The following is a 72089-nucleotide window of genomic DNA, read 5'->3' on the forward strand; positions in this document are numbered from 1 at the left end:
GGATTCTTGAGTCAGTGCATGGAGAGGAGCTACTCAGGAGTAATCCCTGGCAGCAACAGTCTCAGAAATATGAGCAAGAAATGAAGTTAGTATATTAAGCCATTGAGATTCTGTGATCATTTCTATAGTAACTAATATTTATTACCCTATTCAACATAGCATGTTGTTTTTTATGTATATTTAACCTTTTATTGAAGTATAACATACTTCAATATACTTCATATGTTTTAATATGATGTATAACCTACGCATTTTTGTATATATATAAAAAAATGATGAAATCAGTGCACCCTTTGATGGATTTTCACAAATGAACATATCCAGCCAGAACCAATATCAAGAAAGAAAAAACATTACCCTCTCCCCAGAAAAGACCCTCGTGCCCTCCCCAAGTGATAGCCTGGAAGAGTTATGAGCACCATAGCTGCCAACAGCATAGATGAGTTATGTTACTTTACAGAAATGAAGTCATGAGATTAGCGTTCAATGGGTTCCCTCTAGAGACTGCTCCTGAGGCAGGAACACAGCTCTCCTCACAGTGGCCTTGGCCTCCCAAACTGTGACCCCCTGAGCACCCTCTGTAATAAAGCCGGTGGTTCCCCATGTCACAGAAGGCAAGGAGAGAGGGAGAGATGGCCGAGCAACAGAAGTTCAAAGTGGCTGGGTCCACATCAGAAGGTACCCAGGGAGATAAGGGGAACAAAGATGGGCACAGAAGCGCCACCTGGGGTTTGTTCCCAAATCTCACTTCAATGCCAGTGAGCTAGGGTTGCCCAAATGGGCAATGAGAACTGCTTCTTCCCAGAAAAAGTCCCAGCCATCTCAACAGCCTTTTATTCTGGTCCAAACCCTAACCTCAGCTCCTTAGTGCTTACCACCCTTAAAGAGATAAGGTGAAGGTCAGGAAGAACATATCATGAAAAAAAGTAAATTAAAAACAAAGTAGCAGAGATTAAATATAGAGACAGTGGAGTCAGGTACAGCTATGTTTGAAACACTAGTCCATCATTTATTAGATTTGTAAACTAATACTCAAATTCATTATTTTTTAGTATCTGCATAATATTTCAAAGAGCAGCTGTTCTGTAATTAATAAGCCATTGTGCCACTGGGACAAGTAGGTGACTATAAAGATATAGCACAAGGGAGTGTTTTTGGAGTGTTCCATTCATAGATACTCACTTTGTGTTCAGTTGCTTGCCACTAAGTACAATGCTGTAATAAACATCCTTGTACATACACCTTTAAAAACCTAGAGCTCTTATTTTTATGGGAAATATTCAAATAGTGGGCCTTCTGGGACAAAAGGTTTATGTAGTTTCAAGTTTTAACAGCTGTTACAAGATGGCTTTCAAGAAAATCCTGTGGCAATTTACATGTTTATCAGTAATGTATGAGGATCCTTTTATTCAAATTCCTGCCTGCAAAAGGTGTTAGCCTTCTCGATTTTTGTTTGCTTTTTACATTTCAAACACATGCCAGATAAAATAGTATAAGAAATGCCCATTGCCCAGCTTCATCAATATACCGCCTCTGCAGCTTTATATTTTAACTCAGTTTTTGAGGTATCATTTATATCTAGAAAAATGTATCCTATTTAATGTACAGTTGTATAAACCCTAATGCATGCACACCACTGTATAACTATCAGTACAGTCATGATACAAAGCTTTCTATCACATTGGTCTCTTGTTTCCCTTTATAATCAAACATTCTTCCATAGTCCCTGGCAAGCACTGCTCTGTTTCCCTATATTTCTGCTTTTTTCAGAATGTCACATAAATGTAATCATAACAGAATATAGCCCTTTGAATCTGGCTTCTATAATTTAGCATAATGCATGTGAGATTCACCTGTATTATTAGTTGTATGAGTAGCATGTTCCTTTTTATTGCTGAAGAGTATTAACTGTAACAGTGTGCCACAGTTCATTTATCCATTCACCAGTTGAAATTTGGAATGATTAGGAACATAACTGCAATAAACATTGATGCCCAAGTGTTTGTATGAACATAAGTTTTTAAAAATTTTTTCTAATAAAAACCTAGGCATAGAATTACTGGGTCTTCTACTGGTTAGTATATACTTATTAAACACTGCAAACCTGTTTCCAGAGTGGCTACAATATTTTACATTCCCACCAGCAATGTATGAGAGGCTTGGATTCTCCCAACACTCACAAGTACATGGTACAGTCAGCACTTTTTATTTGTATGTATGTTTTTTGTTTGTTTGTTTGTTTGTTAAAGTTACTCAAATAGGTGAATAGTGGTTTCTTATTGTGGCTAAATTTGCATTTTGCTAATGATGAATGATGTTGAGTACCTTTTCATGTGCATATTTATATTCTTTGCTGAAACATCTGATTTTTAAAATTGGGTTGATTGTTTTCATGTTACAGAATTTTGAGAGGTCTTTATATAGTCTAGACATGTCCTTTAGTAGACGTGTTTTGCAAACGTTTTCTCTGTTTTGTCTTGTCTTTTCAGTGACTTAATGTTATTTGTAAAATTTACACAAGAAAATTGACTTTTTTGTGGTGCACAGTTCTCTGAATTTAAACACATAAATTCCATATAAAGTCTATGTAAATGCCACAATAATCTGTGCACAGAAAGTGCAATTAAACACACAAAAAAGCCCCTCATGCCATCTTTTTATATTCACCTTGTCTTCCCAATCATTATGCCTAAGAACACTGACATTATTCTCCATACCTACAGTTTTTCCCTTTTGAGAATATTATGTAAGTGTAACCTTTGCAGAACCAGGTTCTTCCTCTCACGACAAAGCCTTTGAGACTCATGCAAAATGTGTACAATAATTCTGTCCCATTCTTTTGCTGAGGCTGAGTTATATTCCTTTGTGCACATGTATCTCACTTTGCTAATTCATTTACCTATTAAAAGACATTTGTCTTGTTTCTAAATTGGGCCAACTATTCATAGAGCTGCTATAAATATCCATGTAGAGATTTTCATGTGAACATGTATTTTCATTTTTCTAAGATATATTCCCAAGAGTGGTATTGCTGGGTCCAACAGTAGAGTATAGTTAACTTTATAAGAAAATGCCAAGCCATTTTCCAGACTGGCTGTATCAGTTTTCATTCCCACCAGCAATCTGTGAAGAGTTTCAGTTGTTATGCAACTTGTCAGCTCTTGGTATTAAATGGTTTGTTCTAGACTTTCTATCAGATATGCAGTAGCAACTTGTCATGATTTTAATTTGCAATCTTTAATTTGCTAATGACTTTAACTTCTTATGCTTATTTGTCACCTTTATATGTTCTTTGGGGAAGTGTATGTTTATATCATTAGCCCCTTTTTAAATAGACATTTTTTTCCTTATTTTTGAGTTTTGAAAGTTATTTATATATTCTGGTTAAAACCTCTTGTAACATATATGGTCTGCAAATTTTTCTCCTAATCTACAGTTTATCTTCTCATTCTCTTAATTGTATCTGTTGCATAGTTAACATTTTTTAATTTAGATGGAATACAATTTATCAAATTTCTTTTATGAGACATGATTTATATTTTATGACTATAAATTTGTCACCAAAGTCCATTGGTTTTTCTCCTATGTTTTCTTCTAGAATTTTTATAGTTTTATATTTAAACCAATAATCCATTTTCAGTTCATTTTTGTGTAAGATATGATTTAGATTGAGGTGGGTTTTCTCCCCTTGATTTTGCTTATTGCATATTGGTATCTAATTGTTTCAGCACCAGTTGTTGAAAAGGCTCTTTATTGGATTGCTCTTGTAGCTTAATCAAAAATAAATTATCTGTATTTATGTGGGTCTATTTTTGGGCTCTTCCTTGTTTTATTGAGCTGTATGTTTATCCCTTAGTCAGCACTACAGTTTTGATTGCCATAGCTTAACTGTAAATCTTAAGATTGGATAAACACTCTTTTTCAAAATTGTTTTAGTGGTTCTAGTTCTTTTGTCTTTAAAATTTTAAATCAGCTTATCTATTTCTACCAAAATAAAATCCTGCTGGAATTTTATTGGTAATAAATTAAATCTATAAAATAATTTTGGGAAAAACTGACATCTTTCCTATAATGGTTCTCCAATCCATGAATATGGTTATCTCTCCATTTATTTAGCTCTCTTGAATACTTTCATCAGTGCTTTAGTTTTCAATATACAGAACCAATATATTTTTAGTTAGTTTTATGTCTAAATATTTCATTATTTTTAGTTGTAAATGATGTAACTTTAATTTTGGTTTCCAAATGTACATTGCTGTGTATAATTATCCAATTGACTTTTATACTTTGACTTCATCTCATGACTTTACTAAAATCACTTATTATTTCTAGGTTTTAAAAAAATAGGTTCCTTATAGATTTGCTTAGGGGTTATAAGGACTGTTTTATTTCTTCCTTTCCAACTTGTGGGACTTTTATTTCCCTTTCTTGCCTTATTACACAGGCTGAGACTCCCAACTCAATTTTGAGTGCAATTGGAGTAGGTTTCTATCTGTCACTACATTTGACAGATTAGAGGTAAGAAAGGACTTCAATTGGACTGACTTTTGGCCATGAAAAGCAATAGCCTTAAAACACTCAGACCACATAGTTGTGGCTACCCTCAAAGGACTGTATGATTTATGCCCTAGAACCTGAAGGGAGTTTGTAGAACTTCTTGGGTAGCAATGATAGAGGGCACACAGGGTAAAGGACTCCTGCATCCACTACCAACACCACCCCCATTCTATTAACCAGAGGTACATCATATTCAGATGCACTAGTGGCTCCTGCCCAAAGACTCATTGAAGGCTATCTGTAGACCAGAGCCCTGAATTCATCTCATGTTCAATATAGATAAGCATCATTGAGAATCAGGGTGTTAGCAATACTCTGGAAGTAAATTTTATGTAGCAATGTTAAAGAAATATTGTGATGGTCATCAGGAGTGTTCCACTTTCCAAATAGCTTTCTTGAAATCAGACCAAATATGAAACACTGGGACAATATAGTTACAGTCCCAGAACTCCTTGGAGCATACAGTCAACCCCCTATATGAGGAAGATGGTGGAAAGTGCCCCCAGAGAGGAAGGACTAGCAACTATGTAGACCTTGGTCAAGACTGGGGCACCCTGCTTGAATGGCACTGCCATGTTAACACCACAGAAGATTCTGAATTTAGGGCTTCCTGGAGTATTGATCTGAAGTGTTGGGATCCCTCTTGCCTCATCCTACAGGTAGTACTGACAGCAAGACCATTCATAATGGAAGGCATGGTTCCCAAAGAAAATATTAAGAAATAATTCCCAAGCAGAAGGAAAGGAGGCTTGGCTATAATAAACAATAGACACTGACTGCAGGTGGAGATGGCATAATATTAACAGCTCACATTCTTATAATGAGAGCTAAAACTTACAGAGGACTCACTGTCTGCCAGGAAGTGCTCTGGACACTTTTCATATTCTATCTCATTTTGCCTCTAAAACAACTTTATGAGGGAAATATATTATTATCAACTTTTTACAGCTAAATAAACAAAAGAACAGAGAAGTATTCAAGATTATAGTACAACGAAGGGATGGAGCTGAGATTTGGACCCAGGTCACTTAGCACCAGGGTCTGCACCCCTAAAATCTACTTTATACTGCTTTTCAAATATGCAATCCATGCTCATTGGAGAAGTAGATCAGATAGTTTAAAGCAAAAAGAAGAAAAGACCCTCAAGGCTTTAAGTTCATCCATTGTACTGTTTTTTTTCATTTACTGAAAGGGTTTTCAAATCATCATTTGATAGATAAGAAGCAAATTTATGGCCTCACTTTCACTGAAGACTAGAAGATTAACCCACTATATACACACACAGAAACACAATAATTTTTAATGATTCACCATATGAAATTATATTTATCTTCTCCAAAATTCTGAGGCTCTAGTGTTACTAAAAGATTTCTTCTTTTTTTATTAAAAAATTAGAGTCTTTTCTTGAAAGCAGGTAAAATCACTAACAAGTCAGTTCAAGTCCCTCATGAAAATATTAAGAGTCACATAATTGGAGACTTAGCAAAGTAGAGTGTTAGATAGTGACAGTAAAATCAGATACTACCATTATCTCAGTGCCTGCAAACCTCAGCATTTCAGACTAGAAATGATTTATCAGTCACAGGAAGGGCAAAGAAAAAGAAGCCTAAGATGGCATGCTTATAATAGTGAGGATAACAGTGCTCATGAGACATTGCTGCAAAAATCAGGGTTCAGCAAAAAACAAATAACCCAATGAAAAATGGGCAAAGGAACTGAACAGACGGTTCTCCAAAAAAGAAATACAGATGGCCAACAGACACATGAAAAGATGCTCCACATCGCTAATTATCAGAGAAATGCAAATTAAAACTACAATGAGGTATCACCTCACACCAGTAAGGATGGCTGCCATCCAAAAGACAAACAACAACAAATGTTGGCGAGGCTGTGGAGAAAGGGGAACCCTCCTACACTGCTGGTGGGAATGTAAACTTGTTCAACCATTGTGGAAAGCAGTATGGAGGTACATCAAAATGCTCAAAACAGACTTACCATTTGACCCAGGAATTGCACTCCTAGGAATTTACCCTAAGAATGCAGCAATCAAGTATGAGAAAGATCAGTGCACCCCTATGTTTATCGCAGCACTATTTACAATAGCCAAGAATTGGAAGCAACCTAAATGTCCATCGATAGATGAATGGATAAAGAAGATGTGGTACATATACACAATGGAATACTACTCAGCCATAAGAAAAGGGCAAATCCAACCATTTGCAGCAACATGGATGGAGCTGGAGGGTATTTTGCTCAGTGAAACAAGCCAAGCAGAGAAAGAGAAATACCAAATGATTTCACTCATCTGTGGAATATAAGAACAAAGGAAAAACTGAAGGAACAAAACAGCAGCAGAATCACAGAACTCAAGAATGGACTAACAGGTACCAAAGGGAAAGGGACTGGGGAGGATGGGTGGGTAGGGAGGGATAAGGGGGGGAGAAGTAGGGGGGTATTAAGATTAGCATCCATAGCGGGGTGGGAGAAAGGGGAGGGCTGTACAACACAGAGAAGACAAGTAGTGATTCTACAACAGGTTGCTACGCTGATGGACAGTGACTGTAAAGGAGTATATAGGGGGGACCTGGTATAGGGGAGAGCCTAGTAAACAAAGTATTTGTCATGTAAGTGTAGATTAATGATTAAAAAAAAAAAATGCAGTTCCTATGTGGTGACCTCTAATGAGTTCTACACAATGATATAAAGGACATATAAAAGTGTAGGCAAAGGGTTTGTTTGTGTTTATACAGAGGATCAAAGCCTAATTTGGCTACCCCGAAAATGAACTAAGAAACGATATGAAAGAGAACTTCCAACATCAGCACTCTCGGGAAGACTCATGCCAGAAGATGATCATCAAAAAACCCCAACAAAGATCCACGCACTGCTACAGCTGTAGATGCACTCATCCCACCAGCTCCTGGACTTGCCATGGGAATGAAGGAGATATCTAAGCTGGCCTGTGCATACAGTAAAACAACAAATTTGACTGGATCTATACTGTTGGAACTCAACCAAGAATTAGGAGAAGTGCAAATTGTAGCGCTCCAAAATCTTACAACTACAGACTATTTACTGTTAAAAGAACATATGGGATGTGAACAGTGCCCAGGAATGGGTTGTTTTAATTTGTCTGATTTTTCTCAAACTATTCAAATTCAGTTAGATAATAACCATCATATCATTGATAAGTTTTCACAAATGCCTAGGGTGCCTAACTGGTTTTCTTGGTTTCACTGGAGATGGCTGGTAATTACAGGTATGCTTTGGTTATGTAACTATACTCCTATTATGTTAATGTGTGTGCGCAATTTAAGTAGTAGCTTAAAATCTATACATGCTGAAGTTACTCTACAAGAAGATATGTCAAAGAAATAATCAATCTTCCCATGTTTTCTCCCGCCTGCTACTTCTATAGCTTTTCTTCTTCCTTCCTAATTACAACGAATTCTTAAATAGAATTCGTGCCTCATATCAAATTTACCGAGTATCATAACTCCTCCAAGTGGTAAAGATACCTCAAGACAAATGCTGGGCATAGAAGCCACAGGGCATAAATATGCAAAGAAATAAAAAGCTAACCATTTCAAACAATAAGGCTTCTCTCTCACTTACCAACTTAACATTTCCCTGTATGGCCCCGGAAGATGACTGGTTAGCCAGAGACGGGTAAGATTCCTCAAGGGAGGAACAACCTAAGACAGGCACAGTCGCAGGGGGGTCATCAGGTGAGAAATTGAGGATCAACAGAGGTGAGGCTTAGAACCTCACCCTCCCTGTTCTGAGAGAAATCTTCTGCATATGTGGATGTTTTATTGCCCTTGTCTAGTGTGGATTAACACATAGTCTACAGGCACACACCTGATCATCTACATTTGCTCTCTTACAACACTAAACTATGTTTTCTACCTTTATGTTGTATCTACCTACCACTTCAGCATCTTATTAAAAATAATAAAGAGAGAAATGTGGTATCCACATATAAATCAAGTATAAAAATCAAAAGTGTATTCATATTTGAACTGACTGTTTATAGTTCATAATGCATGAGCAAAACCAAAAGTTTCTGTGATGACTGCCCTTGTACTGTTCACCATGTAACTTATTCACTAAGTAAGAATTTGTTCTCCATGTAAGAACTTGTTCGTTATGCTTCAGAAGATTGGAGACTGACGAAAATTAGTCTTGGGGTGGATTAATGATTGTGCATTGAGCATTGACTCCCCTATACAGAATTTTATTGTTGTTAACAACCATTTGATCAATAAATATGAGAGATGCCCTAACAACAACAACCAAGAAAAAGTACACACTTCCAATTGTAAAATAAATAAGCAACCGGGATGTAATGTATAGCATAAGGAATATAGTCAAAATATTGTAACAACTTGGTATGGTGATAGCTGGTACTTAGAATTATCATGTATATAAATGTTGAATCACTGTGTTGTACACCTGAAACTAATGTAATGTAATACTGTGTGTCAACTACCCTTCAATAAAAAATAATTATCTTAAAAAAAAAAAAATCAGGGTTCAGTCCACCTAAGTGTACAGCTAAGGACACATAAAGATTAATGTCAAATAAGAATCTTTTGTTAGATTGGTTTCTAAAACAGATGTATTTCCAATAGCAGAGCAATTTAAGAACATAACCTGTTATCTCTAATCTTCCTAGCATAGCAATGAATATTCATTATAATTGTGACCTTAAATTGCACATTACTCCAAATGAAAATTACATTTACATGTGGACAGTATTGATACTTGTACCCCAATCCCAATGCTTAATAATAATTTTAAACAACTTTATTCTTTTCTTTAAAAGCTGTTCTTCTACATGGCCTTTTAAGTCATAATGTAGTGTATCATTTTATTCAATAATCATAATAGAAACCAAGGCAAAACGTCCAAAACTTTTATCAAATCTGCTTACTTGAGATGAAATCATTAAAAAAAAACTTCAGTGACAAAATATCGCATCCAAGTCATTTCCATATCCATGTAAATCTTCTCACTCATACCCACCCATATGTGTCTTGGAGGGAAGTCAGCAAATGTTTAGAAAATAAATGGGGATAGGAAGATGGAAGGAGGAGATACTAGGCTGAAATCTGCATTTTAATGTAAGATTATATATCTGCTTTTATCTGGCACAAAAAAAGGGAAGAATATTTGCAAAGTAAACTTGACTTTTCGTGTGTTTCTCTAATATTGTTTCATACATAGGAAAGACCTCCCTAGGATGGGGAGCAAGAGGACCCCTTCTTGAAGGAGAGAGCAGGTAGCTGGTATGGGAAATACACTCCACTGATCTGATAGAATCCAAGGAAACAATGCACTCAGGTTGTATTTTCGTAGTTTGGAGTTTCTCATCCTGTCCAGGTAATTCCAACAGCTTCAGGTATGTTCTCCAGAGGGGAGGGAGGGAGGGAAAAGACTCAGCGAGTCTCCAGTCTTAAATCAGCAAAAGGGAAGAACTGAAGTTTTTCAATAAATGACATTTATATAAAATGTACATTAATTAAAAGAAAGTGTGCTAGAATAAAAGCAAGAGAGAAGCCAGGAAGAGAGGTTTGCTAAGCAAGGGGTAAGAAAGTTCCATGGTAAAAGGAGTGAATAAATATTGGAAATGTCAGGCTGGAGATGTTTAATGAATTCTTTGCATTCATCAGCAAACATTGGAGAAAAGAGAGCGGGAAAGCTTTAACATCACCCAGTGTTTGAGAGGCATCTTAAAAATTATGGAGAAAAACAAGAATAAGCCATGTTCTTGAGCATCAAGACTCCTGAAAGAGCATTCATTGAGCTCACACTAATAGTATCTCCCATAAAACAAACACTGTGCTAGATTCTGAAAATTAAAGACTACAAAGGAAAATCCAAGCTCTGAAGCGCCTCCAGTCCAGACTTTGAAGCCTTGTAGGGTTCAGAGAACTGCTTGATTCCAGATAATTCAGCCAAATAGGAAAAAGATGTGGTGACAGCAATGAGATGAGAACAAGCTGCAAAACAAGAGTCCATGCTGAGCACAGTTGCCCAGCAGAGCCTATGAAGGGTAAGTCAAATCAGTCCCTTCTCTGCTCCAAATGCAACAATGGGCTCCACATTTCTTTTCAAGTAAAATGTCCTTCAAGTCCTCGCAGTGGGCAGCAGTACCCTACCCGACCCAATCCTCTGTTTTCTCTCCATCTACAGCTCTTTCTAATCTCCCCTTCACTCATTCAGTTCCAATCATGCTGGAAGGAACACACCCAGCTTTCACTCTTCCCTTTATCTAGAATGTTCCTCCCACAGACATTCCCATGGCTCACTGGTTCACCTTCCTACAGTTTTGGTTTAAATGCCACACCTCAACATGGCATTTCTGGAACAATCCATTATAAATGCGACACCCCCACAGACCGGCATTTTTTATCCCTCTTCTTTATTTTCCCCATTTCAGGTATCTTCTAAAATTATAGAATGCATGTATTTATTGTGTTTGTGCCACTCAAAACCTGTCTCCTGTCAATGGAATGTAAGCTTCAGGGAGAGATTTTTGTGTTTTTACTTTTCTTTTTTTTTTTTATTCACTGTTCTATCTGTAACACTTTAGCAGAGTTACTGAAACAGATTATGTACTTAATAAATATTTGTTGAAACAATGAAGGAATGTTAAAAGAACAGATATGCATGAAAATTCCTTTTGGGGCATTTCACGTTGAGAAACCAATTATAGATTTGTACACTAAGTAAATACCATTTATAAGAATTAAGTGAAACTTCATCCTTAGAGACCCACAAAGATAAGAAAACTGGCTGTTCTGAGACGTGTAGATCAGCATCTGTCTGTAAGGACACATGAACACCCAGAGGATTTTCAGAATCCTTTCATCACTCTGTCTTAAGAGGAAGGACAACTGGCAAAGAAGTGGATACCTGATACTTCATTGATCACACCTTTTGATGAGTGTGTCTTTGTGCATCAGTATGATTACATGAAAAAAGATGTGCAGCCCTTACAATGATGTTGTTTTCTTGAATTACTTAAATTCATCCTCTATATGGATGACATTCTATTTAGAAAATAGGCATAATTGGAGTTATCATCAGAATAATACAAACTTAATTATCTTGTACTGAGTACAGTGTGACATGATGAAAAAAAATAAAACAGGATTTGGGGACATGCAGACTAGAGATGCAATTTCCCAGGTACATCCTCTTAAACAAATCAGTAAACTGCAAGCCTTCCCTATTCCTTTCTTTAAAACAGAATAGGTTGATAATAACACATACCTCATGTTATGGGAACTAAATAAACTCATGTATGTAAAGCCTGGTCACAGTATCTGGGACAGTCATTAAAATGTTAATGATAATAGCTACAATTAATTAACGCATCTCTATAAGGCAGTACCAAGTGCCTTCCATGCATTATTTCTTTCCATCATAATCCTGTGAGATGGAAACTATTATAATCTGCATTTCACAGAAGAGAAAACCAAGGCTCACTAGGATTAACTTGCCCACAGATTACATGCACAGAAAGCAGCAGAGCTGGGATGTCAACACTAACCTTTCTGAGTCCAGAAATAGACTATGGAAACAGAAATCTATAAAAATCCTCAAGAAAAATTTATGCTGCTTTGAATTTTACTCCAAAGCAGATTGTGTTATAGCAAGACTCCAATAGATCAACAGTCTCCTAATCTGTTACATTTTCAACTTTCTCCTGATTAGTCTCACTAAGCAATTCCTCTCTGCCCTTTAGCACCTTTTTCTGGGTCAGGTGCGGAGGGATATTCAGAGAGCTCTTTCTCATCTCAATTTTCCTTTATCATCCTTTTCCCCAAGCCATCAATATTTAACACTTTTACCCAAAGGGTTCACTCCTTTGGTGTGGTTCACCATTTTGCTACATCCTTTTCTTTCCTCAGACACTTCACACTCCATGTCTTAACAATTTCCAGGTCCAGGGATGCTCTGAGCTACAGCCGTGTTCCAAAGAGAGGCTCATAGGACCTCCATTTCTACCCAAGGAGAGTCACTTTTGATTTCTAAATTCAGCCTCCTGGTGCTTCCCAAAACAGGAACAAAATATCCTAAAACTCAGTGTGGTAGTTACAGTGATGATCATGGGTGAAAGCTTGCTGGAAGCCCAAGGAGGAGCACGGAGAGAGCCAGAGGCATTTTTCAGATGTGAAGCAAAGAACACACAAACCAAAGAGCTGCAGATTTCTACTACCATTCTGCATATCTGCATGAGACAAATATTTGGATAATGACTGCTACATGGAAAGTACACACACACACACACACACACACCCTATATAAATCAAGAAAGTTGAAAACACACAGTAAATTCTGCTGAGCGGTTAAAAGGAGACACTAGATGAAAAAGTAGGCAGAGAGGCCGCCCTAGTACACAGTATAAGCATGAGCTTTTTCTTTTACAGCCCAATTCTCTACTCCTTTTTACTTATTAATTTTTTAAATTTTTTATTAAGGTATTATTGATAAACACTCTTATGAAGGTTTCACATAAAAAAAACCATGTAGTTACTACATTTACCCCTATTATCAAGTCCCCACCCATACCCCAATGCAGTCACTGTCCATCAGTGTAGTAAGATGCTACAGATTCACTGTTTGCCTTCCTGAAACATGAGTTTTTTTAAAAAGCTCCATATTGTCTTTAAAGCTACACACAGAAAAGAAATTCTAGGCACAGCCCAGACATTGCTAAAACCAAAAGGAAAACGGAAAAGAAAAGAGGAAGGACTGCATGATAGAGGGCTGCAGTCCCAAACTGAAGAATGTTCCTAAACACACAGCTCCTTACATTCCTATTAGATGTCAGGTATGTTTAACACTCTACGTTCATTATTCCAAAACAATCCTATAAGAGAGAACTATTTAGCCAGTTCATAGAGGTTAGGAAACTAACGTGCAAACTATTACCTAGAAATTATTTCTAATCAAAGGAATCAAACTCAGATCTACATAATTTCAAACCCCTGTCTCTTTAAGAACTCTGCTGTCCTCTGAAGAAACAACCTTCGCAGACTCTGTTTCTTTGTTGGAATTACCGCCCAAGTCCTCCCAGCTCTTACGCGGAGAAACGAGGGCTTCCAGTCTGGAAAGAGATGGCCACACTTAGCAACAGGGAAAGAACAAAGGGTCCGGTGTGCTATCTTCAGCCACTTTGCTCTTCAGAGCCATGTTATCTCTAGCTACCATGATCTGTTAAAGACTTTCTGTGCCAGAAGTAGGAGCACATTCAAATATATAACTGAGCTTCATTTTCTTTTTTTTTCTGCCTGTCCCATCAACACCCCCTGTACTGTAAAGCAATAAGGCAAATGTCATTTGTAGTCAGCTTCTGAGAGTATGAAATGTCTGTATTGGCAGGAGAATCTAATTACAACAAACAGGAAATGAGACACTCTCAGTTATGGCTCAGATCTCTTCCTAGAATGTGCTGGAGAACCATGATTGTTTGGGGGACTCTTAGGAATTGTTTGGGAATGTGGAAAAAAAGATCTGCTGATTCACGCAAACTGAAACCCCTCTGATAAAGAAAGGGAGGGTAATTGGACAGGATGCCGAGTCAAATAGGCATAAACTGGGAATTTCCTGGATAGCCTGGGAATTTGGGTCATGCTGATTATTTGTAATTGTGCCTTCAAGGAAAGAATTCAGCCAAATGAAAAAGTTTCAATTTCACCTGACAAGATTATTTGCAACCCAGGGAGATACTTGGTTTGCTCAGAAGGAAACAATAGTTTGCTCAATTTTGGAGCAAAGGTGACTCTAGGCACCTGTGCAGTATTTGAATGAAAAAATAAATATCCACTGAAGTTGACTCAAATTCTTTCAACCCTGCATAGGTGACAAAATATGTAAAATTCTTTTCTCTACTCGTTATCTATTCTGAAATGTCAAGATATAACAAAGATTTCTAAAATTAACATAGTATCATACTCTTTCTCCATCACCATCCCACCTGTTGTATGGTAGTCTTGAGGTTATCTCCTCCAAGCCAGTCACTGTAATATGATTCAATTTTTATCTGTCTACAAATATACATAATGCATTCCTTACTTGCATTTTTTTGCCTGCATGTGCATTTCTGGAAATACTATATTCCTTAATATGAAGAATGATACCAAAAATTATCAAAATAGTTAACAGCACTCAAGTTCTATAATCCTGTATGCCTAATATGGTGTGAGCTCCTTAAGGCCAAGGGGACTTGTCTTAATTATATTATTTATATTCTCAGCAGTTAGCATGGTAATTGACACATGATAAGCAATTCACATACATAATTATATGAAATAACCAATTAATGATTGCAAATGGCATTGGCAAACTGAGAGGGACTTGAACTGACTTTCTGCAAAAATATTACAAAGCAGAAGTTTGCAGACAAATAAATGCCTATCATCGCATTTTAGCCAGACCCACATTCTTTTTAAGCAGTTAGAAAACTAGGTATAAAATGCCTAAATGAGAGCACATTGTTTAAAGATTAAATAGAACCCCAAAGTCTTGTAAGCTAGGTAGCTAGGTAGACTAATTTATTTGATGGCAATAATTGCAATAATTTCCGGTGACCACATTTATTTTTCATATATGATTTTCCTAGTACAGCTGAATAGGCCCATCAGAGACAAGGGCAGGGGAGCCCACAAGCAAGATGGCAGGATGGCAGTAGTGTGGCATAGGCAGGAAGAGAAGGAAGAGGTGAGCCAAGCTGGCAATTCGACTACTTCAGGCTGCCAAGCAAAGCCAGGTCATTCCACATCAGCAGCCTGAGCCCTCTCCTTGCTTCCATCCATGGCCATTAACACTCAGGGACTAATAAAAACTGGCAATGGGAAATCAACCAAAGCTGGGAAATAAGGGTAAATAAGGAAAGTTGTAGAGCTGTTCAACTGGGAAAAGAAACTGAGAAAAGACATAAGACATGTGGGATTTTACTGGGTACAGAATGTCAGAACTGGAAGGTAAAGGTGCAAGTCCTCGTTTTATAGTTGAGGAAACTGAGGTCCAGCTAGGGACAAAGATTTGTCCATTTCTTATAGAAAACTGCTCTGTGCTGGCACCCTCATGACTTTGCATGTTTTCACACAGACCATAAAGACAAAGCACAACCATAGGCTGTCCCAAGACTTGGTGGAACATCCAGTGGCCCTCCCAGTCCAGAGGAAGACAGACAGCATTGTGAGGAGCTGCTACAAGGCCATTTCTCACTTGCCTCTTATCTTGCAGGAGGCTGTCATGAGGCAGTTTCTCACCTGCTTCCCTCATTCCGGCAAGGGAAGGGGCTTCCCACTTTGCCCCACGTCAGTGTGAGCTAACTGCTTAACTGCAGCACAGGAGCTTGGTCCTCAGCAGCAGGGCAACCCCCCATGAGTGCAGCTCACCACTTGGCCCTTCTGTTTCCAAGTCATTCTGTGGAACAAGGGACATGAGGAGCCAACATCACTACTGATCTCACTTTTGCTGTCTTGGAAATAATAAACTCTTAGCCTCTATCTGGTCTCACTGTTTTCTTCCCAGATGAATCTGTCAGCTGGTTTGATAGTTCTGACTTTGGACTATACCCTTGAGAGATTAGGCACCCTCCCTCCCCAAATTCACAAGCACCCTCCCCCGGCCCAAATTCATCCACATTTTTTCTTTATCTTCTCTGGAGGGCCATGAAAGCAGAGTGAACTCTCTCTTGGAACACCTGGCAGATAGAAGGCACTCAACAAGCACCCTGCTGTTGGAAGTTCAGAGCTCTGAGACAGACAGCCACAGAGCTAATAGAGCTACCATCTATTAGATGTGCTGCCTGAGGTGACTTATTGAACTTACATAAGCCTTACATGAAATACCAAGTGAAATAATGTAGGTAAAGCACCTCACACCACTGGCACATAATAGGCATTCATAATTGTTAAATATAAATACTTATCCTCACCTTCATAAACTGCCTGCAACAGAGGTTGCAGATCATGTTACAGTCTCTGTTTTAGATTGTCACCTGTTAAAACAGGCCTTATTAGCCTGTTGCATGATTGGAAGTTTTCAACCAGTTTCTCACCTGGCCCTGATAGTGACATGCATATAAGGGTCTGTTTGCATATCAGTAGGATGTTTACCATAGCAGAGTTGCTGGTCCAATCTGGGGTAAGTGGTGGAGACTAACAGCCATTTTCTCCTCCCCTCCATTCCTGGTACATAATTGCTCAGGCACCCATGATTTACCAGGGACCTGCCTATGAAGTTCTTCCAGGAAGGGGTTATGGTAAGTGGAGCAGACAGCGCAGCCATGAGCGGTAAAAACCCCTACCCCAGCCTACCCTTTCCCTTGTCTTCCTTTGGTCTCATTGAATTCATAGAGAACTTGCCCCTGGTGGGGAACCTCCCTTCCTTCCAGAGCCACATAGCTGCATTGCACGACTGGCAGAACCAAAGTTCAGGAAGGGTAAGTTATCTGTCCATCACTCAAAAACTTAGGGAGGGGAAGTTCATCAAGTTAGTCAAGAAACAAATAGAAACTTTTCAGATATCTTTTCTAAGATTACTTAGGTGATAGAAAATTTTATAGGCAAAATAAGTGGCTTCATGTTATAACTGGGAATTTTAAATAAATGAGAGAGAACAAATGAGAATATGAGAGTTAAAGAGCACTTCTGCATTGATTCTGGATTTGTCTAGGAGCACACTTGGGCCAAGAAAGTTAAAAATTTCCAAATGTCCATCTATAGGATGGTGGCTATCTTTAGGCCTTGAAGGAAGAAAAACATCCACCAGAGGAGCAAAATGGTTAAAACTAGGAGCCTTGTTTAAGAAGAGGTAAAGATTCAAACTATTCCTAGACTATAACCCACCACAATGGTGACTCAGATGTTTTATGCACTATTCAAAACATGAAAGACAAAGAAAGCACAATGACTGTATGAGGAGGCAAACTAAAAAGGCAAGGAAGTCAGGAGAGAGCCTCCAGATAACACCTTCAGAGGTGGCTCAATTTGGTGACAACTGATAACCAGCAATTCCCTGATCATGTGCTTTATATCACCACCGTTTAAATTAACTGTCTCCCTTTCAGACTAAACTGTTTTCTGTTTATTTAATTTTAAGATCCTAAGAAGCTCTCCTGTGTTTAAAAATGGAAAAGAAAAGAAAAATTCCAATTTTAATCTATGGTCCTGACTTTTCCCAAAACACCAGTAAAGATGGTAGACTGTCGATCTTTTAAAAGTGCCACATTATTAAACAGATCTGCCTTGTTTCCTGAATTCCAATGAGATAGATAGGAAAAGCAGAGCAGACACAGATTCCTAATTTATAAGCTCCTTTGCACACCTTCCACCTAACGCACCTTAGGCTCCAGACTACCTGTGGGGTTTCAACCTGTGAGGTCCCAACTGACCAGTAAGCTAATGACCAGAAAACTAAACAGCCTTTTCCCATTCATGTGCTCTGAGGAATACTTTGTTCTGCAGGAGAATCCAGATGCTCAAGAAAAGACTTTCTTAGTTGAGGGGATCTTGGAAAATACCGATTCATTCCTTTTTAAGTATGGCAGACTCTTCTTCATGGAAAAAGATAACCTCATGCCAGCCTCCCTGTCTCTTTGATGTTAGAACAACTAAGCCTAATAAAGCTATATTTATATAAAATGAAAGGAGTTACTTATGGTAAGACACTTCAGATACCTAGAAAAACCTACTGAGCAAAAGCCCCACCCTCATCCTTCTCTGAGGTTTGAAATATCTAAACCAAGGATACAAACTTTTATTCAAATATAAGGTAGAAGGCTTAAAATTGATCCCCCTAAGAAAAGGAAAACATGATTAGGAATAAACATTTGAGACAATGTTTTCTCATGAAAACAGATTTTAATCGTGGGGATGTCATGAAAAAGAAAACAGAATACCTTGTGGACAAGACAGAAACTTTATAGTGAGGCAGATAATAACAGAGATTTAGGGTTGGCCCCTCATTAGCTGTATAATCTAAGGAAGTTCCTTAAACCTCTCCGAGCTGGGAAGAGTGTTGGCAAGCCCTGCAGAGAAGGATCACAGTGCACCCAGCAGCACCCACGGCACGCAGTGGTGCCAACTGCTGGCAGAAGGCAGCAGGATCCTGCGGGTTGAGAGAAGGAGGGACACACAACCAGGGGGAAGGAGGCTCAGTGGAGAGGAGGGCCTTGGACTGCTACATGACGAGTCCTTTATTCCCATTTTGGCCGAGACCAGCCTTGGAGAGGGGACTAGAGCCCTCAAGAAGGAATGATTTTTCCTTGCTTATAAAGGGGAAGGAGTGACAAGGTATATTGATAAAATAGTTCCTTGATATGATATAATGAGAATGGCACTTTACCTCCGTGGCTACCTCCCCAAATCCATATCCATAAATTAACTGTAAGCAAAACATCAGACAAACCTCAACAGAAGGACAATCTACAAAATACCTGACCAGTACTCCTCAAAAGCTTTCAAATTCATAAAAAAATGGAAAGTCTGAATGACTGGCAAAGCCAAAGAGCCTCAGGACACATGATGACTAAATGTAAGGTGGTGTCCTAGATGGGATCCTAGATGGGATGGATCTTGGCACAAAAAAAGAACACTACTTAAAAACTAAGGAATTCTGAATAAAGCATGGAGTTTGCTAGTAATAATGTAGAAATACTGGAGCATTAATTCTGGTAAATTCACCAGACAAGTATAAGAAGTGGGTAATAGGGGAAACCAGGTACAGAGCAAAGGAGAAGTCTGTACTATGTTTTGCAAATTTTCTGTGAATCTAAATCTATCCCAAAATAGAAAGTTTTAAAAATATACAGTGGTTCCTTCCTAATGCTGACATTTTATTCCTAAACATACACCACAATGGAAATGTGTGGAAAATTAACAGTCACGTTAAGACCTCATTTCCCTTGCTGAGTCAACCGATTGTCATTGTTTCTTCAGAAGCATGATTACTCCCCAGTCACTCGTACATTTAAACAGGCAATAGTGCCATTAAATCAGACAGCAGCTGAGTTAAGAATATAAAATTTAAACTTATCTGGAGGAAGAGGAAACTGCCAAATTTCATTCCCTGTTGTACAACTGGTGTGCTAGGAATTTAAGACAATGTCCTCTAACATTATGTTCATTATCTGCAATAAAAGATAAGAAAACTCTAGGGTTCCACTTACCTAGAAACCAAGATAAGATGCAGTACTAACAAATGAGGGCAAAGAATCCCAGGCCAGGACTGCCAGACACTACATACGGAGGGAGACAGAAAAAGGCCAGATGGAGTATTCTACAAAAACAGTTTACACAGCCAAAAAAGACACATAGAATCAGAATTTTTATCTTTTAAAGCACATTGCTTTGTGTTTTTTAACAATGATATTTACTCATTTTAATGAATTCAAGTCATCGCCCTGCCCAGAATTCAAAGAAAAATATAAAACATCATACTTAGTCCTATTCAGTAATAATTATTCTTAACCCTTTGAATATCCTTAGACATTTCTCTGTACTTAGAAGTACATATGGTATATTACATACATGCTATTTTTTTCTCTCTGCTTTTGTCAAGCAATAGGGATATATGAGCATCTTTCCAGATCAATAAAAAAAATCTGCATTATTATTTTTATTGGATTAATGTTTTATTACTTTATATATGCTAATGTATGTATGAAATCTTACACTGAGAAATTTAGTTTGTTTTGACATTAAAATCTACACTAAGCACATATTTTGTCCTTTTATAATCTCCTTGGCATAAACAAATAGGCTTTGTCACAAATAGTAAAATGATATAGTAGAAAAGCACTAGATTAAGAGTCAAGAGACCCAAATTCTAATGTTCTATAGATATAGATGTGGAAAAATTTTAACAGTCTTCTAATGCATGAAAATGAGATGTCTCTCCTTATGTTCTTTCATTTATGCAAAATTTTCTAGTATTCAGTCTACAAGTCTTAACATTTCTTTTGATAAGTTTATTCGTACAAGTTTTATTCTTTCTGAAAGGAATTCTCTTAATTTCATTGTTTATATGTTCATTGTTAGTGTATAGAAAAATGATTAATATTGTATGTTAATCTCATATTCTGCAAGCTTTTGAACTCCTTTATTATTATAGTGGAGTTTTGGGGGTTTAATTTGATATATTATGCAGGATTTTCTACATAAAGGATCATGTCATCTGAAAATAAAGACAGTTTTGCTTCTTGCTTTGCTAACAGGACACCCTTATCTATCTATCTATGTTTCTCTATCTACCTATCTAATTTTCATTTGTTAGTCTATTGTGCTGACTAGCTGTTCCAGTAAAATGTGGCAAAAATGGGTATTCTTGATTTACTCTCAATTTTAACTGGGAAGAATTCAGTCTAATATTATTAAGTATGTTATTAGATGTAAATTTTTAATATATCCCCTTTATCAGGTTGAGGAACTCACGTATATACCCGGTTTGTTGAGATTTTTTTATCATAAATTTTTTTTTATTTAATCATACACTTACTCTACATCTATTGAGCTAATCATGAGATTTTTGTCTTTTGCTCTATTAATATGGCTTATTACATTAATTGATATTCAAATGTTAGGACAACCTTGCATTCTTCGTATAAGTTCCACTTGATCAAGGTATAGTCTTTTTGTGTTTTGCTTGGCTTGATTTCCTAACACTTGGCTTAGGATTTTTATATCTACGTTCAAGAGGGATTATTATTCTGTAATTTTTGATTCCTGAAATGTCTTTATTTGGCTTTAGTATCAGGGTAATACCATCTACATAGAATGAATTTAAACATGTCCTCTCAATCTCTTTTTTCAAGGTAAAGAAAAAAATAATACAAATGCTTTACAAGCTTTAAGTATTTGATAGAAGTAAGTGAAATCCTTTAGCCCTGGGCTTTGTTTTATAGGAATATTTTAATTCTTAATTCATTTTTCTTACTTGTCATAGGTCAACTCAGACCTTTTTTCTTGTTTTCATAATTTGTGTTTGCTTAGAAATTTGTCTATTTCAATTTAAGTTGTCTAATTTTTGGTATAAGATTGTTAACAAAGTTTCCTTACACTCCTTCTGACTTCTATAGGATTGCTCAAGACATCTCTTCTTTCATTACTAATTTTGGTAATTACTCTTTGTCTAGGAAAAGGTTTGCTAATTTTGTGAGTTCTTTTCAAAGAACCAACTCTTGTACATTTCTTTCCAGACCTCCTCCCAATGTGGAATTAACTAGACTAAGAGTTGTACTAGTCCAGGTAACGTTTCTGATGTTTGCACACAGCTTTGCATATTTGCATGTAAGGTATCACTGAGAGTAACAGTGGGACATACACAGTTTACCATGAATCATGTCCTCACATTACTTGTGTGGATCCTGAACTCTTTTTTGTTTCACTCTTATGGTACCAAGAACAGTTAATAATGAAGTCTTCTTATTTTGTCAATTTCTTATATGATCATTATAGAGTTTATACATTTTTTCTCCTAATTTACCAATACAATTTATTTCTAGTTGCAGCCTTTCCCTCAATCAGTACAATGCATTTCAGTTTTTATCAATATGACCCATAAAATATTTTTGTTTGGAGACAGAACACAATTACTAATCGTTCTCTTTACATGTTTTCCATTTTCAGTTTCTACTTTTATCACATAAATGACCTATCAACTAAGCCTTCAAAGCATGAAGCCCTCCATAACCGTTTCTCAAGTGGCCATCCATACATGTTTCCATATTCTCTCCATAACATTCAAGCATTTCTCTGCTAATAGCAGATATGTTGAGCAGATGTGCCGACTGCACATTTTGAAAAATATTAAGCGTACTGATAAACACACTGGCCAACATGAGAGTATATATCATATGAAGATACGCTAGAGGTCCAAGATGTAATAAGTAAAAATAATTATAAACAAGATATCAATTTCTAATATAAGAAGTGCTTGTATTTAGAAATTCCAGAATGAATGAGCTAGAGTGAACTGCAAATCACCTAATCCAAAAATGTCTTGACACCCACAAGCATACCTCATCCATGGAAATGCAGACAGCTATCCTAAGAACAGTTTGAAGTAGCACACCCATTTTAATTCATTCTAATAATTATCCCCAAATGAAAAAATAATAATTTATCACTAGAAACATTCCATCAGAGACTAGATGGCATCAGTCAGGGATACTACAGAAGATTCCAACACTGGATGGGCAGCTGGGTTTAATGACATGTAAGGTCATCCCATATCAAAGAATGGAGAAAATTTCAGTGATAAGTTAAGTCATCCCCTGCTTCCTTCCCTGAACCATAGAAGTGGGGCAACTATTGGAGGTAGAATATCTTTCCTATGATACTCAGTTAGGATTCCTGATTATAATGATATATGTCTAATGTATAATGAAAAAAATGATATAGTAATAGTGAGAAGCAAAGAGGACTAGCCCAAGACACAGAAGACCTGAATTATTCCAACCCTGGAAAACTATATGAACTTTAGTAGTCATATCACATCTCTGGACCTCAGCTTTCTCTCAGAAATAATGGAATAATAACAATAGTTATAATTAAACCTGCCTAATTTTCTTTTCAAGATTATTGCTGAAAAACTCTTAAAACTGTAAAATGGAATTTAAAAATATAAGAGATTATAATTATACAACTACTCCAGACATTAGTTCAATGGAAAAATTGGTTCCTACTAAATTCATTTGCAGGTACCCAGTCTTCCAAGAAACAATAAGACCACCCTCCCATACCAAATGATAAATGAACAATTCCCAAAACCTCATAAATACTGAATTTATGGAACACAATGCCTCAGCTGATACACAGATTTTACTTGTTTCCAAACAGAATAATCAACAGGAAAAGGCCACTTTCACTAGCTGCTGCAATCCATTGTTGGCTTATTTTCTAAATTTCTCTATAACATCTGCAAAAGTAATAAGCCAATTACGGAAGCCATCTGGAACAGAACAGAGAGGAAAATTTATTTTAAAAAGATTCTACTCTGAATAACTGGCACTGTAATCGATAGCATGTGAGAAGAACAAAGATATTAAGAAACCTATTATCATTCAGGGAAGGAGGGAAGAGATTTGCATAAAGAAAATCATGATTGTTCATTACCAAATTTGATGGAGTCACATGACAACCCACTGCTAAAACAGGCTGAGCATCCATCTCCATTGCATCCTGAGACACAAACCAGGGCTCTCAGTTCATTCACCATGGGAAACGGGTCACCCTAATAGTAAAGCCAGATTACTGGAGACTCATACAGACAGATATCTTGGGCAAATTAGTCATGCCCTTGAGACACTGGAATCATTAATAAAATAGGGATTTTTTTTTAACTGTCAACTCAAATGACAGATTATTGAAGAAACACAGCAAGAGGTTGGTTCCAAGGCTGAATGAAACTCCTGCAAATACCAGACGCACCTCATCCACTGAAGATGCATACGTGATCTGGGAGAGACAACAAAATCCAACACTAAGTCCCTAAATCCCCTTAGGTTGAAAAATGAAGCAAATATAAAATTCACAATCCAGAATCTGTCCCCTGTAATCCCATGTCCTTCTCAGGTCATCTGTACTATTTCATTTCAATCAGGCCACTATGGTTGTTTTGGAATGACAACAACAAGATAGCCAAATAAGCCAGCCTTTGTATGTATGTATCCCTTCTTAGCAACAGTATTTGGCATCCATCCAGATACACAGTGTCTTTGAAGGAGCTTTGGGGTCCAGGTAGGAGATGGTGAAACCCCAGTGGAGTCTAAGACTGTGGAGAGCCATCTTGAAAGGGCAGGCTCACACCCAAGTAGGTGATCAGCCAACACTGGCCCCGCCTCTGGTCCTGGGAATATATCCTGAAGTCAGAGTTACAGCCCCATTTGGCTTTGGGTCTGTCACCAGCACCACACACCAAGGGACCTGGGAGGAGTCACACCTACCCATGGTTGGATAATAGACAAACAGACCTCAGTCCCAGCTGTGGTCCCTGAAGTGGCCCAGGAACTAGCTCCAACCCCACTCAGCCATGGTTCAGGAGCCCGTGAAGGTAAGCCCACTGATTTCAGTCAACTGTAGATTCTCTGAAATGGCCCTGTAATCGGGCTCAATTCTGTACCAGTCCCAGTTCATGAACAGTCCTACTGGCACAGGGACTGCAGGACACAGTCTTGCCTGTGCCCCCCGAGGATCCTGAAAGGGACCTTTTCATGGCTCCAGCTTCCTCACAGGCACGGTATGACAGCAGTCCTGAGGGCTCAGGTTCCTAGTAGGGGACACGGCTTTAAGAACCACAAAAATGTGGCAAGAAATGAGGGAAGATATTTGATTTGCAGTGAGAAAGCAAAGTGTTAAACTCAGTGATTTAATGGCTGTTCCACAGAAGGCAGTGCCTCTCAGTCCAGAGCTTACTTCATTGACTGCTCAGATCTGGCTGCCCCAGTGCCTGTGTAGCTTGGTGGCTCCTCTGCAAATTAAGAAAGAAGATCAACAATTTACAGAATGACTAATTGAGCAGGCAAAGGGATGGCTATATCAAAACCAGTCACCTTCCTAGGAAGCACACCTAAAGCTCCTAACAGAGATGCAACACAACCAGCATTGTCATAGTCATCCCTCCAAATAAAATATTCAGGTTTGAAATGCATGTCCATTGGCTTCTTATAAAATACAGATAAGCACATTTCTTCCCAAGCTACTTGCTAAGCATATTAATTTGCATTTTCTGCAAATGTAATAAATGACACACTCAGATCACCAGCAGGTGAAGCCATCAGTAAAAACCATCCAAGCACAAGAAAGTGATGAATTAGCTGGTAGCTTTTGACAAATCTGAACTATTTGGTGTAGACACCCAGCATGTACTTTCAGAATAAACAACATCAGGTAGGTGACTGCACAGAAGATTACAGAGCAGAATGAAGAGTCAAGGTAAGTTCCTGGCAGTGCTATCAAGGAACAGCAGATGTTTGATGGTAAGCTGGGGTCCTTGGCTTTAATTCACAGAGGAAAATGATCTTTTGAAATGAGAGAAGCCCAGTACTATCAGTTGCTCTTGTGGAGTATCTGCATATCCAGGAAACCAACTGGGTGTGAAGGGCAGCTCCACTCTGTGTAAGATAGCAAACAGGCACCAGCTCATTTCTCTTTTTGGCCTATTTTTGGTAACTTGATCTTGCTAAAAATCCTCTTGAAATAAGGATGGAATCCAGGAACACTGAAGAAAGTCTTTTGAATTGGTAAAGGTGGCCATTGGTAATTGGGGCGTGGGAAAGGAGAGAAAAAAGTGTTTCTCAATTCTTAAAATGGCTTTAACATTAAAAAACAAGATTGTAATATGAAAAAACATTTAATTTTCTACAATATTAATGAGAAAACTGCATTTATTCTTCAAATTAAGTGTTCATGTTTTATTCTTAAAAATAAGTATTTACAAACAGGTATGAATTCAAATCCCTACAGCTACTTAATAGTTGTGTTCATATGCATATATATGTATGTTTTATGTGTATGTATGTGTATTTATGTAACTATATATGCATGTGTATATACACATATATGTATATTTTTAATTATGTTCTTTTGTTCTCAAGTAACAGTAAACATTGCAAGAGAATAGAAAAGGACACTGGAGTATCTTACCAACTGGTGCCTGTGGCATCATCTCAGTTTTCACTGGTGGCTCAGTGAAGTTTATATGGAGGGAATGCTCGCATGCTCAACTCCCTGAGGACAGTCTTGTTAAATTGATGTGTTGACATGAGCCCTGTCACAGTTACCTTTCGAGGCTCATACACCCAGAAGTGTCAAATGGACAACTTCAGCATGCTGGGGAACTGCCAGCTGCATGGATCTGCATTATATTCAGGCTGCAGTAGATACATGAATCTCCTCTATACCTCTGTTCATGTATTTTTATGGTGATAACTTTTTCATTTCAGCTAATGTGCACAAGCTCAATAATTTTTGCATTCACTCTAACAACTCAGGCACATGTCCATAACCACTGCCAAGCTTTAATATCTAAATATTTTGTCTCAAATTATAAAAGTACCAAGGGAAACATTATGATTGGTCTAGCTAGGTGCAAACACATATCCCATTCTATTCCAATCCACAGTGACCAAGTATAACGTATAGAATATGAATACAGCTACTATCCTTTCCTTCCTTGAATGTTCTAGAAAAGAGAGATCATCAATACCTGGGCAGATGCCTTTAAAAAAAAAAGCCATAATTACAATTAATAACTTTCTCTCTCATGGCCAGTTTCCCTACAGAAATGAAGGAAAATCACACCTGTTATCCACCAATCTGCATTATTATTTTTTCATAGCCTCCTAATATGATATATATATTGTATTTATTTATTAATATAAAATGTCTCCATTTTCTACCAATGGAATGTAAGCTTTGTGAGAGGACAGTTTTCTGCCTGATGGCTTCACTGAAGAATTTCCAGGGCCTTAAGGAACATCTGTCACAAAGTAGGTGCTCAATAAATATATTGAAAGATAATGGAATGATTTAGTGCTTTGAGGATAAAATGAGGTAAGTTAAACAATGAATCCAACATTATGTAGGATGAGCAACAGGAGCCATTAATATTCTTATATTTAACTTTTCCAAATTATTTGGCACCCTTGCAAAGTAACAGAAATAGTTAATTTGTTATAGTAAGTTACAATAGATCTTACTGATCATTCTTGAATAATTAAATAATAAGATCCATTAGATATCATGCACAGCTTAAAATATGTAACATGAGTTACCTCATTTCATCACGACCACAGTCTTATGATTTGGGCAAAATATTATCTCCGTCTCCTTAATGAGGAAACTCCAGCTACATAATGTGCCCAAGGTCACTCAACTCAACTACTAAATGGCAGTGTGGGATTTAAATCAGGGTCTGGATCCCCGTCCATACTGCCTTCCCAAGGCTATCACTGAAGGAAGTAGAGGATAACAGGATAGACAAGAAAGAATAGGTGACAATTATACGGATAGAAAAGGTGGGTTCCTATAACCAAAATAACAATAAAAACAGCAACAGTGAGACATGTTAGAAGAAATATCAGAGTACATTTCACAAAAGAGAAAGGATACAACATTAATGTTGCTCCTACTTATTGCTAAATGAAGTAACCAAGATTTAGAAGGTTATATATATGATCCCATTTAAATACCATCTAATGAAGATATAAAATACTATGAATTATTAGATTCATGAAGGCATGTTCTGAAGGGTTCAGAGCACATTCTTGGGCCCATCTGTTGCTTGTTTCTTATCTAGTGCAAAACCCCAATATAGCGCTTGACAATGGGACTCCAGTGGTGAAAGAGAATTGTGTTAAAAAATATGTAAAAGTGGGAAAAATAAACAAGTACTTCAATCATAGTTCATGGCATGGAACTGATAAGGATATATTGTTAGCCAAAGGGAAGATTTAATTTCCCACTTGCTCTGTGCAGCTGGGGCTATTCCAGGGCTGGCTTCCCATCTGTGAATTCCTGGCTCTCCTTGGATTTGAGGGCTGGCAGCCTACAGCTAAATTTAAAGTGTCTTTGTTGCTTCCCTTTTTCAAATGTTTATTCATAAGTGATTTCCTGCCTACTAGCAAAGAAGGATCTGAGGTGGTTTAAATCACACTTGCTCCTATACCAAGGCTGTGTTCCTCCACGCACCCAGGCACGGGGAGCCAGAGCTGGTCTGTCCGTCCCACCCCAGGGCAGCTATGAGACTGGGGCAGGGGCTGGGGAGGGCAATGGGCAGCAGGGCAGGGAAACAACAGTTCTGCTTCAAAACTAAAAACCCAGTACAGGTAATTGTTGAGTCTTTTTCTTATTATCAATTTTTTCAAAACCACTCTAAATCTGGATGCATATTCTGCCAGGAATTCTCAGAATCACCTGAGAATCTCATTAAAATAACAATTTCCCAGTCCCCACCTCCAAGAAGTAGTCAATGGGCCTGAGTGAGCCTTAGGAATCTGAGGGGAGTCAAGTAGGCTGCACTCACACTTTGAGATAGTATAATGAGCAATACTCCTAACTGATTAATTAATATTATTTTTGTAATGTGTTGGTCAGTCAGCATCACCTGTTTCTTTTTCCCACTGATATCTATTCCAACCCCACTCACTCCCCATTTTAATCACTCCTATTGACTCACTGGTGATAGAGGGTTTCTTATCTATAATTTTGGGGATGCCCAAATATGTGAGCCCTAATACTGGACAGATGAAATCAATTGCAAGTTATTAATCACATGTGCTCACAACCCATAGGACGAGGTCACTGTGTGCCACCCAGGGCCATGTGAGACTGCTCTCAGAAACAGCGAACAGCCAGGGTCTGTTATAGAGGCAGGCTTTATAGTATCAAAAGGGTAGGGTGATTCCCAGCACCTGCAGCAGGAAATACACTTGACCCTTGAACAACACAGGCTTAAACTGTAAGGACCCACTTACATACAGATTTTTTTCAATAATACTGTACCTTACTGTAAATGTATTTTCTCTTCCTTAGGGTTTTCTTAATAAAATTTTATTTTCTCTAACTTACTTTTCTTTAAAGAGGCAAGGAAAGAATATGACAGCTCAGCCTCAGATCTACACAGTCAGTCCGGCTGTGTGAGAAAGCCTGTTCTCTGTGTGTGTGTGTGTGTGTGTGTGTGTGTGTGTGTGTGTACAATAATTCTGTGGGAAAGGAAATTGTTTTCTCTCTCAGCAATGCTCAAGGTGAGATCATGCTAATCAAAGGCTGGTACCAAATACGAGGCCTTGATAACTAACTGTCCTCCACCACATCTATAAACTTCCTTTTGAGCAGAGGCAGGGGACAGTGTTAGCAGGTTTCTCAAGTCATGTAAATCGATTCCACATCATTCTGATTTAGACACCTCAGTTTCTCTCTGACGTACTCTTTCCCTGCTTTGTAGGGAGCAATTTTCAAATTAATCCTGGGAGGTCTGCCCAGGACTAGGCTCTTCCATGTCCAGGAATGGAAAGACCAGGGGTGCTTTATCCAGGGACTACAATCATTAAAACTGAGTGGCGGTAAGCCATCAGGATGAAAGAAAATAATATTTCATACATTTCAAATGTAATCTATATGTAAATTGAGCCAACCTGCTTTTAAAATGAGCAATTTGTGAATATTTATGTTTACCATTAATCTGTGAAAGATTCATGACTTTAATTAAAGGTTTAGGAGCAGCATTCTTGTATTTTATAAAACCAGGTGATTGTCTGAGGTGATACAGAACATAGATAGACCCATCGCCTATTTAAAGATAAACAAAACCACTAAACTGCATCTGAGCTAATAAAGAAAAGGGTGAGGCTGATCTGAAAGCTGCTGATGTTCAGTAATTAATATTCAAAGAGTGTTTAGGAATCTTAAGGAATATCTTCCAAGGGCACAATTTTCTAATTACTAAGTACTCAACCAACATAAAATATAAAAGATGAGTAACAACTGCAATATTGGCATTGTTTAGACACAGCTTTATGGTACCACAGCCATATAAATTGACACTTAATTCTTTTTATCCTCAGGGTCTAGTACATGGGTGATGACAGTGTGACCCATGTCCTCAGAGGGCTTCTTATCCTCTTTCCTTAGAGGAGAATTCATGCAGAAAAGCAGTTAGGGTCACACCGGATGCTGTAACAAAGAAACCCACTGTGCTGTGACTTACACATTAGAAGTTTACTTCTTGCTCATGTTACAGACCACCCTTTCTTCATTCATTCCAAAGAATCCTAAATTCCTTCCACCTCTGGAAATACAGTCCTCTAGAGCCCACTAGTGGCCCACCCACAGGGAGCTGAAGGGGAAGGAGTATGCAGAGAAGGCAGGGCCACTTCTTAAACACTCCACTCGCATTCCACCATCCAAAACCAGTCACACATGCACTGACCGGGAAGTGCGCTCACAAGATGGAGAGCCAACCCCAAGTATAAAAGTGCTGCTTTGAAAGGGGAAACACAGTTTGGCAGATGTATAGTTATCTCTGACATAAAGAGAATCATAACACATCAGCAAAGGTAGTGTTCCCAGGCTTGACTGGGATCAGCTCCACCTGACCCTTGGGAGTTTAGTCTAAAAAACAGAGATTACCTGGGCTCTGGCCCCATAGACTGTGATTCTGAAGTCTGTGTTAAGGTGCAAGGATCAATGTTTTTAAGGAGTGTTCATGTCCAGATAGAAACTCAGCCAAACCCACACTCAAATGTAATGTGATGTGCATAAGAATCCTGGATCAGCATCCAGCAACTTGTATTTTCACAAGTTCCAGGGATAATAGTGGTAGCTAACATTTACTGAGTGATGACTATATTGAGCATTGTTAGTTTACAATACAAATGGATGGATTTAACCTTCACATAACCCTATTAGCTTGGTATTATTATTCCAGGTGCACAGGATTGAATAATTGCCTCTGTTTACCACAGTAAACAGAGGATCTGGGAGTCCAGCACTAGCCAAGCCTGCACCTTCCCCTAGACTATACCCAGGGGAATGTGACGCAAAAGAAGGTGTATGGATGGACCATGGAATTGCAGGAGAGACAATGCAGAGGCATCTGTGGAAAGCACTCCAAGCCATACTTAAAAAAACCCTGCAGTAAATAATGTTTCTTATTGTTGCCACTCTATCACACAAGCCAGAAATCCAGGAACCATGTCTACACCTAGCTTTTCCATACCCGACCACAACCCACTTAGTGACGCCTCCTATAGATCCTGCCAGCCTGATATCTCTCAAACCCGTCTACTCTCTACCTCTTTCTCAGCACTTCAGTCAGCACTGCTGTCTCCTCAGTCCCTCCAGTCCTTCCCTCATGCCACGCTGAGAGCGGTCTTTCCCACGCCCAGTGTGAGAAACCTGGAATCCTTAGCATTTCCAAGACAACCCTGCATGTGCCAGCCCTGCCTGCCTCACTGGCCTCACTCAGGCCACTGTCTCCACACCCGCACTTCAGCCACCTGTCCCCCTTGTTTGCACCACGTCTCTTGGCTTAGTCCTTCATATACCCAGGACAACCTAACTGGAGTGCTCTCTTTAACCTGCCTTGAATAAGTTAGTTGTTCACCCTAAGCCTCAGGTTCCTCATTTATAAAATGGGAATAAAAGACACTGCAGATAAAGATTGTTAAAAGTTGGAATAAACTAAACACATAAATACTTTTTCATAGTAGGTATTCAAAAATGTTTGTTTCCTCAATATAACCATGTATTTTAAACCCCTCCTATTAATCTTCATATCAAAATGGTGTATTCATTTTTATCATTTTTCTAGTTATTTTTCAAAGAATCTCAAATTAAGAAGAACCTGTAAAAGAACTGTTTATCTCACTTCATAAATATGTGAAAATCATAATGCATCTCACTGTAAATCAGTTTCTAATTACTGCCAAGTTAGTAATATCCCTTAGAAGGTAGCACCTTCTGGCTTTCAGACTGTTATAATTGCCAAAACTGGCTTTTTTCTGTAAGCCATCTAATGAATAAGTAAAAATAAATAATATAATTTACACACTGTCTTGCCTGAGGGTTTCAGCCCCAAGCAAGTTCACTGTAGATTCATGAGACCGAGAAATGACAAGGGAATGTTCTTGGGGCCAAGGGGGTTTATACCTGGCTTTATTCTCACAGTGGTAGATCGAGAGCTAGAATCCGGTCTGCATCCAGCAGCCTGCAGGTCTGTAATCCACGCCTGTCTCTGCCTCCGCCCAGAGTACTGGGTAGAGCTCTTTATATAGTGACTCAGTCATTAAGAGCTCATTGCCTATGGGTGGGGAACCATTAGCCTAGCAGCAGGCCAATTACATCATCAAGTAGTTTAGGGTCAGGTGACGATCCTGGCCTTAGGAACTTCCATTTTCCCCACACACAATTTCATCAACTCTGACCTGAGAAACAAAAGAATCCGAATAGATGAGTATTAACTAGCATCTCATTTGTAAAAGCTGAGCAAAGTGCTCAGCAATTTTACTATAAATTGAACCTTTATGCACTTTATCGGGTGGAAGCATAGCCAAGTATGTATGTCATCCTGATAGAATACTACTAAGGGAACTAGTTTGTTAAGAGAACTGGTTTCTAGAAAATCATGTACCATGTAAAAGAATGTTAAGAACAGAATATCTGCCTACTACTGTAAGAAAAGATAACTAAGTTATCATTTATTAAGAAAAATGCAGAAGTAGATTGAGATTTTGGAGAAAAATATTAAATCACTATTTCCAAAATAACAATGTCATTTAAGATTTAAATGATTCAAAACTTCCATTCAGATGTCAGCTAAAAAATATTTAAAAAATAAAGAACCATTTGATACTGAAAACTGGGTACTCTGCATATGCAATGCATTCCTTAGCAAAAGCTTTAAACAGGTCAAACTCAACATTTGTCAGCATTAACTGCCAGAGTCCAGCTCTAGCCGATGTGTGGGTCACGAAGGAAAGGACAGCGTCGGCGAGTGAGAAGATGAGTGAGGAGACGAAACACCCAGTTAAGGCTGTAACACCTTCTGACATCAAGCAGCAGGGTCTTTATTTTTATATCTTTTTAAGGTTTACATAATGTTAAACATTTTTGTTTGATTCATGGATGGTACAATGTTTTTTCCTTTCAGTTTTTGTATAATTCCAGCTCATTACAGATGCTATCACTTTTTTGAACAACTTTCTTGTAACATTTAATGTTTAACTTTCCCTTAACCTTTTTGGCCAGAGATGCAGGTTACGTGCTAGGTGCTAGACAGGAAATGGCATAAGACAGTGTGTGGGCTAAGCGTGTGGGTTATGATTTTTACTTATAAGCATGTAAAATTATATACAGTTTAAGATACGTGTCTAAGGCTATATAAAGTTTAAACAGGCTATATAAAACGTAAGCTATATGTCTTTTGGTTAATAAGTGTAACTATATTATTAATTAAATTCTATCCTACACATGTGGGTTTAGGCTTCCATCTAAAGTCTAGGGATAGTACTCTTATCACCCATAAGCTTTGACCTTCCTCAACATTTTTACAAATACAATAGGAACACCTTATTCTTTCATAATATTCATTCTACAATTTCAGACGTTTACACCTTTCCTCCTGCATCTACAGGCACAGGGCCCTGCAGTCCTCTTTATCCTTTACATAATAACACTAAATCTGCTCTTACTACCTTACCATTAATAAAATAATATTTTATCATAAATAAATTATAAATTTTTATATATGGGATATTTATTAATATAAATTTTCCTATTTTGCTCATAAATTATTTCTATGAGAGGGATACCAGAGATGTGTTCTAATATTATAAACAACATAAGGGGCAACAACACGCTCCTAAATAATCAATGGATCAATGACCAAATCAAAATGGAGATCCAGCAATATATGGAAACAAATGACAACAACAACACTAAGCCCCAACTTCTGTGGGACGCAGCAAAAGCAGTCTTAAGAGGAAAGTATATAGCAATCCAAGCATATTTAAAAAAGGAAGAACAATCCCAGATGAATAGTCTAATGTCACAATTATCGAAATTGGAAAAAGAAGAACAAATGAGGCCTAAGGTCAGCAGAAGGAGGGATATAATAAAGATCAGAGAAAAAATAAATAAAGTTGAGAAGAATAAAACAATAGCAAAAATCGATGAAACCAAGAGCTGGTTCTTCGAGAAAATAAACAAAATAGATAAGCCTCTAGCCAGACTTATTAAGAAGAAAAGAGAGTCAACACAAATCAACAGTATCAGAAACGAGAAAGGAAAAATCACGACGGACCCCACAGAAATACAAAGAATTATTAGAGAATACTATGAAAACCTATATGGTAACAAGCTGGGAAACCTAGGAGAAATGGACAACTTCCTAGAAAAATATAACCTTCCACGATTGACCCAGAAAGAAACAGAAAATCTTAACAGACCAATAACCAGCAACGAAATTGAAGCGGTAATCAAAAAACTACCAAAGAACAAAACCCCCGGGCCAGATGGATTTACCTTGGAATTTTATCAGACATACAGGGAAGACATAATACCCATTCTCCTTAGAGTTTTCCAAAAAATAGAGGAGGAGGGGATACTCCCAAACTCATTCTATGAAGCTAACATCACCCTAATACCAAAACCAGGCAAAGACCCAACCAAAAAAGAAAACTACAGACCAATATCCCTGATGAACGTAGATGCAAAAATACTCAACAAAATATTAGCAAACCAAATTCAAAAATACATCAAAAGGATCATACACCATGACCAAGTGGGATTCATGCCAGGGATGCAAGGATGGTACAACATTCGAAAGTCCATCAACATCATCCATCACATTAACAAAAAGAAAGACAAAAACCACATGATCATCTCCATAGATGCTGAAAAAGCATTTGACAAAGTTCAACATCCATTCATGTTAAAAACTCTCAGCAAAATGGGAATAGAAGGCAAGTACCTCAACATAATAAAGGCCATCTATGATAAACCCACAGCCAACATTATATTGAACAGCGAGAAGCTGAAAGCATTTCCTCTTAGATCGGGAACTAGACAGGGATGCCCACTCTCTCCACTGTTATTTAACATAGTACTGGAGGGGTCCTAGCCACGGCAATCAGACAAAACAAAGAAATACAAGGAATCCAGATTGGTAAAGAAGAAGTTAAACTGTCACTATTTGCAGATGACATGATACTGTACATAAAAAACCCTAAAGACTCCACCCCAAAACTACTAGAACTGATATCAGAATACAGCAAAGTTGCAGGATACAAAATCAACACACAGAAATCTGTGGTTTTCCTATATACTAACAATGAACCAACAGAAAGAGAAATCAGGAAAACAACTCCATTCACAATTGCATCAAAAAAAATAAAATACCTAGGAATAAACCTAACCAAAGAAGTGAAAGACTTATACTCTGAAAACTACAAGTCACTCTTAAGAGAAATTAAAGGGGACACTAACAGATGGAAACTCATCCCATGCTCGTGGCTAGGAAGAATTAATATCGTCAAAATGGCCATCCTGCCCAAAGCAATATACAGATTTGATGCAATCCCTATGAAACTACCAGCAACATTCTTCAATGAACTGGAACAAATAATTCAAAAATTCATATGGAACCACCAAAGACCCCAAACAGCCAAAGCAATCCTGAGAAAGAAGAATAAAGTAGGGGGGATCTCACTCCCCAACTTCAAGCTCTACTATAAAGCCATAGCAATCAAGACAATTTGGTACTGGCACAAGAGCAGAGCCACAGACCAATGGAACAGACTAGACAATCCAGACATTAACCCAGACATATATGGTCAATTAATATTTGATAAAGGAGCCATGGACATACAATGGCGAAATGACAGTCTCTTCAACAGATGGTGCTGGCAAAACTGGACAGCTACATGTAGGAGAATGAAACTGGACCATTGTCTAACCCCATATACAAAAGTAAACTCAAAATGGATCAAAGACCTGAATGTAAGTCATGAAACCATTAAACTCTTGGAAGAAAACATAGGCGAAAACCTCTTAGACATAAACATGAGTGACCTCTTCTTGAACATATCTCCCCGGGCAAGGAAAACAACAGCAAAAATGAGTAAGTGGGACTATATTAAGCTGAAAAGCTTCTGTACAGCAAAAGACACCATCAACAGAACAAAAAGGAACCCTACAGTATGGCAGAATATATTTGAAAATGACACATCCGATAAAGGCTTGACGTCCAGAATATATAAAGAGCTCACACGCCTCAACAAACAAAAAACAAATAACCCAATTAAAAAATGGGCAGAGGAACTGAACAGACAGTTCTCCAAAAAAGAAATACAGATGGCCAACAGACACATGAAAAGATGCTCCACATCGCTAATTATCAGAGAAATGCAAATTAAAACTACAATGAGGTATCACCTCACACCAGTAAGGATGGCTGCCATCCAAAAGACAAACAACAACAAATGTTGGCGAGGCTGTGGAGAAAGGGGAACCCTCCTACACTGCTGGTGGGAATGTAAACTAGTTCAACCATTGTGGAAAGCAGTATGGAGGTTCATCAAAATGCTCAAAACAGACTTACCATTTGACCCAGGAATTGCCCTCCTAGGAATTTACCCTAAGAACGCAGCAATCAAGTTTGAGAAAGACCAATGCACCCCTATGTTTATCGCAGCACTATTTACAATAGCCAAGAATTGGAAACAACCTAAATGTCCATCGACAGATGAATGGATAAAGAAGATGTGGTACATATACACAATGGAATACTACTCAGCCATAAGAAAAGGGCAAATCCAACCATTTGCAGCAACATGGATGGAGCTGGAGGGTATTATGCTCAGAGAAACAAGCCAAGCAGAGAAAGAGAAATACCAAATGATTTCACTTATCTGTGGAATATAAGAACAAAGGAAAAACTGAAGGAACAAAACAGCAGCAGAATCACAGAACTCAAGAATGGACTAACAGGTACCAAAGGGAAAGGGACTGGAGAGGATGGGTGGGTAGGGAGGGATATGGGGAGGGGAGAAGTAGGGGGGTATTAAGATTAGAATGCATTGGGGGTAGGAGAAAAGGGAGGGCTGTACAATACAGAGAAGGCAAGTAGTGATTCTACAACATTTTGCTATGCTGATGGACAGTGACTGTAAAGGGGTTTATAAGGGGGACCTGGTATAGGGGAGAGCCTAGTAAACATAATATTCATCATGTAAGTGTAGATTAGTGATACCAAAAAAAAAAAAAAAGGGCAGTTCCTGTGTGGTAACCCCCAATGAGTTCTACACAAGAGTATAAAGGGCATATAAAAGTGTAGGCAAAGGGTCTGTTTGTGTTTATACAGAAGATCAAAGCCTAATTGGGCTACCCTGAAAATGAACTAAGATACGATATGAAAAAGAACTTCCAACATCAGCACTCTTTGGAAGACTCATGCCAGAAGATGATCATCAAAAAACCCCAACAATGATCCACGCACTGCTACAGCTGTAGATGCACTCATCCCACCAGTTCCTGGACTTGCCATGGGAATGAGGAAGGAGATATCTAAGCTGGCCTGTGCATAGAGTAAAACAACAAATTTGACTGGATCTATACTGTTGGAACTCAATCAAGAATTAGGAGAAGTGCAAATTGTAGTGCTCCAAAATCTTACAACTACAGACTATTTACTGTTAAAAGAACATAAGGGATGTGAACATTCCCCAGGAATGGGTTGTTTTAATTTGTCTGATTTCTCTCAGACTGTTCAAGTTCAGTTGGACAATATCCACCATATCATAGATAAGTTTTCACAAATGCCTAAGGTGCCTAACTGGTTTTCTTGGTTTCGCTGGAGATGGCTGGTAATTACAGGTATGCTTTGGTTATGTAACTATACTCCTATTATGTTAATGTGTGTGCGCAATTTAAGTAGTAGCTTAAAACGTATACATGCTGAAGTTACTCTACAAGAAGATATGTCAAAGAAATAATCAATCTTCCCATGTTTTCTGCCGCCTGCTACTTCTATAGCTTTTCTTCTTCTTTCCTAATTACAACCCTTAAATAGAATTCGTGCCTCATATCAAATTTACCGAGTATCATAATTCTTCCAAGTGGTAAATATACCTCAAGACAAATGCTGGGCATAGAAGCTACAGGGCATAAATATGCAAAGAAATAAAAAGCTAACCATTTCAAACAATAAGGCTTATCTCTCACTTACCAACTTTACATTTCCTCGTATGGCCCCGGAAGATGACTGGTTAGCCAGAGATGGGTAAGATTCCTCAAGGGAGGAACAACCTAAGACAGGCACAGTCGCAGGGGTGTCATCAGGTGAGAAATTGGGGATCAACAGAGGTGAGGCTTAGAACCTCACCCCCCCTGTTCTGAGAGAAGTCTTCTGCATTCGTGGATGTTTTATTGCCCTTGTCTAGCTCGGATTAACACATAGTCTACAGGCACACACCTGATCATCTACATTTGCTCTCTTACAACACTAAACTATGTTTTCTACCTTTATCTTGTATCTACCTACCACTTCAGCATTTTATTAAAAATAATAATAATAAAGAGAGAAATGTGGTATCCACATATAAATCAAGTATAAAAATCAAATGAGTATTCATATTTGAACTGACTGTTTATAGTTCATAATGCATGAGCAAAACCGAAGGTTTCTGTGATGGCTGCCCTTGTACTGTTCACCATGTAAGAACTCATTCACTATGTAAGAATTTGTTCTCCATGTAAGAACTTGTTTGTTATGCCTCAGAAGATTGGAGACTGACGAAAATTAGACTTGGGGTGGATTAATGATTGTGCATTGAGCACTGACTCCCCTATACAGAATTTTATTGTTGTTAACAACCATTTGATCAATAAATATGAGAGATGCCCTCACAAAAAAAAAAAAAGAAAAAAAGAAAAAAGTATACACTTCCAATGGTAAAATAATAAGTAACCGGGATGTAATGAATATAGTCAAGATATTGTAACAGCTTGGTATGGTGATAGCTGGTACCTAGAATTGTCATGTATATAAATGTTGAATCACTATGTTGTACACCTGAAACTAATGTAATACTGTGTGTCAACTACTCTTCAATAAAAAATAATTATCTACAAAAAAAAAAAAAAACATAAGGGGGACCCTGGGCAGTGGGAACTATTAATCTTTATTACTTTGCTGTTTTATATAAATTTCTTGGGAAAATGGGTTTTTCTATGGGGGTTTTTCTATGGCCCAGTTTACCATAACTCCTGGTTAATCATAGTTCAATTGTTACAAAAGGAGGAACAAACTGCATCTAGTTTTGAGAGGTCTGGGTTGTCCTGCCTCACTTATTCATGGCAGTATGCCTGGAACAGTTGGTCCTGTAACACTGCTTTCGTTTCTGGAATTGCTGTTTTGATCAATATTTTGGGTTATGTTATTTACTAAAGATGAAAACTTAAATACATAAGATTTCCCATATATGAGGCCAATCACTAACATATAACTGCAAAAATAAGTGCAGGAATTAGCAGGGGCCAGCTATGAGGTTTCCTGTTTTCAGGGTTCCTCCTCGTGCCTGGACCTTGTCAAACAGTATGAGCAGCATGGCCCGCTCCAATTAACTAATATCCTTGTTGAAGCCCATACAAATCAAAGTTATGCTTATACTAACAACTTGCAGCAGAAAGCATTTGTAGTTTTTAGCAGTAGGAATCACACTCACACAAAGGAAGTAAAGTAAATGGACTTGAGCCAATCAATGTCAGTGTAATTTATCACCTGTGCAGGTTGGGGACAGAATCCAAAGTCAGGCAGACTTGGTCAGTTCCACCACTGCTCCTCACTGGCTGTAGATTTGGGGAGGTCTTTTAAGCTTTCTAAGCCTCTGTTTCCTCATGTGTGATGTGAAAACAATAATACCTACCTCACAAAATGACTGACACAAGCAAATAAAGAAGAAAAGCCAGGGTGCAAATGCAACAAGTGTCACCCCAGAGACTTTGCTTTCAATCAACAGTTTTAACACTTGATCAAAACTGGCCAACAAAGATAAATGAGAAAATTTGACCCTAATGTGTCACATCAAAGACTGAAGCTGCCAGTGAGGCCCAGCAGGAGTCAGGAGAGAGCAGGAAGCATGAGCCAGGGATCCATTCCCTGCAAGTATTTGCAAAGCTCAAAAGGGCATCTAAACCAGGATGCTTTCCATCTCTCGATAGCTGCACCACCGCCAATGAAGGAAGCCTCTCAGATCAGGGCTAAGAAGCCCTGAGAACTCAGCCCAGCCAGAGCGATCCTGGTCCCTGTGATAGGGCTAGACTGTGTCTCTCACAGTTTTGAGAGGACTTAAGTTGTTTAAAAGTTGACCTCCCTGTCCACACTAAATGCTAAGAAGTTTTGATTTAAAAAAATCTTTTAGATACACTGGAGATTACTCATTTCAAAGGTCCTCTGATAAAACTCTTAGGGAAGCAGCGAAGTGTTTAATTATAAAGTGCTTAAACCCTCTCCAGGATATTGAAAATTCGGCAATCTGGCTCCTTGTCCTGATCTTTTATTAGGTTCATTCAACAACCATTAATTAAGCAACAAACCAGATGGAACAAACTCTGCCGTGAGGAATCTAGAAGGAGGGGGCCCAGACAACAGAGATAGGAGGCAGGAGAGCTTAGTGCCACCTGGAGCAGAGGAAGAAATGGGCCTGAAAACCGGCTTCCCAGCAGAAGTGGTGCTGGAGGTGAAAACTGGCACTGCGTGCTTCCCACCAAAGGGAAAGGAATGACCCTTAAAACTGAGTAACGTGCAAAGGCATGAAACAGCCAGATAAGTATCTGGTTCCTCTAATTCTCCATGTTCCCATTCCTGGATGGGGCCGCACAGAAGTTTTCATGTCAGACAGACAAAGTCTCACCACTTACTAGGTGTGTGAGCAGGAACTGGCAAATTCACCCAGGTGGACTTGTGATCTGCTTCTAATACTGCGAACATCCCATGTCATAGCACAGCCTAAGCCTGCCACTGCTGTATTTTTCTATCAGTTTCTAGTGTACCACCTATTTTATTTATTTGTTTGTTTGCCTGGTTCCATCCACCAGAATGCAAGCTCTGTGAGGGCAGAAGTCTCTGATGTTTCTTCCCTATTGCAATGCCATCACCTAGAACAATTGCTATTTGTAGACAGAATGATTGAATGAATAAGTTAGTATAAAGTGGGAAGAATAGTATCATCTATTTTATGCTTTGCCATGAAAGATACACAATGCATAAAGCACTCAGCACAGTACCAAGTACGAAGTGCTCAATAACGGTTACAATTACTTACATTGGTAGTAAGAGTTCACAGTGTGCAGCGGTAGGAAGTTAGTCTGAGGAGGGGCGAACACCAAGAGCAAAAAGGTTCTCATGGGTCCTACTAGGGGTTTGTGCTAAATCCTATGGTTCAAGTAAAGGTGGAGAGAGTAAGGTTGGTATTGTATGAACATCAGACCAACAGCAGTAAGAGGGATAATCAAAGACAGAGTACTAGTCATTCAATTCCTTGGAGACTCAGTTTTTCACCTCGAATGTGATCAAGATGCTCACAAAGAGAAAACGATATGTGTATGTGTACATTGCTAACTATGAAATGATATGAGAATAAGTCACAGTGCTCATCACATCCAGGTGCACATCAGAAGCTCTTTGCTGTAGTAGGGCTTCCTGAAGTATTTTTCACAAACAATTTGACCATGAGAAAAATATCCTCAACACAAATCATTCACCTTCTTCTAGAGAGATCGTCCCTCCAAGCCCTCATTTTCATTTGCTCATTGTACACATGAATCAAATATGCTGTGGGCAAGAAATGACATGGCTGCAGACACATAGGCATTTTTTTCTAAAATACAAGCATTGTTTTAACAAATCAAAATAATGCAAACAAAAGCCTCTGGTGAACAATATATCAAAGTTTAAAATAAAGATCAGTGTTATTCCAAATCATATTGGAGACTGATGCAAAGAAAAATATGTACCCTTTCATGCATGTTTTATGTGGTTTTTAATGATTAATTTTTCCAGAATATTGAAGGAGTTGAAAAAATATTTAAAAATTGAAAAAAGGCCTATAGAATTAACTTCCCTGAAAATCCATTAAATTCATTTAATTTGTTTAATCAGCTAATTCATGTAATTGACTTCATTAAAGTTATTTGATTTTATTTAAAATCATTTATTTATTAAAATTATTATATTTGACTTGGCCCTGAAAATGATTTAAAAATATTGAACTACTTGCTAACATGTCAAAATATTGAATATTAAGTTGTCATAAAGAAAAGAAATGAAAATACACTATGATTTTAAATTTAAATATTTTGCTTTTATACCAATAACAGAATATATTTATACTTTTACTTTCCTGGCTTTAATGGAAGTAAATTAATCAGTAATATTTCAAAGATCTACTTGTTTGCTTATTTTATTTTCTATTTTGAGAACTGCCATGTTTGACAATTTCTCTTGACCAAGTAATGATCTTAAATAATTTTGTCTGAGAGTTTATCGGTTAACCTGAATGAATCTTCATAGATTGCAGACTTCAAATCCTCAGAAACGTGGAGAGTTTTCTGGGGATAGAAGTTGCAATTTGGAGAAGAGGGTTAAGGAAGAGTCGGATGGACACTCAGACTGTCTGTCCATCTGTAATATCCTCTCAGCAGGAAGGCATCTAGGTGAGATGTTAATTACAGGCTGGCACCCTTCTCAGAGGTTAAGTGAGAGATGCATCCACACAAAGTGGCCTCACAGATCGGGTGAGACTCTGCCTTCCAGGAAGAAAACATCTGAGGTTTTCTCTCTCCTTTCCACTCAGAATCTTTCTCTTCGTTCTTTAAATACCTATGCCACTCCCACAGGGGAACAGTGGGCCTGACTGAGAAGCTCTCTCTCCCTCTCTTCCCCATGTAGAAAATGTTCAAAAACACACATTAAAATTTTTATGAAGTGCTTTGTTTATTATACCAATAAATCCTCTTCTGCTTTTTTAAACATTGAAGTGGGTATGAAAACTTTATTTGGAAATTAGATCAGCTACATCTTTTTAAAATTAGTTATATATGTGTGTGTGTATACACAACTGTATACAATCATATACATATACACACATATTTAAAACATATATATAGTTATATATATTTTGTAACACACACACTATTTATGCATAGTAGCTTTTTTTTTTTAAATAGATCTTTGTTGTGTACAGAACCTTACTGTGCCATTGAGGGTTTTTTTGCTGCCTCTGCATGGATGTGATTGTTCCTGGACTCATTTTCTTAGTGGACAGTGTCAGGGGCAGCATGATAGTGGCGAGGGCATACTCCTTTTCCATGGAAAGTAGATCCTACTGGCAATTTTTTTCATGCAATTCTGCAACCTTGGAGAAGAAACAAAATGGATGGCAGAATAAAATAGCAAATGGAAATATTTAATTTGAAAATATAAATACACCTTAGAGTTTACCAACAGCTTTCATAGCTACTAAATCATTTCGCATAGCTATAATTTAGAAGTAGGAGGCTTTTGTAAGGGTGGTAAAGATGAGTAAAGGGGAAAGAGATCACTTTCCTCCCTTCCCCTTCTTAGAACATCTTTTTAGGGGAATTGTTGGCCTGAGCTGAGTCCTTTCTAGCTTTTGCAACGTAGACTAATCTTTCCAGAGACCAGAAAATCCCAATCTTCAGTTTTGCAATGCAAAGTTGCATTCAAGGTCATGAATCTCAGTCCCCCTTGGAATGTGAAAACATATCTCTAGAGTCTATCTCAGGGCATTACCATTTGTTTTTTCCAGGAGATAAGAGAAGTTTTATTATTCTTCCAGAGGAGGTCAATTAACTAAACAAATAGCTACCTCAAATCCCAAGTGAATTTTATACCTGCTTTGTTGTTTAAACTGTTTGAAGTTTTATTCTGACTGTAGTCTCTTGTGGGCTGCATATAGGCATGTTCTCCAAATACATCAGTTTTCTTTATTTCCAGATTGATGTGGAGAGGTAGAAGTATTTGCTTTGTGTTGTTAGGATTTCAACTTCCCCAATATTTTGCAGGTGTGATCTCATGAGAATCCTCAGGACAACCCATGAGAGAGGAGCTTTTATAATTCCCAGTTTTTACAGAAGTAGGATCTAAGTTTCAGCAAAGTTAAGTAATTTTCTGTAGGTTTCACAGCCAGTAAGTTGCATGTCTAAGACTCAAATTATGTTTGACTTTCGAATCTGGACTCCTTACTTCCACGTGATACTGAATCTGTACCAATGAGATGAGATTGTTATCTTGGTCTTTCATATCCTTCACACTTCAAAGGTGAACAAAAAAGAGAATCAGGGAGATTACAGCCTTGGGCAAAGCCCTACAGGGCCAAGCTCATTGTCCAATCCAAAATGTGTCTCTTTGGAATTTTTTTAGGCTGATTATTTTTAAGAAACAGAAGGCTCAGGAAGAACCTGTGACCTTCCCCCAACTTTAGATAGAAGTCCTACTCCAGGAAGGGAATCAACACCATAGATAACTACAGTATAATACGAACTAGGGGTGGTGGACAGTGAGGAACTTAGCAAAATCTTAACTTAGTTAAAATCCCTCTCTCTGTCCCATTGTTTCTGTGGGGCCTAGCAAATATTTGTTTATTGAATATTTGCTCTTTTCATCTTCTGGTGATTTGTCTTCCTTCTCTTTAAAGCCCCAGATCAGATCTCTACCCCCAGCTCCTTAGCTTAGAACATCATGTAAGCCTAAATGGGCTGACTGCCTAAGGACCTTATATTCTTATGAAGCCCCCAACACGTATATAATTGAATGTGATTTTTTTCCCACTAATCTGTCTCATGTCAACTTAGTTTAGACCATCCAGAAGAACCTTGAAGGGTAGAGGAGATCTTTTTCACCAATACCTTAGTCCTCACTCCTGCATCAAGCTGACTGAATTACTTTTTAGCAATCAAATGAACCCAAATAGGCAATTACATGGGCTATTTTTGACACTTACAGGAAACAAAGACAATAATAAAGCTTTTTTTAGGTCATTATCCTTCTCATCAAGGGAATATTCCTGGATAACAAAGTAGGAAACATGGGTCTTTGTATATTAGCCAGATTTGCTGCTATTTATCCTGGTAGAAAGAAGTAAAAAGAAAAAAGTCCATTCTACCTCCACTCCTCCAGACACTTCCATAACTGCAGCTTGTTAAGGGTTTTTGAGTGAACTGCTAGTAATGGCTACAATTCATTACATTCCCACTATATATTATATGTGCCCAATTTATTTTATTTTCTAAACTTAATGAGGTAAATAATATCATAATCCCCATTTTATGATGGAGAGAAAACAAGTCAAGAGAATAAGTCACCTAAAGTCATTTAATTAATAAGATGGGGAAACGGAATTCTACCTCAGGCCATATGATTCAGAACCTATGTGCCTAACCAGTCTAATATGTAGATATTAACATTATTATTAGCAATAAGAGTTAGGTCCTATCCATCCGTCTACTCATTAGAGGAAACATAACTGCCAAATATGGTGGAGAATCAAAGATGGTATATGTTTTAAAATGTTTAGATCCATCTCTTCTGTATCCCATAACATGAGCTGCTTGTGTACAACACGGAAAAATCCCAAACCAGAAGGGAAAGTATGAGATGCCAATGCCTAGAAAATTTAAGACAGGAAAAATGGCTGTCTCGCTGAATTTTAGAGGAGGCAGTGGTCTTTAGAGGCTGCCCATTCAAGCCCTGTGATCTTATCATAGAAAAAACCTATACCCAGACACATAAAGAAGTAGGTATAATCACGCAGCAAGTCAGGAGCAGAGCCAGAATGGGAACTCGGGTGTGTTTATACTCGTCTGCTGTTCCCTTCATGAGATTAAGCTACTTGGTTCCCCTTTAGAATGGCTTGACCAGTCTGTTTGGAAGACGAAACCCTTGCTGACTGTGTTGACTACTGGCTGATCATGTGAAGCCACAGAGATTGTTTCCCTGATCTACTAACATTTTTTAGTAGAAAGATCAAAATTTCTTTTCTTACAAGTTCTAAGAAGGATGTGCCCTTGTTACCAGTGGAAATGTTACTGTTTTTCCCAGGATCATGTTTTGGCGGCAACAAAGAATGAAGCTAGCAGACAAAAGTATGAAACTACCAGCAAAGCTTTTAATGAGGAGTGGAAAGAAGAGGGCTCTTGCTGATTGGGATGGGCTCTAAGGGAGGGAGCCGTTTGAGCTGTAGTGGCTAGGGGTTTATAGGCACATTAAGGAGGAAGTTTACTTGGTTGCCTAGGACTTGTTTTCTAGGGCCGGACTGGGAAGCCCACATGGTTGCCTAGAACTTAATGCTAGGTCCGGGCTGGGATCAGAAAACCCCCTTGTTTCTCAGGCTGGCTGTTTCAGGGAGTGGTTTCTTATGCATCCCACTTGACCGGCTGACCACAATGCCTGGTGTCAGCATCTTGCTTAGCCCATCTCTACCAGAGCAGCACGTCCTGTTCTACCTACCCCAATGGCTCCCTCTTGCCTCATCCTCAATTATCTCAAACCCATAATTGAGATAAAAAGAGAAAATGATTAGCACCATCATGCAACCTAGTCTTTAATAGAAAGGATTTTAGATTGAATACTCTTATTAATTTGGCATTTGTTTCAGAATGACGGTTTTCTGGAAATAAACAGACAATAAAAAACTTACTTAGTGCCTTTCTTCTATGATTCCATCAAATCTATATGTGAACTTAGGAGGAAAATCAAACAACATTTTTCTTTCTGTGATTACCCAAATATTTGTCAGAAATAATTGTAAATATTAGGGTTCCCATAGAGTATGTGGCCTTTTTTATTAGATCATCATAGGCTGTTAGTCAAGTAAACTGCCAAAGTTGCCTGTGCTTTCCAAAAGATTCCAATGCCTTTATCTGCCCAATGATCTGGTTATCTCCTACATAACATTTTCTCACATACACACTTATCTCTGCTTGTGCTATCTGTCTCCCAGAGAGACAGGCTTCCACTCACTGATAAGAATTCAGTTTTGAGAACCAAGAAGTTGGATCTTAAGACAGGAGATGAAGGAAAGCAAATGCTGGGTGAAAGCTTGGCAATTCTTAAAAAGTGGTAATCAGAAAGTGACCATGAAAGAAATACTGTCAGGGTCCAATCCTTTGAGAAGGGGGGAAAAAGGGATAAGAAAAATGGAATTAATTAGGGAAAAGACCTAAAAGGAAACAAAAGTCCACTGTAGGTTCTTCTACCCTGAATTCAGTACTTGCATATACAGCACGGTTCAATGTTTTCTTTCTCTCCCAGTAGATTCATAGATACCCCATAATTGAAAACCTCAAACAATATGTATTCCCACTATCCTTTTTGAAAATTGTCTATCAAATCAGTAGTTGTTCAGCCAGTTGAATAACTCCAGAAATATATATATTTTTTATATATAGAATATATATATATATATTATTTTTGAAGGGGAGCAGAATTCATCACCCCAAAATATGCTCTCTGGCATAAGGATTATTTTAGGCTGGTTATTTTTCTAAAAAAAAACAGCAGATATTACAGAATCTCTGAAAACCAAATAGAAAGTACATTCTTATAATTTACATTTATAAGGGGAGTCTCTGTCTGGAAGAGTGTCTTGCTCTCTGCAACAGGAAAAGGATGACTACAACTTAGAAAGTCTTATCAATGAAGAACGCCAGGATTTAAATCTGCATAACAACCATACCCTTGTATACTACACTTTGCCTGAAACCTGGCTCTCCCATCTAACATCTGTGTTCAGGGTGATGACTTGGTCCACTTCAGGGAATTTCCTTGGCTATCTCCATGTATGTGGGAGATATATATATATAATCAAATTTTTGTTTGTTTTTCTCGCATGGATCTATCTTTTATTACAGGGGTTTCAGCTGGGAACCTAGAAAGGTAGAGAGAAACTTATTTCTCCTCCCCTTATATTTTCCATGTACAAAATTAATAAATTTATTTTTCATTGATGATACCCAAAGCATATAAGAATGTCATGAAATTGTCACTCCCAGACACCACTAGTAGCATAATAAATTGTTATTAAATTTTAAGAAAATACTGTGAAAAGGCATACAATATGTGACTATCTTTGACCCCATAAATATATTTCTTGCAATTATCATAAGTAAATTTTTTAGTTATGAACACAAAAATAGCAACTACATGACTGTTTTGAAATGAGTTACTTTTCTAAGAATAGGAAAACAGCTTTATCTACCTACATATGTTGACACAGTTGAATATATTGCAGTAATTCTAAACTATGGAGTTTGATTATAATATAATGTTAATTTAAAAGAACAGGATACTGTTTTAGTCTGAGTGTTAGCTGCAGTCAGTTGTACAAACTCTGGCTTATCTGTGCATATAAGGCATATATTTAAATAACATTAGCCACAGGGGACTGGGAAAACAGGTTGGAAGCCACACAGCTAGAACTGTGACAGACCTAGTGCAAAGAAGACACTACACTCTCATCCCTGGGCACAATCATCTCACCTGCAGGGCTGGAAATGCCAATGCTGGGGTCTCAACACAAGCCTAGAATCACACATGCTGCTCCTCAGGAATGAAGTGCAGCTGTCAGACACCTCCATTGCCTCCCTCCACTCGGTGAGATCTTGTGTAATTCCTGCAACCTCAAGTCACCAGTTCCTGATTCAGTCTAAGGGAGAGGTGTCTGATTGTTCCTGGGCAGTACCTTGGGTTCAGAGGATGTTGTGACAACAAGGATGTGGCATTTTAACTGTTGTTGTGGGAGAAAGACCTAGTCTGATAAGGAATTCTCCAAAGACAAGGGTTAGATGCCATGTATTCAGAAATAATGACAAACATCCACCAGGGACACACACATATACTCTCTCTGGTTACAACCAGTAAAATTATTGTCATTGGAGAGAAATTAGAAGGAATTCAGTCGTGGGTTCATACATTCAAGTTTGGGTGATTTTTTTTTACTATTTACCAATATTCTATATTTTTCTGTATATAATTAAAATATACAATTTGGGGACATTCTTCTGTCGAGCTGAACAACAAGCTTCTGTTAGGATATCTATATTATTGGACTACCTATGCTACCTCTTTATAGCACCTTTATAGAGCTAAGCACATATTGGGTATTTAGTAAATGTTTACTAAGTGATACAGGAAATGAAAATAGGAGGATGAGAGAGGGGATTAGTACATCAAAGAAGAAATATATAAGTGAATGATTCTAATGGAGTTAATAGAAAATCGGCCACAAGTTCAGAGATAGTTTCTTCCTCTTCCTCTACCTCCACACCCCCTTCTTCATTACCATCATCACCATCATCATGATCACTGTGGTGTTATCATCTATTTCATAAGGAATTTGACAGTCAGGTCTACCCATACACCTCAATTAAGGTTTTTTCCTAATTAGTAACATAACAAAAATAACTATAAATCTGAGCATATACTCACAGACTCAAGGTCAGGTTAATGTTAATCAAAACCTTAAAGTATGTGAAAAAAAAAATCAGTAATTTCATTAATAAAAATCTATAATCTGAAAAGGTGGTAGATAAATATGGTGAATGATATATAATTAGATTAGACAAGAAAGTAGGTTACAGCAGATAAGTAATTAGGCAAAATAAAGAGATAAGTAGGCAAGATCAAATTTCCCCAAGTCCCAATTTCCAGTCTTCCAGTTTCTTAAACTCATAGTTAATAGAAATGATGATTGCAAAGGGCAAACAACAGGAAGGGCTTACGCTGTGACAAGTTGGGGTTTTGGAACCTGAACTCAGGCTAACTTTTAACAAGAGGTGGAGAGAATTAATATGAGTCACTGTACACTACCCATTACCTGAATAGCATGCCCTTGACACACAGTGTATCTAGATTGCTTATCCCCTTAATCCATAATTACAGTGTGACCCTGATCCCTCATAGTAATTCTCCTGGCTCCCAGGGAATCTGCTATTTAGCTCCTGGGAGTGCTCTTACCAAACAAGCTGTTCAACTGTTTGAGAATAAAGCTGAGTAACAGGGAAAAACAGGACAGACATCAATCAATTCAATTGATGTCTTCCTCGAGGGCTCTGGGCAACCTTATTTTTGTCACTAAAGAACTATTTGAAATGTACCCAGGAAGATCAATGCTTAACCCAGTAATAATTAGCTTTGGATAAATGAATAGTGGCCCTAAGTTTTTACCTATTGTGGGTAAAATTGTAATATTTCCAGAATCTCTGACCTGACTTTAGTGCATCTGCATATCAATGTTTCCAAGGGCTGGAGAGAAGTTGTCCATCTCCATAGCAATAGGTAACTACAAGGGCGTGCCAGGGTTTATCTGGACCAGAGAGGTTAGGTGGAGCTCTTCCTCTGTTGCAGCCTGGTCAAGAGAGAGACGGGACTGGAACGACTGCTTGTAAGAAATAAACAGGTTTCTTAAACTTTATTTTTCCCTTTGACTGATTTCGGTTTTAGAGGTATTTTGCCCTGGGATTTTCCCCCCAGAGTTACACCTATCATTATGGATTGCATTTTTGTTTCCCCCAGAGTTCATATGTTTAAATCCTAACCTTCAATGTGATGGTTTTAGGAGGTGAGGCCTTTGGAAGGTAATTAAATTTAGATGAGGTCATGAGGGTGGGATCCCCTTGATGAGATTAGTGCCCTGATAAGAAAAGGAAGAGACACCAGAGCTTCCTCTCTCCTCCACAGGAGGATACAGTAAGAAAGCAGCCACTGCAAGTCAGAAGAAGGTTCTCACCAGGAACTGAATCCACTGGCACCTTGATCTTGAACTTCTCATACTTCAGAGCTGTGAGAAATAAATGACCTGTGTTTAGCCACTTAGTCTGAGGGATTTTGTTATTATAGCAAGCTCATGTATAGTCCAAGCTGATGAAGACACCATGTATGTACATTATAAAGTATCTGGAGAATTTCTGTTGCTATTTTTTTTTTTTAACACCTCAGATGCTATAAAAATGTTCCTTTAGAAGTCAAGAGAAAAATGTTCCTAGAGGTAATACAATAGAAAGTAAAGTTTTTCTATTACCAGTAAAAAGGGATGTTCAGATGCTGTTCAAAATATTTAGAAAGGACCTTTCTCCCCTTGAGGCATGCATAATCTGAGGTATAGTTTTGGAGAAAGACAGCAAGGTGAAGTGTCACATATCAGAAATAAATGACCTACAATAGGCACCAGTAAGAGTATGCAAGTGCTGTGGTGAGCAGAATTATGGTCCTCCCGAAGTGTGCATATCCTACTTCACAGAACGTGTGAATATATTACCTTACATGGCGAAAGGGGATTTTTAGATGTGATTTAGATCTTAAGAAGGGAAAATTTTCCTGGAATATCTATGTGGGCCCAGTGTAATCACCAGGGTTCTTAGGGAGAAAGAAAGGTGAAAGTCAGAAAGAAAAATGTAGGGATAGAAGCAGAGGTCAGAGAGAAAAGAGATGCTAGGCTTTTTCTGGCTTTAAGGATGAAGAAAGGGGCCACAAACCAACAAAAGTGAAGGCTACCTCCTGATGTAGGAAAAGGTAAGGAAACGCATTCTTCCTGGAGCCTCCAGAAGTAACATATCCCTGCTGACACTTTAATTTTAGCCCTGTGAGACACTTTTCAGACTTCTGACCTTCAGAGCTGTAAAATAATAAGTTTGTGTTGTTTTAAGCCACTAAGCATATTGTAATATGTTACAACACCAATCTGAAACTAATATACCTGCCTATCAGTGACTGAAATCATTGCAATATCTCTTGTTCTGCTATCAAGAAGTCCAAAGGTAGGCAGTTCCTGCATCAGGGCAACGGCTAAATGATGTCTTTCAAAAATCAAATTCTTTGTGTCTCTCTGTTCTGGTGTCTTCAAAATACTGATTTTCATTTGTAGGCCTTTCTGCTCTACAACAAAAGAGGGCTGTTACAGCCCTCAATATCTTCAAGGCTACAAGATGTATCCCAAAATAGGAATATAAATTACACTCATCACAACAACATATATATGAACCAAAGCAAACACTTCTGGTATTAACACCAAAATAAAATTAAGTAAAGAGCTATTCCTTTACTTCATTCTCTATCAGGAAATTCCAGAATCCTACCCCTTCACCCAGCAGATGTCCCTTTTTATTCACTGTCCAAAACTGGGTTACTACGCCACCCCAGGTACAAGGGAAACTGGAAAAGTGAATCTCTGGCAAAGTTCATAAGAGTTTTTATTGTCCTCTACCATCCCAAAGCAGCGTGGCTTGTTAGCAAGAAAGAATTAATTAGATCAAAGAATGCACACAGGTGGGGAGGCGACTAACTGTGTCTTCCACAAGATATTCACCTTGGGTCAGTCCCCTGAGGACACCAAGGAGCAACTGTTACAACTGGGTGATGGCTTTCCATGATGATGACACCCTCAAAAGGGGAGGCTCATGTTCCCACCTTATTTGTTAATTTGGAAACTACAACATGAAAATGAACAATTTAAGTCAGCTTTTCCAAAATGGGTACTTCAGAAGACTGGTTCTGAGAGATAGTCTGGGGAAAAAACTGTTTCTGTCATTAAAATATATATATATATATATATATATATATTGCACAGAAGCATATGATAAGCTTTGATAGTCTCTGAAAAAAAACAGTTCAGTATCTCCCAAGCAAACAAACCAATTAAAAATACCCAAAAATAATAAATTATCTCCTATAACATTAATATCCCATTGACTGAACTTTCAGAAAGTTTAGTAAATGATTCTCTTCATTCCTTTGGAAGGCGGACAAGATTCTGGACTGGTATTTAATATGAATCTAAGGAGAGATTTGCAGATATCACTGATAACCCAGCTCACTGCTAAATGTATTGCACATCACCATAGCTTTATTCTTTTCTCTTGATCAGACCAAGCAAGGTATAAATTAGGCCCGAATGAGCAAATGTTCTTATATTTTGTCAGTTAAGGAGGCTCTGATGGAAACTGATGAGTTTAAGCAAGCAGAGATAACAAAATTAAGCAGCTGGCATCTTGAATAGCAATGAGAGAAAAAAATATTTGGTAAGATTTAGAGAGATTATGAAAAGTGGATACAGCCAATTTGAGTTGTGTTTGTTGCAATGGATGCTTTCATCTAAGTGACTCAGTGACAGACAGGTTCCCAGTTCTTAGCTCTGCAAACAGCTCTTAGAAGAGAAAAGAAAAAGTCATAGAGTTAAAAGAGCTCTGAAATTACATCCTGTCATTCTGTCTCCCCTTTCTAGGCCCTCCTTGGTTCTCCCTTTCACCATTCTTTTTTCTAGAAAGAAACCTCTGGCCAAGCCAGCCTCCAGAAACCAGGATAGGCTGTCATCCTTTTCTGGAGCTCGGTACTATCCACACCTGCCTGACCTTAGGGTCGCCGCACTGATGCACAGAAAAGGTGCCCTTTGAATCTTTCAACTGCACTTGTCAAAGCTGCTCCTCACTGCTGTCATTAACTGGTGTGGGCAGAGGGAGATCAAAATCAGCGTGGAACCATCAGGCGGATACTGGCCTGACATTATGGAATTCCAGGGCCTATGTGTTTCCCAAAGAAATTCTATGGGTTCTCCCTCACAACTCCCAGTGTGGGAAAGGAATATTTTAATCCTTTGAGTAGAGACAGTTCACTATACACACAGGCAGCATAAAGTTTCTCCAAGGCTCGTAAGGTTCACTCTATAGTCAAGAAAGTCAGTGCCTCCAAGCCTCATAGCATTGCCTGTGGACGCAGTCCAGCTGGTAGATCCAAGTTTCAGAGCTCAGACTCCATGTGTGGAGATTCACATATCCACGGAATTCCTCCAAAGACTAAGTTCCAAGGATTTGTCAAAAATGCTTTCCTCCCTTTTTTACTTCCCATGGGCTACCTGGACTTTGGGCTCTGTGTTTGTATCCAAGAGCCTAGAGGAGGTCCAGTGGACAAATGTCTGAAGTGGAAATGCTAGGAATAGAAGAATTTGGTTCTCACCCCAAAGTGACCAACTTTCCCACATGAAATCCATTCTCTCAGAACATCAGCCAGCCAAACTCATCTACACACTGGCCATCAAACATAGATACTCAGCTGTCAAGTGGTAGAACTGGGATTTTAAAACTCCAAAGCCCATTTATCCCCTACACTGCCTCAAATAAAAGTGTAGAGTTCACTCTAGGAAGAGGTGACTTGGGACTTTTACCCAGGAATCCTGAGCTTAGAGTCTCACAGATATTGGTCAGGCACTGGTAAGAGAAATCACGTCTACTAAAATATAATCTCCCTTGTTCAGACTCAAAGTACTGAGATGTTTGTGAGGTGGGAGAAGGGTCACTAGAGAAGAAATGGGGATAAATAATACAACTGGGACACCAAGAGGTCCTATTTCCATCTAAGGGAGGTCCTGCTAGTGGCTTTGCTGGCATTTCCAAACCTGTGTTTCAGACATGCTCCAGGCAAGGGATTACCATCAAAGTATATTCAAAGCCATGAGTCAAAAGTACTATCCTTATCAAAATATATCTCCTCTTCACAGGGACATCAGATTCTTTTCCTCTGCATCCTGGAAAACTAGATTCTTAACAGGAGCTGGTTATTTCTAGAAGACACAGAGAATAGAAATGCCCTCCCCAAGAAAACCCAAGTCCTTGCCTGCGTGGGGAGCCAAAGGCACGTGGCCACTAACCTGGGCAAGACCACGTTTTAAACCACACAGCACAGAGGTCATTTTCTCTCTGCGCACTGTCCACAGATGCCGAATTCTGTATCTGCGTATTAAAAATTGCTAGAGGGAAAATTGAAGCATCTGTCTCAAAAATGTCATCAGGGATTTAGATCTGCCACAGCTGTCTTAATCTAGCAGTCCCATGGGACATCAAGCCAGCACTGAATTCTTTGCAATGTATTTCATTTATTGTAATCTCTCCAGTACCAGCTCATTTCATTGTCACATCCTTTTTAACTATCATGCACCTATAAATTAAATTTTTTAAGTTACCGTGAGTTCATTTGCAATGACAATCACAGGGATCGAACCTAATTTCTAAATATTTATTGAAGATTCTTCATGGAGTCTCAGTTTCAAAAGTATACTGCTGCCTTCCCTCTTCACTCCAAACTCTGTACTGTGAAGCTCTATGTTATCCTTTGCTTATTCTTGTTCTATATCATTTGTAATCTGTCCCATTTTAGAGTTACTCAAAGTATCTAACCTCTCCAAACCATAAACCCCTTAAAAATGTTCTGAAGAACATTCAGCTTTTTTACCTCCTCTGTATCTAGACCAAAGTGTTGTACATACAATTAACTCAATCAATTATTGATAAATAAGAATATGATTTTTTAAGAGTTCAATAATTTAGTAACAAGTGTGATACAGATAATCAGAGAAAAGCAAGACAGTATGGGCATTAAAAGCACAAATATAACTGTTGGACAGTTTCACAACTTGCTAATTGTGAAAATTTGGTAAATAAACTTAAACATTTTAGGTAGTTTCTTAAGATCTGTGAAATGGAGATACCTCTGAGACATACTTCATAGAGTTTTTGTCATCATTTAATAAGATGAAGCCCTTTAAGCATCTCACTGTAGAAAACGTTCAATAAACGTTGCTATAGTTTTCAGTTGAAATAGGAAGTACCAAGACATATAAGACATATTCAGTATACATTCTCTTTCTCTGTCTTTCACTGTCTCCCTCCCAAAACTACACACACATACATCCCAGATATTATATGTGGTCATATCAGTAAAAATAATATAGTGTCACAAAAGCATTAATTATTACTTACATTTTATCATTCATTGACATTTAAAATCTGCCTAGAAGTTACTGCCAAGTGAAAGACAAATCCAGACTTAATTGAGGACAAATTGTTTTCAAGATAATTATTGCAGTAGAGCATTCTCTACTCCAACCTCAGGATCTATAAGAATCTCAAAGTTAAGCAGGAAAAGGTGTTTCTCTGACAGGCAGGGTTAAGCAGGGCTAGCAGGAACTTTGCTCGGGGAGGGGAGCAATCAGGCAGGCCCAGCAAACATAGTTGTGGTGGTCCGAAAGAAGTGCTCTTCCCTATGGTAGGTGGTATATTCTGCACTTTCATGCTTGGTTAAACTTGGGGACAAGCCCCAGTTCAGGGCCTGTGGGGAGGACAGAAGCCTGATCAAAGTCTGGCCAACCCAAGTCAATGGCTAAGTTATAGGCAACTAGGAGCACTTGGTCATTACATATCATTTACTGCCTATTTCATTGGGCAAAGCCTGCCACATGGCTATACTCACATTAGAAGGAGGAAGTGTGATCCTGGCATGTAAGACTAATTTATGAATAGACCAAATGACCACCACAGTAGCTCTCAATCTTTCCTTCCTCTTGGGTAGAAACAGATCTCTTGCCAGAAGACAACTTCTACCAGTGTGAACTCTCCTAGCACCGGAAAGTTTCAAAATGCTATTTGTACAGGAGCATGATCAAGGCATTGTACTGCTAAACACTGAAAAAGTAATGTGGTTTTTCCAATCATCATTAAAAAATTTGGACAACAGTTTGAATTATTTGCAATTATGTGTTTTTCTTCCATGAACATTTAACTTCAATGACTGCTATAACCTATTAGTATTAGAAGCTAAATAACTTATTAACCTCAAGGCATTCTATAGAGATCATCATCTTCCATAGGGACTTTGCCACATGAATGGATTTGAGCAGCTCTGCTGCATATTACAGGCCTTGGGGCATCTCTGTCTTTACCAGCTGGTGGATCTGAAGCTCTAGAGAGCAAATCTAGATAATTCAGCCTTTCTATTTATGAACCACCCGGGAAAGTGAAGATCAGATTACCTTTCTAGCTGAAGGGGCGGTTTTAAGGATGAAATGGTGTTATGTGAATGTGCTTTGCAAATATAAAGGGATGAGTAAATGGAGGGGATTGTTATTTACATTCCAGATTTTGTCATTAATGAGAGTCTGACTATGCACCCAGGACACTTTTATGCTTATTCCAATTAATCATTCCTAAAAACTAGTGACTTATTATCTCAGTGATGTACATAGATGAGAAAACTGAGGCTCAAAAAGTAGAGTCACTTATACTCTTTTAACTGATAATCTGTAAGGCCAAGAGTCACTCAGCACTCTCTGATCCCAAAGCCAACAACCTTTAATGTCTTGTTTCCTTCACCTCAATTCACACATACAGGATGAAAGAAAGCCCTTGAAGGTATTACTTAATTTCAACAAAAACAAAAAATACAGTACCTCATTCTGCTACAATCACCACCCCAGGTCATGAAAGGGTGGTGCACTAATGAATCATTCATTAGGACCCTGCAAAGGGCCCTCCTCCCTGCTGAGGAGGAGGAGTCAGGGAACATGAATGGAACAGCTATGTTGAGCAAAACAATGCCACCAAATTTACATATCCATTTCTTCCATTCTCCTTTAACACTCTCACCTCTCACTTTTAAGAGGTATGGCATTGAGGAGAGAATTAATTATAATAAGCCATCACTATTGCCCACTGATAGAACACTTCTCATAAAATTCAGGCTAGGGGTATGTTTTCCTATTAAAAATTGAAATGAGAAGCTATTTCTTCCCTGTTGAGGGTCAAAGGATAAATCTTGCTTTACTACTGTTAAAAGATACTCATATGATTTTGAAGGAATTCCATTTTATGATCAGAAACTAAATGCCTTGGAATGAGATAATCTCTTCTTTTTTCTAAGATGGACACACACACACACACACACACACAAATATGCAAAGCCTTACTTTAGAAGCAGGGAATGCATTGACAGAATGATAGGCTCTATTTCCCAAAACTCAAATGGAAGGGAGTCAGGTCTGTATTTTAAATTCTGTATACCTTGAGTAAATCTCTTCTCCACTTTAAGCTGCAGTTTTCGCATCTGTAAAATGAAGATAAAAGTATATTTCCATGGAGTAGTTGTATAGATTCAGTTCATCAGATAATGCACATAAAAACACATAGCTCAGTGACTTACACAAAATGAACACCCAGCAAATGCTTTGTACAGTATATAAATTCTTAGGACATAAGCCTGCAAATAGACTTGCAAAGAATAGGAAGTGGAAAAGACTATAATTTGCATTCAAGAAAGAAATGTGTTGGCAGGTACCAGGTTACAAGTCCTGGAACTGAAAAAGAGGTCATCAAAATATGCATTTGGGGACTATCTGGGCTAGAAGAGCAGGAAGACACAAAGCAGCAAGTGCTGCTGAAGAAACCTGGGGCTTCCTCCAAATGCTTCTGAGTTTCTAAAGGTGAAAAAATAGAGAGAAAACCTAGAAACCACATGTATTCCTCACCTGTATCAGTCTAGGTCCAACTGGGAGAAAGAAACCAGGAGAGAGGGAGTTTCATCAAATGAATTATTAACAATAACAGGGAATCCCAGTCATGTGGTCTTGGCTAATGAGGAGCAGGAAAACTCTGAAGTCCCCAGGATTAGTAATCGTAAGGAACTGCCACTAACCCAGGGACTGAGATAGAGGTCCCTGTAAGAATATAGTAATTTATCCTCCATTTGCCCCATGGTCCCAAGCACAGAAGCCCGTGAGAATTATGCCTGGGCTTGCCTGGGGCTTGACTGGGCTTACCCCGCCTTATCTCTAAACATCCCGACCCTCCCCCAAAGCAACAGGCCGAGTGGATCCGCAACAATAAAAGGCACCACGCTGCTGCCCTCTCTCTCTGCCTCTCTCTGTCTGTCTCTCTGTCCCCCAGCTCTCCCTCTCTCTCTCTCTGTCTCTGTCTCTCTCTCTCTCTCTCTCTCTCTCCCCCTCTCTGCTCTCTCTGTCCTGCTGATCTCTCTGCTGCTCCCTCTCTCTCTCTCTCTCCCCACCCCCATCTGGGGGCAGCCACTCTCTCCTTCAGATAATAAAGTCTCTTTCGTGGGCCCGTGTCTCCTGACTCATTCTGGGTAAGGAGGGTCACGGCGAGATACCCTTTCATTGGTGCCGTGACTCGGATGAGGCTCTCCCATTGACTTTGCTCTTCCTCCGGGAACCTGAGCTGCTCTGGGAACCCTCACTGCCCAATCCTCCTCCACGGGCTCACCATCCACTTCCCCAGTCGCTCGTCTTCTCGCCCAACACCGGCCTTCAATTTGGTGAGTCTCCCCTTCATGGTCGACTTAAATGTCCCTTTGGAACCTGGGAAGTGACCGTTGAGTGTCCGGCACCCCCAATGGCTCCTCTGGGAAAGGGGCACCCCCAACCACGACTTTCAGAGTCACGGTTGATCCCCATAGTCGACCCTTCTCTGCCTCTCCATGGTGAGAATCCTCATCCACTGAGGCCCGGTCTCCCTTTATCTACATTTCTACTCGACTCAAAAACTCCTGGTACCAGGTACCGAGCCTCCACGGCGTTTTCGCCTCAACCCCACAGTTAGAGGTGGTGACGACCCCCTAACTGTGCCTGGTCTAATCCACGACCTTCTCAATCGCTCAGGGACGCCTCAGCGACTTCTGAACAGTCTCGTTCTCAACCATGGGATCTGGCCCCTCCGTTCCCACAGATTCACCACTAGGGTGCTTAATCAGTAATCAAAGGCCCCTCCACCTCACTCCAGACCTCAAACCTGTTCGCTACTGTAATGAGATCTGGCCACAATATCCCTTGGACAATCAGTCTAAATGGCCTCCAAATGGCTCTTTAGATCCTAAAATTCTCCGCGACTTATACAACTTCTATGAGCGTACGGGCAAGTGGAAAGGGATCCCATATATCCAGGCTTTCTCCTACCTCTGAACTAAGCCCTCTCTCTGTCCCCCGTGCAATCCCAAATACCTACTACTGGCCTTAAAGTCCACACCCCTAAGCTTTTTTCACATTCCCAAATATCCTCAACTGCCTATAAAACTCCTAGACAATGCACCACCAGGGGCTCTCTTGTCCCCTCCTGGCTCAAGCCAGGAGCTCTGCCTGTCCTCTCACTGTATCATTATGTCTCAATCTGTATGTTTGTGTCTAAGTGTGTAAATGAAAAATATTTTTCTACCTCCGGATGGTATTAATAAAAATTGATTTAAAGACAAGCGCTTGTAAAAATTGGGCATTCTAAAACTTCCAGAAAATTCTAATAGAAGATATTAAGCATTAATGCTAATTTAAGTTGAGCTGAATAGACATGTCCTTATGGTTATCAGCTGCCTAAGTTTTCCTAAAGTCATTTAAGTTGATGGTATCTGTTAAATCTTTCAAAGAAAAAATGCTTAAAGTGAAGTGTAGCTTTGTCTAATGTGAGTAACTATTTAAGCAAGTGCCTTAAAACTTTTAACAGCGTCCCAGAATCAAATTCAAAAAGGTGCTTTTTACCTCTAGTTCACTCTGATATTTTCCAGAGGGCCCCTGGAACATATCAGAAGAATTTTTTCTCATTGAGGAAAATATTTGGCTAATTTGGCTTATTTACCTGCTTAATTACCTAGAAGGCACTGTCACAGAGAATGATGCTAAACTTTGTTACTGAATGTTTTGTGTTACAAAAATATCTGAATTTCCTTATGACAACTGTCTTATAGTAAGCTCTCATCGGATCTTTAACCATTGTCATTTGTAAGTCTTTTGTCATCTATACTCACTGTTTTATTACTCCTAAACTAGTAAAAAACTAGATTTCAGCAGAACAGGTATTAGTTACATAGGATTAAGTAAACTAAGGAAGATGATTTGGTGGCTTTTTGTTTCAAATGTTGTTGAAAGTGTTTTAAGCTTTTTCTCTTAAGCTGAAAACAGTTTAGTAAATGACTGCCTTTATAAGCAGAATTGAAACTTTATCTTTCTCTCTACCTGATCCCACCAGAATTTAAAAACTCTCAGTGACTATTTTTATATTTCATGGCAGTATGTTTATTTGCATAAGTTCAATAAGAATCTGCTTTCCTTGTAAGAGGACCAATTAAAAACACTGGTTATATTACCAAGGCTTTGACTAGAATGTCATACCTGAGAGACACGTGTGTAAACTCAGATATGAACAGACAGCTTTAAGGAACTAAGATTGACTTTATAAAGCCAACAAGGCCCCTTAGAAGAACTGGCCTGGTACCTTGCTTACAGAGTTCCCAGCAGCCTTACCAGGTGAGTAAGGAAGGTCACTTCCTGGCAGGTGCAGGAAACTCAGGAATGTCTTGGGAACCTCAAGAAGAGAGGAATTCACCCAAATCTACAGGTACTGCAGGCAGAGCCTGATGGCAAGTCTGGCAAGTCTAGCTTAGCTGTCCAGTCTCGAGAAGCCTTTAAAAGTTCAATCTGAAATTCCTTACAAAAAGTTCCAGCAAAGCACATTTAAAAGATCCCATGTAATCAATTACTCTTCTTGCTGCACTTATGCAAATAATCAAGCCAACTGTTAATTATTTTCTTAATCTGACTACTTCTAATAAAAATGAGGGTGGTTTTAGAGAAAAGTATTGTTTCAATAATGCAGTCTTATCTATACTAAATCCTAATACTAGTCATTGAGATGTAAACTCGATCCAGAATTCTAGTTTCCCCATGACACCTGGCTATGATTCTCAATTAGACTCTTCATATTTCTAGTTCTCATATTCAGCCATGCATTCTTAATCTCGTCAAGTTTGTCCTTCCAGAATGGAAAATCCAACTCCAGATGTTGCTACTTGACCTAATAACAATTTGTTCTATCTTGCCTAAAAGCCCAAAACTGCAAATAGTAATAGAAATAAAACCCGGAATAGAAGTGCCAACCTTCTGAGGCCCTCTTAACTGACCAGTGATGGAGACCTAGCTGCACACTTTACTGCGCCCCCTCTTAGCATGAAGCAGCCAGAGTGGTCGTCACCCCCTTTCCCTAGCAGCAGCTAGTCTCCATCTGTAGAGGGGGAATGAGACAGGGACCACAGGCTTAAAATAAGGTGAGAGCCTCTGAAAAAAGCAAGGCAGGATATTTGCAGTCAGAGCAATGTAAAACTACATGCTAGGAACCCCCCCCTACTAAAACTATGTTGAACATTAAGCTCTAGAATCATTCTTCAGTGAGATCAGTTAATGTTCCCCAGATAAAGAAGAGTAGCACGTGTTTCATTATGCTAATCATTTGTAATTGTGTATAAGATTCACTTTAGCATACTAAAAGGCCCAGGCCTATGTGCTGTCTTTCCTCCTTCAGGTCTGAAGGTAATTTTGCAAACTGAGCAACTAACTTAGCATGCAGACCCAGCTGTAGACGGCATAGTATAAGGCAGGATTCTTTAGCAAATAGACAATACCTCAGCACACCTTGGGAGCTGAGCAGGCAGCCTTTTGATATGCTCCCAGACCAAGACGCTGGTATCCCAGAGAAAAATCAAGGCAGGAAATTCCTTATGTTAAGTTAATTTTTAATATTCAGAGAACACTTAACAAGTCCTTCCCCAGGGCTTTAGAGATAGTCCCCACCTTTTTGGACAGGCCATAGCACAAGACCTCAAATCCCTTACTTTCTCGAGCTCCACCCTCCTTCAATATGTAGATGATCATCTCCCGTGCAGTCCCTCCCTACAAACCTGTCAACAGGATACTGTTCTCCTTTTAAACTTTTTTCTCAGAACACAGCTATCGGGTTTCACCCTCCAAAGTTCAGCTGTCTGCTGCTCAGGTCACATACCTGGGAGTTCAGCTCTCCCTGCGCTACAAGGCCATTACCATAGACAGGAAAAAACTAATCCAAACCATGCCCGTTCCTAACAACAAAGACACCATCCCTAACTCCCAAATGGCAAAGACCATACACAGTAATCCTTTCCACGCCAACTGCAGTTAAACTCCAGGGTCTTCCCCACTGGATACACAACTCCCACCTTAAGCCGTTTGTCTCGGCTTATTCCCCTCCCACCAAATCTCCCACAGGTTCCTACTCCACCCTGACGGGACCTCTTACTCTCCGCATTTCACGCTGCTCATCTCCGCTTCCACTCATCACTGAAGTTTCTGCCCGCACGGAGTCCTAAGACCTCCCTTACAACCGCCATGCGTCATGCTTCAGGATTATTAACCCTGGTCTCAACACTTACTCTCTCACCAGACCTATCTTCCCAATGCCAGCCCTTTCTTCTCTTTCAGACTGTCCAAAAGATTGCACCATCAAGGATTCCCTTTGCCCTACAGGTTGCTTTGCTGCCTACACATATGTCCCCCAAAAATGCTATTAATTCAGCCACCCTATGTAAACATAGCAATCAGCCCAAATGCAGAAAATTTCTAACCAAACCTTTAACCAGCTTATATTACAGGATTACCAACCCCTCTCCAAAGACGATGATCCTTATTGAACCTGGAAAATGCCATCGCCACTGCAGACCAAGGGTTCATCTGAGGGCTGCCCCCCATCAATACAAAAATGAACTTCATCGCCCCTAATCAGCAGGAAGCAGTTACTGAAGACTGACCTGCACCCCTTCCCAAATCCTCTACCACTTATAAAACAGAAAAGGGAGGAATGTAAGAAAATAGTAATTTATCCTCCATTTTGCCCCATGGTCCCAAGCACAGAAGCCGGTGAGAATTATGCCTGGGCTTGCCTGGGGCTTGACTGGGCTTCCCCCGCCTTATCTCTAAACATCCCGACCCTCCCCCAAAGCAACAGGCCGAGCGGATCTGCCACAATAAAAGGCACCACGCTGCTGCCCTCTCTCTCTCTGTCTGTCTCTCTGCTGCCCTCTCTCTTTGTCTCTGTCCCCCTGCTCTCCCTGCCCTCGCCCCCTCTCTCTCTCTCTCTCTCCCCCTCTCCCCCCCTCAGCTCTGTCCCACTGCTCTCTGCTGCTCCCTCTCTCTCTCCCTCTCCCTCTCTCCCCACCCCCATCTGGGGGCAGCCACTCTCTCCTTCAGATAATAAAGTCTCTTGTGTGGGCCCGTGTCTCCTGAGTCATTCTGGGTAAGGAGGGTCGTGGCGAGATACCCTTTCAGTCCCAAGGAAGCTTGGGAGGTTCCCCACTCCCAGAAATCACCCAGGGCTCATATCCTGACCTTGTGGACCGGGCACTATTCATGGCCCACAGAATAGTAAAGAGGCCACCGTGGTACTCCACCCATGGAACCTGCTGGGAATCTGCACTTGGGTGCTAGGGAAAGCTGCTGGAGGGGAGGCACACTGCCAATAAAATCATCCCCAGGTCTGCTACTTGCTGCTATGATGCAGAAGACTGGTGCTACAAAATCATGAATTCTGCAGGAGCCTGCCACTCAGGCACAATGGAACCAGGACCAAAACTCTTTCCTCGAGAAGTGTCTTGGTGCTAGCTGGCAAAGGGCAAATGTTCAAAGGGCCCAGATTCATTCTCACAGAGCATTCAAAAAGAATGAATTTTGGTAAACTGGCACACAGCCCTTTAGTCAATGATCCCAAACAGAGCAACAGCAGTGTAGAAACACTTCGTACTGACCTTTGTTTTTCACTTACTTCAATAGTCCAAAAGACTACCCGTCTAGTGCTGGTGGTCACCAGTGAGCAAGTTTGACACTGAGTGCTTCCCGTCTCCGTTTCTAGGTCTCCTCCAATCCCCTTTGCTTCATTTCCTCACTGGGAAACTCTCCTTCTCTAAGTGCACCCAGGAAGTGCTACAGCTACCACAGAATCAGGAGTTCCTGCAGTGGTTCTCACAATGTGGTTTTTTCAGCAGCAGCTGAGAATGTTTTAGAAATGCACATATTCAGGCCCCATTCAGACCTACTGAATCACATTCTAAGAGGGCTCAACCCTCCAGGTGACTCTGATTCTTGTTAACTTGAGAACCACAGCTTTAGAGGAAAGCAATCCGATTAGGCTGATTCACCTAGGAGTGTGAATGACAGCACTTACTGAGCCACTTACTCCTTAAGGAGAAGCTTCAAAACAAGTTTGGTAGCTTCCACTTCCAACTAGACTGTCCCTTTTTCTATATAGAGAATCGGTGGCAGATGATATTTCCATCTCAGAGTATGAACATTACCAGACCTGCCAGAATGAGACCAATTTGCACTGACCAGGAATTATGGTGTTCAGCCAGCTTTGGGGGTCTGATGAAAGGACTAAGTTACTGAAATAATTTTTTCATAGAGCTTATTTACAAAATCCAATCTGGGCCCACCAGGGAAAGTGGTTTGAATGTAATTATAAATTGTTCATCATTCTTGACCTTGGCCCTGGCTTAGCATGCACAGGCTCAGACTACAGCAAGTGGGTTGGTCTCCCTCACTTTTGAAATTGAGGATGGGGCAGGGGAGGGAAGGGAAGATAAATGTCCAGATAAAATCAGGTTACAGAAAGCAGCCTACCACCACAGCTTGCAGGGAATCATAAAGGTCTTTAAACTTAAATATACACTATAGTATCTGAATCCCAGACCTCATTTGTGTATATTTGTTCCAGTCACATTTGATATCATGATGGCCTGTTGCAATCTGCTAGTGCGGTGCACCCAAAGAAATGTGGTTTGAAATCAAGAATAATAAAGATGATTTTCTCTGAGTACCCATTTGGAGGGAAATTGGTCAGGCATTTCATTCAGGAAACTCATCAGCAAATTAGGAAGAACCTGGACACTTGAAATTGGGGAGAAAGATGCTATAAGAGGAAAACTGACCTTGACTCCAAACTCTGCTGCTGAAGTATTTTTTTTTTTTTTTAATTATTATTTTTTATTGAAGGGTAGTTGACACACAGTATTACATTACATGAGTTTCAAGTGTACAACACAGTGGTAGAACATTTATATACATAATTCTAGGTTCCAGCTATCACCCTACCAGGCTGTTACAATATCTTGACTATATTCCTTATGCTATACCTTACATCCCGGTTACTAATTTATTTTACCATTGGAAGTCTGTCCTTTTTTTTTTTTTTTTTGTGAGGGCATCTCTCATATTTATTGATCAAATGGTTGTTAAGGACAATAAAATTCTGTATAGGGGAGTCAATGCTCAATGCACAATCATTATTCCACCCCAAGCCTAATTTTTGTCAGTCTCCAATCTTCTGAGGCATAACAAACAAGTTTTTACATGTAGAACAAATTCTTACATAATGAATAAGTTACATAGTGAACAGTACAAGGGCAGTCATCACAGAAACTTTCGGTTTTGCTCATGCATTATGAACTATAAACAGTCAGTTCAAATATGAATACTCATTTGGTTTTTATACTTGATTTATATGTGGATACCACATTTCTCTCTTTATTATTATTATTTTTAATAAAATGCTGAAGTGGTAGGTAGATACAAGATAAAGGTAGAAAACATAGTTTAGTGTTGTAAGAGAGCACATGTAGATGATCAGGTGTGTGCCTGTAGACTATGTGTTAATCCAAGCTAGACAAGGGCAATAAAACATCCACGTATGCAGAAGATTTCTCTCAGAACGGGGGGGGTGAGGTTCTAAGCCTCACCTCTGTTGATCCCCAATTTCTCACCTGATGGCCCCCCTGCGACTGTGCCTGTCTTAGGTTGTTCCTCCCTTGAGGAATCTTACCCGTCTCTGGCTAACCAGTCATCTTCCGGGGACATACAGGGAAATGTGAAGTTGGTAAGTGAGAGAGAAGCCTTATTGTTTGAAAAAGTTAGCTTTTTACTTCTTTGCATATTTATGCCCTGTGGCTTCTATGCCCAGCATTTGTCTTGAGGTATCTTTACCACTTGGAAGAATTATGATACTCGGTAAATTTGATATGAGGCACGAATTCTATTTAAGGGTTGTAATTAGGAAGGAAGAAGAAAAGCTATAGAAGTAGCAGGCGGAAGAAAACATGGGAAGATTGATTATTTCTTTGATATATCTTCTTGTAGAGTAACTTCAGCATGTATAGGTTTTAAGCTACTACTTAAATTGCACACACACATTAACATAATAGGAGTATAGTTACATAACCAAAGCATATCTGTAATTACCAGCCATCTGCAGTGAAACCAAGAAAACCAGTTAGGCACCTTAGGCATTTGTGAAAACTTATCTATGATATGGTGGATATTGTCCAACTGAACTTGAACAGTCTGAGAGAAATCAGACAAATTAAAACAACCCATTCCTGGGGACTGTTCACATGCCATATGTTCTTTTAACAATAAATAGTTTGTAGTTGTAAGACTTTGGAGCGCTACAATTTGCACTTCTCCAAATTCTTGGTTGAGTTCCAACAGTATAGATCCAGTCCAATTTTGTTGTTTTACTGTATGCACAGGCCAGCTTAGATATCTCCTTCCTCATTCCCATGGCAGGTCCAGGAACTGGTGGGATGAGTGCATCTACAGCTGTAGCAGTGCGTGGATCTTTGTTGGGGTTTTTTGATGATCATCTTCTGGCATGAGTCTTCCAGAGGGTGCAGATGTTGGAAGTTCTTTTTCATATCGTATCTTAGTTCATTTTCGGGGTAGCCCAATTAGGCTTTGATCCTCTGTATAAACACAAACAGACCCTTTGCCTACACTTTTATATGCCCTTTATACCCTTGTGTAGAACTCGTTGGAGGTTACCACACAGGAACTGCCCTTTTTTTTTTTTTTTTTTTTTTGCTATCACTAATCTACACTTACATGACGAATATTATGTTTACTAGGCTCTCCCCTATACCAGGTCTCCCCTATAAACCCCTTTACAGTCACTGTCCATCAGCATAGCAAAATGTTGTAGAATCACTACTTGCCTTCTCTGTGTTGTACAGCCCTCCCTTTTCTCCTACCCCCCCATGCATGTTAATCTTAATACCCCCCTACTTCTCCCCCCCTTATCCCTCCCTACCCACCCATCCTCCCCAGTCCCTTTCCCTTTGGTACCTGTTAGTCCATTCTTGAGTTCTGTGATTCTGCTGCTGTTTTGTTCCTTCAGTTTTTCCTTTGTTCTTATATTCCACAGATAAGTGAAATCATTTGGTATTTCTCTTTCTCCGCTTGGCTTGTTTCACTGAGCATAATACCCTCCAGCTCCATCCATGTTGCTGCAAATGATTGGATTTGCCCTTTTCTTATGGCTGAATAGTATTCCATTGTGTATATGTACCACATCTTCTTTATCCATTCATCTATTGATGGACATTTAGGTTGCTTCCAATTCTTGGCTATTGTAAATAGTGCTGCGATAAACATAGGGGTGCATCTGTCTTTCTCAAACTTGATTGCTGCGTTCTTGGGGTAAATTCCTAGGAGTGGAATTCCTGGGTCAAATGGTAAGTCTGTTTTGAGCATTTTGATGTACCTCCATACTGCTTTCCACAATGGTTGAACTAACTTACATTCCCACCAGCAGTGTAGGAGGGTTCCCCTTTCTCCACAGCCTCGCCAACATTTGTTGTTGTTTGTCTTTTGGATGGCAGCCATCCTTACTGGTGTGAGGTGATACCTCATTGTAGTTTTAATTTGCATTTCTCTGATAATTAGCGATGTGGAGCATCTTTTCATGTGTCTGTTGGCCATCTGTATTTCTTTTTTGGAGAACTGTCTGTTCAGTTCCTCTGCCCATTTTTTAATTGGGTTATTTGTTTTTTGTTTGTTGAGGCGTGAGAGCTCCTTATATATTCAGGACGTCAAGCCTTTATCGGATGTGTCATTTTCAAATATATTCTCCCATACTGTAGGGATCCTTCTTGTTCTATTGATGGTGTCTTTTGCTGTACAGAAGCTTTTCAGCTTAATATAGTCCCACTTACTCATTTTTGCTGTTGTTTTCCTTGCCCGGGGAGATATGTTCAAGAAGAGGTCACTCATGTTTATGTCTAAGAGGTTTTCGCCTATGTTTTCTTCCAGGAGTTTAATGGTTTCATGGCTTACATTCAGGTCTTTGATCCATTTTGAGTTTACTTTTGTATATGGGGTTAGACAATGGTCCAGTTTCATTCTCCTACATGTAGCTGTCCAGTTTTGCCAGCACCACCTGTTGAAGAGACTGTCATTTCGCCATTGTATGTCCATGGCTCCTTTATCAAATATTAATTGACCATATATGTCTGGGTTAATGTCTGGATTCTCTAGTCTGTTCCATTGGTCTGTGGCTCTGTTCTTGTGCCAGTACCAAATTGTCTTGATTACTATGGCTTTATAGTAGAGCTTGAAATTGGGGAGGGAGATACCCCCTACTTTATTCTTCTTTCTCAGGATTGCTTTGGCTATTCGGGGTCTTTGGTGTTTCCATATGAATTTTTGAATTATTTGTTCCAGTTCATTGAAGAATGTTGCTGGTAGTTTCATAGGGATTGCATCAAATCTGTATATTGCGTTGGGCAGGATGGCCATTTTAACGATATTAATTCTTCCTAGCCACGAGCATGGGATGAGTTTCCATCTGTTAGTGTCCCCTTTAATTTCTCTTAAGAGTGACTTGTAGTTTTCAGAGTATAAGTCTTTCACTTCTTTGGTTAGGTTTATTCCTAGGTATTTTATTTTTTTTGATGCAATTGTGAATGGAGTTGTTTTCCTGATTTCTCTTTCTGTTGGTTCATTGTTAGTATATAGGAAAGCCACAGATTTCTGTGTGTTGATTTTGTATCCTGCAACTTTGCTGTATTCCGATATCAGTTCTAGTAGTTTTGGGGTGGAGTCTTTAGGGTTTTTTATGTACAGTATCATGTCATCTGCAAATAGTGACAGTTTAACTTCTTCTTTACCAATCTGGATTCCTTGTATTTCTTTATTTTGTCTGATTGCCGTGGCTAGGACCTCCAGTACTATGTTAAATAACAGTGGAGAGAGTGGGCATCCCTGTCTAGTTCCCGATCTCAGAGGAAATGCTTTCAGCTTCTCGCTGTTCAATATAATGTTGGCTGTGGGTTTATCATAGATGGCCTTTATTATGTTGAGGTACTTGCCCTCTATTCCCATTTTGCTGAGAGTTTTTAACATGAATGGATGTTGAACTTTGTCAAATGCTTTTTCAGCATCTATGGAGATGATCATGTGGTTTTTGTCTTTCTTTTTGTTGATGTGGTGGATGATGTTGATGGACTTTCGAATGTTGTACCATCCTTGCATCCCTGGAATGAATCCCACTTGGTCATGGTGTATGATCCTTTTGATGTATTTTTGAATTCGGTTTGCTAATATTTTGTTGAGTATTTTTGCATCTACGTTCATCAGGGATATTGGTCTGTAGTTTTCTTTTTTGGTGGGGTCTTTGCCTGGTTTTGGTATTAGGGTGATGTTAGCTTCATAGAATGAGTTTGGGAGTATCCCCTCCTCCTCTATTTTTTGGAAAACTTTAAGGAGAATGGGTATTATGTCTTCCCTGTATGTCTGATAAAATTCCGAGGTAAATCCATCTGGCCCGGGGGTTTTGTTCTTTGGTAGTTTTTTGATTACCTCTTCAATTTCGTTGCTGGTAATTGGTCTGTTTAGATTTTCTGTTTCTTCCTGGGTCAATCTTGGAAGGTTATATTTTTCTAGGAAGTTGTCCATTTCTCCTAGGTTTCCCAGCTTGTTAGCATATAGGTTTTCATAGTATTCTCCAATAATTCTTTGCATTTCCGTGGGGTCCGTCGTGATTTTTCCTTTCTCGTTTCTGATACTGTTGATTTGTGTTGACTCTCTTTTCTTCTTAATAAGTCTGGCTAGAGGCTTATCTATTTTGTTTATTTTCTCGAAGAACCAGCTCTTGGTTTCATTGATTTTTGCTATTGTTTTATTCTTCTCAATTTTATTTATTTCTTCTCTGATCTTTATTATGTCCCTCCTTCTGCTGACCTTAGGCCTCATCTGTTCTTCTTTTTCCAATTTCGATAATTGTGACATTAGACCATTCATTTGGGATTGCTCTTCCTTTTTTAAATATGCTTGGATTGCTATATACTTTCCTCTTAAGACTGCTTTTGCTGTGTCCCACAGAAGTTGGGGCTTAGTGTGGTTGTTGTCATTTGTTTCCATATATTGCTGGATCTCCATTTTGATTTGGTCATTGATCCATTGATTATTTAGGAGCGTGTTGTTAAGCCTCCATGTGTTCGTGAGCCTCTTTGCTTTCTTTGTACAGTTTATTTCTAGTTTTATGCCTTTGTGGTCTGAAAAGTTGGTTGGTAGGATTTCAATCTTTTGGAATTTTCTGAGGCTCTTTTTGTGGCCTAGTATGTGGTCTATTCTGGAGAATGTTCCATGTGCACTTGAGAAGAATGTATATCCCGCTGCTTTTGGATGTAGAGTTCTATAGATGTCTATTAGGTCCATCTGCTCTACTGTGTTGTTCAGTGCTTCCGTGTCCTTACTTATTTTCTGCCCGGTGGATCTATCCTTTGGGGTGAGTGGTGTGTTGAAGTCTCCTAGAATGAATGCATTGCAGTCTATATCCCCCTTTAGTTCTGTTAGTATTTGTTTCACATATGCTGGTGCTCCTGTGTTGGGTGCATATATATTTAGAATGGTTATATCCTCTTGTTTGACTGAGCCCTTTATCATTATGTAGTGTCCTTCTTTATCTCTTGTTACTTTCTTTGTTTTGAAGTCTATTTTGTCTGATATTAGTACTGCAACCCCTGCTTTCTTCTCACTGTTGTTTGCTTGAAATATGTTTTTCCATCCCTTGACTTTTAGTCTGTACATGTCTTTGGGTTTGAGGTGAGTTTCTTGTAAGCAGCATATAGATGGGTCTTGCTTTTTTATCCATTCTGTTACTCTGTGTCTTTTGATTGGTGCATTCAACCCATTAACATTTAGGGTGACTATTGAAAGATATGTACTTATTGCCATTGCAGGCTTTAAATTCGTGGTTACCAAAGGTTCAAGGTTAGCCTCTTTAGTATCTTACTGCCTAACTTAGCTCGCTTATTGAGCTGTTATATACACTATCTGGAGATTCTTTTCTTCTCTCCCTTCTTGTTCCTCCTCCTCGATTCTTCATATGTTGGGTGTTTTGTGCTGTGCTCTTTCTAGGAGTGCTCCCATCTAGAGCAGTCCCTGTAAGATGTTCTGTAGAGGTGGTTTGTGGAAAGCAAATTCCCTCAGCTTTTGTTTGTCTGGGAATTGTTTAATCCCACCGTCATATTTGAATGATAGT

Source organism: Manis pentadactyla, chromosome 8, assembly GCF_030020395.1.
Source record: "Manis pentadactyla isolate mManPen7 chromosome 8, mManPen7.hap1, whole genome shotgun sequence".
NCBI lineage: Eukaryota > Metazoa > Chordata > Mammalia > Pholidota > Manidae > Manis > Manis pentadactyla.